The sequence below is a fragment of the Ambystoma mexicanum genome, chromosome 7q, assembly GCF_040938575.1.
Source record: "Ambystoma mexicanum isolate Mex_15411 chromosome 7q, UKY_AmexF1_1, whole genome shotgun sequence".
In the NCBI taxonomy this organism is placed as follows: domain Eukaryota; kingdom Metazoa; phylum Chordata; class Amphibia; order Caudata; family Ambystomatidae; genus Ambystoma; species Ambystoma mexicanum.
In genome coordinates this window covers 81803521-81875609 of record NC_090941.1, presented here as the reverse complement: position 1 = coordinate 81875609, position 72089 = coordinate 81803521, and positions in this window count along the sequence as shown.

The window sequence follows — 72089 nt, the reverse complement described above, 5'->3', positions numbered from 1 at the left end:
GATACTCAAGACCCCAGTCATCAGTAAAACCAACACGGCCTAATGTAAACATTAAAAAGAAGATGTGAAAGAGGTGATACCTGAGGAACTCTACAGGGAACGGTACAGAAAGCAAAGGAAACATTACTCAATGTAACATGCTGGTCAATGTTGGATAAAAACTAACAGAACCAGGTCATAGTATTTTTGGAGGCACCTACAACTTGAGAGCTTAGACTACAATGGTCCACAGTGTCGAAACCTGAAGACAAGTTCAACATAACCAATAGGGTTGTGTCCCTCATCTGCATTGGCAAGAAATGTCATCCCATACAGATGAAAGACCAGATTCAGTGCCATAGAGTGGATGTAAATTGGACTGCAGTGAAGCGAGAAGCCTACATTATTTGAAGTTGAGAAAACATTGCTAAGATCTTGGAAAGCCATGGTAGACTCGCAATAGGATGATGACTCTTAAGAATAGTGAGGTCAACACTTGGTTTCTTCAAAAGTGAAGTGATAGAGGTAAGTTTAAGGCTCAAGGGGAAAAAGAATTGTCAAGAGATAAATGAATACACATGCTCATTCTGTTTTCAGTTCCTTCACCCGCTCTTGTAGATTCCAATGCACATTTGTCAAGGCTTGGGACTAAGATTGTGCACCTTCCTTGTTGACCAGTCAAAAACACATCCCAATGTCTCTGGAGGACATTTGAGCCACGGAACGCTAGAGCTCCTTGTAAGTAAACAATTTATCAAACTAAAATGCACCTACCTTTGGGAATTGCTGGGTGACAGCACCTTGTGAAAAATAATGACACTGGCCCAGAAACTTGCAATTCCTAGGAGAATAATTAATGTATATACAATAAGCTGGACTCTCTTTCAGAGGGACTTGCTTCGACTGACTTTTGCCCATTCTCACAATGTTAAGGCAATGGTTGGATTATGATATGATAGGTTATTTATAACGTGCTTAATACCCAGAGGTTGCTAAGCGTGACCCTGTGTTGCCGTGTCATCTTGCTTCCAAGGCAAGCGCGTTGTCCCTGAGCTATGCTCCCGAGATTATATGGATATTTGTGCAAATCTTCACAATGCCCTGTGCAACTGTGCCAAGACACCGATAGAACTGACAATGGCTCGTAACTGCCACTCAGTTACCACGCTCTATGTTATAGCAAAGAGACATAGGCCCTAATTATGAGTTAGCTGGTCCGGAAATAAATAGCTGGTAACAACGTATACCAGCACCTTTCCAGACCGGTGAGCTCTAAGTCAGCCAGTAGGGGCTCTGACCTACCAGCAGGCATGACCTATCAGTGGATCAGGCCATTACCGTCAGATAATTGCCTGAATCACCAGCACCGGTAGTAACAGTGCTGGTGATTCGGCCAGTCCCATCCCATGTAGTCCTGTAGGAATCAGCCATCCATCATTTCTCAGTATTAGCGGCATATCGGGCAGCGGAGACGGTACAGTAGTTTCCCGGTATCCCACCGGAATTACCGGTGGGATGCCGGGGAACTCATAATGAACCTGATAGTCTATGTTCAAAATGGCGGTTGCAAAGATGGGATAAGGAAGGAGATGGAGTTACACAAGCGTGAGTATGAAGAGCAAGCAAACCTTGTCACATCCTATTGCTAGTATAGAAAGCAGTGAAAGCAAGGAAGTAAACAAGAATAAAAGGGACTAAATTGGTGTCTCTGTTACTATTGCTAACTTACTGAAGTTAGTGGAACTGTGCGAGCTCAAATGAGCATCCTCTGCACAGGTGTCTTCCAACGGAAAACATGATAACTGAGGCGACTCGAGAAAGAAAGAATAAAGTATTTGAGAAAGAAAGAATAAAGTAGTCACCATATTTGCATATGCTGTTGCGTCAGAGCTATGGCTGCACAAATGAGTTGGAGATGGACTGACAACATAAACACTTTCACAAAGGTCACTTTTTGTGAATAGCCCTGTATTCTCTGCCAGCAACCTTGTACAACAAACTGTCACTGATTATTATGTAGTCCCAGTAGGACTTGCAGGATACACAGGAAAGTTGTTAGATGGGTTTTAATTGTGCGTGGATTAGGTATATTAAAAAAAAAAACCCAAGGAAAACACATTCAGACAAGAAACATTCATACAAGAATACTGACTCTCTCACTAAGAAACACCACTTAGCTCAGTGTACGGATGCAATTTCTTGGTGTAACTGCCTGTTGTGCCCTGGCGAGATGGGATGTTGAGAGAGCTCTTCCTGAAAGACATGGAATAAAATCTCCCAGACCCACGGACGCCATCTTCAGTGTGTTCCCATTATCACTAAATTGTGTGACCTGCTAATATGGGCTTTGGGAATGTTGCTGAAGAGGTTGGTTGCAATCCTTCTGGGGTGTCTATATTGACAAAGGCAACTGAGACCTTCACTGCACCAAATGGTTGCGTAACACAGTAACAGAGGCAGCTTTTGGTACTTGGGGGGGCGGATAATAGGGCACCAGCGGGAGGCTGGTGCACGCAATGTGAGTGCACTGGGCACCTGAGTGGCGCCAGGTGGGGTGGCCGCTTCCCTTGCCCCCACCCTGGCTCTGCCACTGGCGTAAACCACAAATGGGGAGATCAGTTTGGGCTGAGGATACTTTGTGAAATCTTTAATTCAGAGCAATCGAAAACGCAAAGGTGCCTTTACTATTTAGGATGGTGTGCCACCTCCTAAAACTTCTCCTCTTTATACCCTTTGTGCTCCAATGGTTTGAATACAGAAAGTAGAAAATGAGCATACTGTCATCGGAAAGATATGCACTTCTACAATTAGCACAATACCCGAACCTGTAAAGTCAGGCCGGCCGCCCCTGCGACCAACATGGTTTCCATTCCCTAACTCATTTGGGTTCCGACCTCTAGAATGAATAACACTTTTCATACTACCATTACATTACCTTACAATTACATTCTCATCTACAGTTCCATTTTAGTTTTTCGTCCACAATAGTTAAGTGTCATATTTTATTGGAAAGCATGTCGTTATTGCTCCTTTTGAATACATGGTTAAACTACTGCAAAAGCAATTTGCCTATAATAGCCACAAAGGCAGCTCACAGCACAAACAAACACCTGGATCATATAAAGTGGAACAGTGATAAATACTTTAGCGTGGTTGACTGGCAGTTTTGCACATCTAGTCAGCAATTTTGCACTGACATTTGCACCGACTTACGATCACAAACATGGCATTAATGCGAGTGTCCAGTACAGAAACTCCATCTGTGTTGGCTGACAAGAGTAAGAACCACATTTCTCACTTTTTTATCAGTGCAATTAATGGTGATACATTTCATCTACATAGTGCAAGGTACACATCATCAATGCAATTTATGTGATCCAACCCCAGGTAGTTCAATCATTTCTATAAAAGCAGTTGGACATCATTTTATAATTTTAATTCGTATAAACAATTTTAAACTATCAAAGCTGCAATGTGCATCACTAAGGAGAACATATCCTTCTCAGATGGGGACTGAAAAAGTGTAACTCAAAGCTCAATCATGGTATTTAACTAGGTAAACTAATATGAACATTACAAAGGCAAAAAGACTACTAAAAGGGGGTCCAGTAGACTTCAATGTCCTCGTATATGAAGAGGTCAACTATTTTACATCTTGTGACTAACATTGTGCAACAAATTCAACTTGACGAAAATGACAACTTAGAGCATTAACACTTTTACATCAAGAAAATATGTGGGTTTTTTGACATGTGAGCCATGAAGTGTTGTGTACTGACTTCACCTTGTAAAGCATTGTCGAATGGAACAAGGGTATATGCCATTTCAAACATTATATTTAGAGCTTATCATTGCAGATTTAACGTTTTAAAATATTCCAAAGGTAGACCTCTCTCTTTCTGATTTCATAATCAGGGCATTTCTTTTGATAGTCAGCTTAATATGAATAACTTGATTTTAGTTTACTTAAGATTGAACATCTTGATGCAATGTGTATAGTTATATCTCTGCTATTGTCTTTTTGATATTATTTTTTATTACATTATTTTATAAGTGTGATATAGTTCGTGAGAGGACTGCTGAATTATTATGTTTTGTGTTTTATGGGCTTAATGTGTAAAATAAACAAGTTTGATGATAATTATTAGTCTTTCAGGATGATTTATCTAGATTGAGACATAAGGGTTGATTAAAATCACCATATCATTTTTCAACCAAAGCCATAAAGGTCTTCTGACAAAGCTTATATTGAACATAAACTATCTTGATTTGAGCAACAAAATATGTTACTACGTATTATCCCCCAATTGCTTATATTCCATTCTCCCCAAGAACCACTTTTAACAAATATAGTCCTCTTGACTATAAGACTAGATTGGGCCTGATTAATAGTGCAACTACTTTTTCTACTTTTTTCTCAGACTCATATCATGTGGACACTATTGTTAAAGGTAGGAGAGGGTTTCAATCCTTCACCCTGATTACAGGCAGAGAACACTTGGGCCCGTCAACGCGCCCCCCCCGGCAGAGGAACAGAAGAATCAGCCATGAGACAAAGTTACTGTCTTTTATTAGCAATCAAAATAGAAAGGGATCACACCAGAAAAGAAATATTCTCTAGAGCTCTCGACTTCCGAGCCTGTGTCATTTGGTTTTGTACAGTTGTGATGTGACAAACTCAGGTATCATCCCACAAACCTATTAGCCGATAACATTGGTCAGTTTGGGCCGGTTGCATATAGAGAATCTCTAGGTTAGTCCTACGATTGGAGAACCATGTCTAGGAGCCCCTCCTGAGACCAACCATACTACTACCAGTCTACAATGTTGTGGGTCCCAGTAACACCATTGGTCTTTGCAACAAATTGTCCCCACTGTGAAAGTTGAATCCGGATTGGTCAGAGAGCGTTCTCCCATTCCTGGGACCCTGGACAGTTACCAGGCTGAGTGTACCTTTTCAAGGCAATGGGAATGAACATGGAGGTGTGAAGTGTTCCATAATGTTGCCATTCTCTGATCACCTAAACCTGTGAGAATGCATTCATTGAACACCCAGATGCAACATGTGTAGCTTTTTCTCCCTTGGTTCGATGGCTTATTGTCTTGGTAACAGGAACAGGAACTTTTCCGTCTCAATTTGTCTTTGACTGAGTGCCTTGTTTCTGCTCGCCTCGGGCCGTGGCAATCGTTTCAGCCTTCCCATGTGCTTGAAGCCTGTCTCTCCTTTGCCATCAAATTCAGAGACCTATAGCTTTTATTTCCTTCCCTATGGCTTCTCCATGATAATAGCAGTCAAGCAAATGCAAGCTAAATATATGAAATCTTTGCATCTTGTGGTTTTAGCTTTTGTGAAAGATATGTATATGTATCTGTCCTCTTACCTATATGGGTCATAAGCATATGCTTCGTATCCCTAAGCAAAAAACAAGTGCATGTTCATGTAACTTCATGAATGTATGCATATGTCCTTCATGTATCATTGGGCTACGTCGTGATGTCAGTGGTGATGTCATCGATTGGGTATGGTTTGAACGGTTGTCTGAGTAAATAGCATTTCTCACACCTGCAATGCATTGAAGTTCATGGTGATGGGCCTGGAAGTGAGGCACATATGTTGTTTCTCTGCCTTCGTGCTGAGGATCATGTGGGGTGCATGAAGGTTGGATATGGTCCCCCATCTGCACTATGGGTCCTACCCATCTGTGTTTACACTTAAAAAGCTCCTTCTTTTCTCTGTCTTGTTAGCTGTCCAGGCATTTTTTTTTTGAGGGGGCTAATAATCTTTACTTTTGGAGGAAATTGATGATTGGCTGTGAATTGGATATCCTGAAACATCTAAATAAGTCCTCACCCACTCCCATTTTTGCTCTGTGGATCCACTGATTTGAGACATAAGCACATACCAAAAATTGCCATATTCAATCTACCACTTTGTTTTCCCTACCTTCAAAATGCTCTGCTTTGGCATAAAAGAACCAAGTTCACCAATATTTTCAATTTCGTATACTCCACCACTTTTCACCACATAAGATCCCTGGGAGCACATTGACTAGCCACTTCAGTTACTGCAATGTCTTTCTCTAACAAAAGTGATTGTTTGAACATGACAACAATAAATATATACATTCTACACCTATTTTACTGTCTGTGAGTACTCTGATCAAACATATTTTGCCAAACCTACAATTTTTCAACTGCTCCTGTTGCCTTTCCAATTTCTAATTTATCGCACCTAAGCCGGTTGCGTTCTTTCAACTTCAAGATATCTATTCTCTACATTGAATATGTGTCTCCAATTTGTACTGCAGCTTCACACTTTTGATTATTTTCATGTTTACTCTCTGAATAGCAGGCATCTGACCCTGTCAAGAGGCGATGGGCCCCTCTCAACTTGGGGTGGGCGGCCTACCAGTTTTTTTTTTTACCAGAGCCAGTCCCACAGAGGCGGGGCATTGGAGATGGGAGGGACACAGGCTCTGCTGATTCTGCCTGCACCTGGATGAGAGTACTGAATTTCTCATTTTCTTTCCACATTGCTGCTATTCACAATACTGACAAGCCTGTTTGTCCCATTATACTACATCAGCCAGATCGCCTGGTTTTGTAGGAGAGTGCGAGCAACCCAACTGGGAATCAGGAAGTGAGGAACAACATGACTGCAGGTCAAATCAGACTTCAAACCAGTGATCCCCACGATATATGTGACATGGTCTATAACACTGATCCAACCTTCAGCCGGATCAGGGAGCGGCCTGCCTATCAAATTGGCACTTCAGATGCTCTGTTTTGTCCTGAAACGAACTTTGACATTGACTGCATTCTAAGCTGAATGCTATTAACTACTGCCAGCAGATCTGTCTATTAAAAGGGGTGGGGCTTAAAGACTGGTAGATTTGTTTGTTTACCTGTAACCCAGATTTTGGGGCAAGAAAGACATTGGATGGCCCGGGGGGAGGGGGGGGGGCAGATTAATGAAAGGAACAATGGAAAGAGAAGAGGGAGGATGAAAGGGGACCTGGGAATCAAGGATGTGTGTGATGTTCGGATGAGGTCAAGAGAGGAGATGGAGAACCAAATGACCAAACAAAGGAAGGACAGGTGCACAAAGAGGGATTAGTGGAGCCGTTTGCAAGATGAGGTATTGGTTAGTTGGAGAAAGTGGTGCTTGTGTGTGAGGAGAGTACATGAGACTACCAGAGGGACAGCAGGGTGAATGACTTTGAATGAGGATGTAACTGGGGAGTGCAAGGGTGGAGACTGTAGGAGAAGGTGTGGGTGTAGTGGAGAGTAGTCGGGTGAAAGTGGGAGATTAGAAATGTGGAGAGGTGAGAGTATTAATGCAGAGAGGGTGTGAATAGTAGAACGGAGGGGGTAGAATAGTGGCATACAGCAAAAGAGAGTAGATGTAAGAAGGAGAACATCTGAGCAAAAGTGAAAGGGAAGAGTCAGGGAAAGAGAAGGAGAGATGAGGAAGAGATTGGAAAGTAAAGGAAACAGGGAAAGGAAATATATAACTACAGGGTGCAGCGAATTAGAGCATGAAAGGAAGGGAGAGAGTGAGACCTGTGTCAGTGAAAGGCACCATTCCTTGATAATATTCAAACTGTCAGACCTAGCTCAGGGCTCACATATATTGTTCTGAGAGAGAGAGAGAGAAAGAGAGAGAGAGAGAGAGAGATAGAGAGAGAAAGGTTGTTTGCCCTTGGGCCATCATAAACAGCCAGTCATTTATTAGACATTAGGGGTTATCGATCTCTAGTGTACATTCGGAGGCAGAGGAACTGAAGGAATATGAGAGAGGGATGTCCCTTAATGAGCCCCTTCTCAAGTGTTTCAATAGAAACCCTTAACGAGAGTTGGTGTATTCTTGATGACTTCTGTGACACTACTGTCAGTGAAAGAATTCAACTTTATGTCTATGTTTTCACATGGCTTTGGCTTTACATATTGGTCTGCATTTCCTGCATGATCTTAAATACAGGGTTTCTATCAGATCTTCAGAAATGTTTTCTCCCTTCCAGAAACTGGCTTTCCTCATCTGGACTTAGGACCATCATTTTACAACCAGAATGGAGGGCATTCGCTATCATATTTGCTTGCTTCTGGCATTCCCTTCATCTACTTAGGGTGGTGATTCTCCATATAGTCTCCATGTTGGCCTCTCATTACAATGTTGCTGAATAACTGAGACTCCCTTAGGACTATGCAAAATGTAGTTTGAGATAGAGGTAGAATCATTTCCACTTTCAGCTTCATAATAACCAACACCTCAACCCACAGCATCTCACAGAGAGGTTAACCAGACATCACCACATCTTTCAGCCGAATCTGCCATTCCAAAGATACCACTCCCATAATTCAACAGAAGGGAGTGTGTTTCTCGTAGCCACTTCGTTCACACAGTGCCACGTAACATAGAAACCTGCACATGTTACTCCACAATGGTAGAAACCATACCTTGCTGAAATAAAAAGCATGTAATGTGAATACAGAAAGAGCTGATGATGGCACCCTTCCAATTTGATCTTAAGTCTGCCCTATTATGTGGGTCATGTGATTTCTAGAGGTAAGGTCCTAGATAATACTCCTCAATCATTCCCAGTGGAGTAATAGAGTTCAAATGGTGGACCCAGAAAAGTTCTCTCTGTGCTAGTTTCTTTTGTAGATCTCCTCCTTTGAAGCATTTTAATATAACAGCATGAAATTCAATCATTGCGTCACTAGCTCGATTAATTATTCATACAATTTGGGCTATCCCACATTGACCTGCACAATGTGGATAGACATTGGGCATCATGGCAGAATGAGCGGGATGACGTCATCATGTCACGCGCCTGCGCTGTTGATAGCAACAGTGGTCCATAGCAACGCAGCTAGCAGCATCACTACCACTTCATGTAGAACGGTCTATACGAGATTGTAGAGTAAGTGACTTTGGATTCCTACCAAATTTAGATCTTAGATCGCATAGGGTAGCTCTTACTATCACAGACCTATGTCTACATATCTTGCAGGTTGGGTATTCCCAGAACTACATGCCAACATCAACGCAGAATGCGCAATGCGCTTATCATCCAGGTTAACTCACTGCATTTGAGCTACAAGGTGAGGATTTGCTTACACTCTCCTAACTTGAAACATTACTACAGAGCGGGAATCCCCCATATACTTTATTTCAATTCATAGCACAGATATCCCATGAATTCCTTTCTTATTTTGTAGTTACTTGGGCACTTTGTGATGAATTTACCTGGACCATGTCCGCACAGTACACACAAGACCGGATCACGTTTGGAACTTTCTTACCTATAAGGTGACTTATCAAGCTTGAGATGCCTTTGAATCTTGACAGTTTAAAGATGTAATCTATACATAATGAACAGCAATCGTTGTATTTATACAATTTTTTCATGAAATTACAGTTAAACTTCACATATATGAACCAATGATGAAGAGCGTACCCACTCGAAACGCGTTGGGTTTCCCATTAAAGGAGAATTTGTGAAGAACAAAAGAACCTGTTGGAAATCTTTCTTTAACCAACACTAATTGATTTGTTTAATCTAACTCGCTTTGTGGAGTCAAGACTGTCTATTACTTTGATAGATGAACCTGTATTAGAATAATGTGGCTTAATCTCGGGCATTGAGAGTGTGCAGGCAATGGGATTTTTTTTTTCTGCATCACATACTTCTGCGGCCCATGTTCCAGGCCCATCATTTCTCCCCTGCACATTAAATCTGCATAATATTGATCAAAACCAATATATCTGATTGACATCAACTTAATAACTTCTAATAGGTGTGCTGGGTGAATCATCCTTTTCGATTATTGTATTCACCCCCTTCATCCCCTTGGGGTTGGCACAAAACTCACACCAGCACCCATAAACCTGAGCATGTCATTTTCGAAGATTAGCTCTTTAACTAATAAAGCAGCCACACATTCGCCTTTAGTGAAGATGAGGTCACCTGTATATTAGCACTCATATCAGACGTAGAAAGGGAGACTACCTCCACAGAACACCCAGAAAGACTTGAGAGATATCAAAACCTCCACGCTACCACACTAGCCCAATATTATAAGGCAAAAAGACTCCCAAAGGACTCAAGGTATATCTTAAACCAACACTTTTCAAGGAAAGTCAGGAGTTCATCAAAAGGTGGGACCAGAGCCTTAACAAATGTTCTATTGACCTCATTCTCCTCACTATTGAGGAACTATCAAAATCAAAACTACTATACACCAGGAGTGTAGAGGAGCAACTGTATACATCTGCAGGAGATCCCACCCACCTAGCTCCCTTGTATTGGAGACATGAGACCATGCTGTGTTTGACACTCGCAAAGTGTTTGGAAGAAGATACCCACTGAGAGAAATTTATCAAATGTACCCCTGAAGTGATGATAACCTGCGGGAGGAACTCCCTGAAGGAATATGAGCAAAAACAAGGAGCTAGTGACATTCTAAAAAGTATGCACGGCATCCCGAGATACTGGCTGAAGATAATGTATAGATCCTAAAGAAACTAATGACGAAGCAAAGAATCAAGTGAACTTTCAAATATAAAAGAGGAAGATTACACTTGCACTAAGTGCTGCAGAAAAACAACTGTTCAATAAGTGTACAGACGCTGAAAAGCAAGGTAGATTAAGTCATCATAGAAGCTGGCTATGAGTAGTGAATAGAATGCGGGTGAAGCAGCCATTGTACAGAAATGTGGACATTGGCATAATGAATTTAGTAACCTGCAACCCATGAAGCGGGAATGGAAAACTGTGTCGCAGCAAGAATAATCGGCTCATGGACCTGCATGACAAGGCTGTCTGGCCTAGAGTCATGACTGGAGCAAGCATGCGTAAAATGAATTCTCCCTTGTTAAGGTGCAAAGAAAGAACACCAGGATGCCAAGATTAATTCATCTAGAACATTTAAAACCTACAAAATGGACCAAATCCTGGTCTTCTGTCATGTGAGCCAACAATGGAAATAAAGTTTGAACTTGAAGTCCCAGACACAATAGCGAATGCCCTCACTCCCATGCATTCTGAAAGATGAGGATACTCTGCAAGACCAAGTACTAAGACAAATTCATGGCAGAAGACATGGGTAATGAGAGATTCTGGGCTAATTGGGTGGTGGGGTAGTTTTATGCCCTATCTCCTTGCACCTGGGTCTCGGCTTACGTGTTGCTAAATGAACCGAATGTTCCAGACATGGCACTAGCATGCCAACCAATTGAATTAGCCCATAACGAAGGACCTTATGGTTTGAAGACCAATGAGAAACTGTGTATCTAAATGTTTCTGAAATTACATGTTTTTAGAGGAAGGCATAAGTTGTCCACCTGATAGTGGACAGCAGTAACAATTCTAGCTCCTAAAGAATTGTATATCTAGATGTTTTCTTTAACCAATCCTGACCCTTCATAGGTCTTTCACTATTGCCACATAGTGTGACGTCAGTCTGAAGCATTATTACTATAAGAGGTATGTTTTTTGTAGAGATCATTGAGAGACTGAGCGTCCGTCTGTTGATGTTTGTTATAACCTCCCTGTTTTAAATAATTATTAATAAAACTATACTTTGCCATCTTGCTGAGTTTATTCCGTTATTTGGACTCCGAATTATTCTGGTGTAATCCCATCCATTTCATATGCACGTTCCTAAGCCCCATAAACTCACGTGGTGGCAGTGCGGATGCTTTCAAGATCCAAACCAGTTCTGATCCTGTATTTTGGACGATCAGGCATCCTCAGCCATTAGCTAGAAGATTGCAGGGTTTCCTGTGGAGAGCGGCCAATAGAAATAAACTTGCAAGAAGAATCGAGACGGTGGGCAGATTGCTCTTTGAAGAAATCCCTGCTCATTTTCCATGGGCGCTCTGCGGACGGAAGGCAAAGTGGTCAGATTGGAGGAGGAGTCGATACCGAAGGCCTCGAGTTGATTAACAAATGTAAGTAGACTGAGGGAAATGGGAATATAAAGGGGTGGGATTGTGATATTTTGAGTAACGGAAAATGTCGTGCAGACAAAGATAGCAGCTAGAAATCCTAGTACAAGGGAATTGTAGGAAGACATTTCAAACTCCAGTGGGAGTAGTGATAAAAGAATAAATGCATGGTCAGGACAGTAAAAGGTGATGTATTAAACCCTGCATAGAGTAAAATAAGTAGAGGTGGGAGAAGTATACCGCTTATTATAAATGATTGATAATGAAGGGAAGGTGATCACGGGGGTTGTTAATGTGTAGTGTGTGGTTATTTTAAATATTATTTATTGTGTAAAAAGATCGAGAAGTAATAGAATTATGAGAATTTGGAAGTTAAGGTGCAGTAGACAATTGGCGGCAATCAAAAGATAGATAGGTTACTGAAAGAAAAGAGGATTGAGCGGCGATTGGTGGTGTTGGCTTATATTTTTTGTTTTAAAACATTAAAAGTGGCAATTTGAGTTGAAATAAAGAGTTTATTAAATTATCTGGTAATTATTGACAGTCGATTGAGACTTGTCATTATGGAGGATACTCCTCTCATGCACCTTTGCATGTCTCGGGAGGATAGCTCAGGGGCAACGTGCTCGCCTTGGAAGCAAGACAACACAGAGCACCACATGTACGATCCCCGGGTCCACGCTTCGAAACCTTGAGATATTAAGGGCGTTATAAATAACCTATCATATCATATCTTTGTAAGACACTGCCAAAACATGCACCCAAGCTCAAACAGTAAAGTGCAGAATGGGTAAAGGGTACAGCAGATAAAATGTTCATGCCATGGTCACAAGGGGGTTCATTGTCAAAAGCGATATTGCAAAACATGACCACTTAAGGGCACGATGCGTACACAGGAACGAAATTAGAGTAAAGACTGGCAATTGTAGAACTTTGTAAAATTTACCAAGAGGAAAAGGAAGACCTGTCACCAGAGGAGTGGGTGCTTAATCAGCATAGGGGGGAGGGTGTTGAGCCCTCAGCTCCTCTTACCTCGTTTGAAATTAACAAAGTAAATACAGAAGAGATAATAGTCTAACCTTTAAAGGAGTTGAAAACAGCAGCGGGGTATAGTAACCCGACATATGAACTCCCTGCTTAGAGTAGTGACAACAGTCCAGAAGAGAGTAAAATAAAGGAAGATGCTTGTAAGTTTACACAAGATAAGGAAGAAAGAGGTGACAGGTCGAATTTATTGACAGACATAGATCAAGAAATTAAGCGATGAAAAGGAGAACAGGACAGGGCTGATGAGGGTATGCTCGTACAGAATGAATGGATGGGAGGACAGATACCACTCAAGTTAGATGGGAAAAGCAGTGAGGAAGTTAGGCAAAGAGAAGATAAAGATGAGCAAAAAAGAAGGACATGGAAAGAGAAAAGGAGATTGAGGGTGGAAGAAAGGAAACAAAGGGATCGACAGGAACAGATATACAGGGAAGAACAAAAGAAGGACAAAAAACAGGCAGAAGAACAAAGAATGTATGACAGTAGAGAAAGAGCGATAGAAGAAAGAGAGGAAGGAAAGAAAGTTAGAGGAGGAAGAAGTGCAAAGAATAAAGGACAGAAGGTTGCAGAGAAGGAAAGAAGAAGAAGAACGAAGACAGGAAGCAAGAAGGGAAGAACGAAGGCAGGTAGAAACAAATGTTAAAAGCGATGCGAGAAAGAGAAGGGAAGTAGATGACGAAATAGAACAGAATAGGAGGCAGCAAGCTTTAGATGGCAGTCTTAGCCTCAAGGAACAAATGAGGCAGAGCCCAGAAATAGGATGGGAGAGAGAGAGAAAGTCTCCTTACAAAGGAGAAAACACTAGAAACACCTAGAGTAACACTAGAAGAAGAAAGGTATGATGCAAAAGGCATTGGAGAAAGGATCAATAATGTTTATTAGCAATTAAGATGAGATAGTGAGTATGGAACTCGAGGGGACAATAATCGATCCCCGGTACCTCAACCACGAATTGAGGAGGAAAACATGTTTAGTTATGAATGCTGAGCACTGTCTTTAAGCAGATTACACCTAGATAAAGGCTTTGGGGATTACAGTCATACGAGTTGCAGTCTTGAAATGTCAGACGAGGAGAGAGAGTCAGGTTGTGAGACAGAAGGAGAGGGTGCGTGCACCCCCTTGGGGAGCCAGTAAATGGATAAAGAAGTGAGATGGTCAGATCTGGAACATCCTAAAGACAGACGCCAGATCCCATAGCATATCCTGAGCATCCCCAAAGATGATTGTATAGTGAGAGGGGAGAGTCTCCACCATATGTAAGCAGGTTAAGGTCATTACCAGTAAGGAGACGGATAGGGACGATTACCCCTGCTATAGATAGACTAATAGTAGGTTCTGATTATGGGATGCGGTTCACACAGTTCCCTTTGCTAGAGAATGGGGGAGCAAGACCACAATATATTCCATGGCCACAGATGAACAAGGATAATTTAAAATGCAAGCTCCCTAGTTTAACTTCAGGGGCTGGGAAATGGATATACAAATCAGAGGAAATGACAGTAGGAAATATGCTGAGCATAGGAGACATAAAAGGTCTCCTGCAGCCTTTCTTGGGGATAGGGCTGTTGACATATGGAGGAGAGCAGGGTATTAAAGTATGACTGCGCAAAACACAGCGCAGGATGGAGTGCCATTTAATCATTTTAGGACACCTGTTTGGAGGGCTCATGGGGTACAGTATCCTGACAGATCAGATATGGGTACTATTATGACACGATAAATGTAGGAAGATGAGGATCCTATTGCTTATATTCAGGATATTCAGGAGATATGGCAGCTTGAAACTTGTGAGCCGTGGGAAAAAACAAAACAGTGACATTATTTTATCATATTTTATGTCAAAGTTTACCAGAGCCAGTACAAAGACAGATGAAAAAAAAACAGGTGGGAATGGAATTGAAGCCACGGGCTGAGATACAATGACTATAGTACATCACTGTTGGTTTCTACAAGAGAAGAAAAAAAAAGTATGAAAACAGAAAAATTGAGGAGGCCAAATTAGTTCAGAAAAAATTGTCAAAATTTGCCATAGAAGGGGCAGTTTTGACAAGCAAAGAAGAAATGGATATGCAGAAAGCAATAGGTACATCACAGGTGAATAATTTGTGCCTGATGGATCTAGGTGGGTATGGGTTTGTGCCACGAGGCAGAGGTTTGGTTTTTAGGGGAAGAGGAGGTGAATTTCAGAACAGCCAAGGTGGATTTAAAAACAATCAGAATGAGAACCAGAATGCTCAGGGAGGATATATCCAAGGAGGAATAGCCAGATTGCCACCCTCAGTGTGTTGGAATTGTGGAATAACAGGGCATATTGTGCGCGTGTGAAGGAGCTGAGGGAGTGTCCCAAATGGCCAGTTTTCAAGAGGGGGGACATCTTATCCTCCGCCATACAGCACACAAACAAGACAGTGTTTTGCAAAAATTCACCCATCCTATCAGCCACAGACACCACAAGTACAGCAGGTACAGCAGCAGGGACAAGTACAAATGCATCCACCGCAAGGTCAGTCGCAACAAGCACCTATGCAGACACAACAATATGCGAATACAGGACAAGTACTGACTCATAGAATAGGAGGTGTCACTGTGGTAGGAGGAAATAATTTCACGGGGATGAGCTTGTACACTCAATAGGACAGCTCACAGAGTTACTTGATGTGCTCTGTACTATCTGTGACACCAGACCCCCAAGATGAAACAAGGGTCAGTGTGACGGTAAAGGGCAAATACATTTCTTTTCTTGTAGACACTGGGGCAACTGCTTCTTGTATACGGGAGGTAAAATAGCCAATGTCAGGTATTTCCATGAATGCTCAAGGGTTCTCTGGAGCTACAAATTTAGTTCCTTTTACTGACAAATTACCGGTCCCCATAGGGGAATGTGACATGTCCATCCCTCTGTTATATTCACGACAGACACCATTTAACATTTTAGAAAGAGATTTAATGACAAAACTTAACATGATGATTTCATTTACTGATTTCGGAATAGTGTGCTCCACTCCAGGAATACACAATTTAAACATGGGAGAGTTCATACTGGCGTTCACAGGGCAAGTGGCTCTGCGAGGCATCCTGGTAGATCCAGAAGTCTTTCTATATGGGGTAAGCATTTTGTTAACATGGCTACCTGGTCTGGTGAGGGAAGAGTGTGAGAATGCCCAATTAATTTTTATTTAGACCACAAATACCTGTGGATGAGGAAGATGGACATACTATTCCTATAGAGTTGGAAGCAGCTATAGTACGAGGCGAGATACCCATGCTCGAAGGGGTAGATGATGAAGGTAGATCATGGAGAACAGTGATAGCTCTTGAGGAGGGGCACAGATTGACTGACATAACAGATGACGATATGTTCAGAGAAATATGTATTGATGACGAAGTGGTGTTCTTCATGAGCATTACGTACTGGATAAGTATCGAGAAGAGAGAAGTCCCACAGCAAATGGTGATAATGTGGCAACGACCAGCATTTTTCCCGGAAGACCTCAAAAAGGTGCCAAGTGCCCTATGGACCACATGCCCCTATGACATAGGCTTATAGAAGGGAATAGTGGATTTCAGAGTCATTGTGTAATACCACGCTGTATCTGATTAAAAAATCTAAAGGGTGGCTGTGGAGATTTATCCAGGATTTGCGACCTCTTAAACAGATTGTAGAGGCAGAGTTTCCTTTGGTTCCTAATCCCGCGACAATATTGTGCAGTATCCCAGTAGAATCTCAGTACTTTACGGTTATCGAATTGAAAATGCTTTTTTATCGATCACGCTGCATTAGGACTCACAAGACTTGACTTCCTTTACGTTTAGACTAAAATTACTAAAACACACTTGTTTGCCTCAAGGATATTGTGAGTCTCCATCGATCTTTAACAGGGTCTTACAGATGGATCTAGGCTTTATTGATTTTAAGAGTGCAGGTATACAGTATGTCAATGACATACTGATTTGCAGTACATCAGTGGATGAGTGTAGGCAAGACTCTGCCCAACTAATGACAATTTTAAAGACAAGGGATATAATGTGGACAAGGAGAAATTACAGTATTGCTAAGAAGAGGTGTTGTATAAAGGTCATTTGATCTTGCATGGAAAGTAACATCCGAAAGGGCGGAGGCAATTATGAAAACACCAAAACCGAACACAGTGAGATAAATGCAACAGTTCTTGGGCTTGTGCAATTACTGGGGATCCTGGGTGTTTGATTACAACACATATACCAAGCCACTTCTGCAAGCATTAAAAAAGGCACAAGTTGGTAAGGAAAATATAGAATGGACTGAAGAAATGGAGGAAGGATTTGAGGAATTGAAGAGAGCAATTTGTATGACTCCAGTTTTAGGGTTTCCCAACTATGGCGAGGAATTTTATTTATTTTCACACACAAATGGGACAGTTACGACAGCAGTGTTGACACAAAGGACAACATTGGGGTACAAACCTTTGGCATATTACAGCGGGATCTTAGATCCAGTTATGAGAGGACACTTCCCTTGCAAACAATTTTTGGCTGCTGCCACATTTGCAATTGAGAAATCTACTAGTATTGTTATGGGCTGTTCTATGACGCTTTCCGTGGGGCATGCCTTTTTTGCCATTCTAGAAAAAACCCAAGGGCACATTAATGTCCCAAAGAGCTTCAGTTTAGGAAGTAATGATTTCTAATCCAATGCTTAAAATTGTGAGATGTAAAATAGTGAACCCAGCCACGTTTGTAGATGAACCCGTATAAGAACCCGTATAAGAAGGTGATCGTGTGCATGACTGTGCAAATTATGTTGAATTTTATGATGGCTTTGGCAGGAGGGGAGATTCTTTTTATTGACGGCTCTTCGAAAATTGGCCAGACTAGTGGAAAGAGGCATTTATGCTCTGCAGTGGTGAGACATAGACTAAATGGTGAATTTGAGGTAGTGACAAGTGCAAGACTACTGTCTCACTTTTCAGCACAAGCAGCAGGAGGAAGAGCTGTGGAAATGAAGGGGGTGTTCCTTATCCATCACAGAAGTTTTATGGAGACAGGAAAGCACTGGAAAGCCAGTAATGCCAGCAGCATTATTGAAGGTCGCACTTGAGCAGCTGCATTACCCCATGCATATAACCAGAGAAAGTCTTGCTGTCACAATTGCAGAAGACTGGTTCTTTCCCAATTTATTGGAACACGATGCACAGTTCTTAGTGAATTGCATCATGTCTAAAGTTTACTGCTGGGCATACAGTAAGAACAATTAGAGGAGTAATACCTCGACTGAATGGCATGTAATGGCATGTAACGGCTACAGGTATCTATTAGTGGTGGTGTGTCCCTTCTCTAGGTAGATCGAAGCTGGCACGTGTGCACACCCTGATGCCACTTGTGCAGCAAAGTGTCTAGTGCGCGAAGTATTCCCCAGGTGGGGTGTGTGCAAAGTACTAAGAGGTGATAACGGGCCACATTTTGTCAATGAACTATTTGAACAAATTGGGCTTCTATTAAGTATAAAGCACAAGTTTTCTTCTTCCTATCACCCACAAGCGAACATGATATGCAAGAGATTCAACGCCCTCTTCAATGAGAGGATCGCCAAGATTAAATTGACTTTAAAAAAGGGATGGCTATATTGCCTACCCATAGCCTCAAATGCCCTTCAGAATCAGCCAGGTTCGGACCACCACCTCACCCCGCATGAGTTAGTGACATGGCATCATATGAGAATGCCCCTTACACCTCTGTCTAGGATCAGGAGTGATGCCCAGAGTTTAGCGAAGACTCTATGTGATGAAATGCACGATTATTTGATATGTAAGACTACCAGTATTTCTTTCATTTCCGATCAAGTCAAGCATCGGGGGAGACATCTAGGAACACAGAAGAGGACAATCCAGCGACCAATATAAGTGAGCTACTGCCACCACCAAAATTATATGTTGGGGACATGAACTTAAAGAATTTCACCAGAAGCTGGCATGAACCTCGGTTCAATGGCCCCTTTATCGTTGAGGAAGTCTCCCCTTCTGCAGTTAAGGTATCGGGAAGATGAGTTTGGCTGCATCTAGGCGACATGAAGATTTATAAAGGCGAGACCCTCCCTCCAATGGTTGCTGACCTAGAAGGAAGACAAGAAAAAGAATGTCCGCCTCTATAGTCTCAATCGATGACCAAGAAGAAGGACAATAAAGCAGCAAGCGATTAAAACATATTTCTTTTGGACTGGAAATGTAATGGACACTGTTTATATATTTTAGCAGGAAGTGCCAGGACTTGCGGAAGAATTCCAGAGGCTGAAATAAACTTTTACAAATATATTGGAGAAATTAATAATGCATCAGTACTATTCCTAAATGTCAGTTCTTGATCAGAAATTGGAAGAGAGCTCAATATCCTGATTTATTTTGCAGAGAATATCTATTTTGATTGATAAAATACATGATTCCTGTAAACAGTGACACACATCGACTTGTGGTTGCTATCTTTGTGTTTATACTTCAATCTTACCCTGCTCTTGACAGAAGAGATGTCAATAATCTTACTTTTTTACAGGATATCAAAAACAGTCAACTGATAAGAAGACTCCTCATTGCTATAATTGTACAGATTGTGCAGTTACAAATGTAAAAGAACTATATATTTGTACTCAAAACAATTAATGAGGGAGATAACATGATTATAGAGAGAGCACGAGTTCAGCAAGCGTTAGGATGGCACAACAAACGGTTCCCTAGACTTCAATGCGTAATATACATTTGCATGATTATTCTCTTTATCAATTTGTATCTTAAATTTCACAGTCTTTATTTCCCTAATAGTCCCATTGAAGAAAGAGCTCCTATGGTTTTCCCTCCTATGAGTACGAATGATGACAATTTCTTTGATCTCTATGGGTATGCTAGAGGACATAAAAAAGATGCAGAGGAAGATAATTAGGGGATAAATAAATATCTAGATAATACAGCTCACGTGGGGAATAATATGTGGTATCAACACATGAAAAAGGTGGGGGAAAGAGCATCTGATGAGAATTGCTATGTCTGCTCTCATTCCCTATGCCATGAATACAGTAAATACTAAGTGTCAGCATCCGATGCGAAATGCTTCAGCCATCATGCAGCATGTACTAGTCGGGGACTATTCCATGGGACTTGGGCAACCCATCGATGGAGAACAAGACAGTTGTTCCCATACCAAGCTGACTATATTAAGACTACTCAAATGGAGAAGGAGCCTGATGGACAGACGAGATACTGGTGTATCTTGCTGCATGGCAAGATAACGTGATAGTTGAGGAAATGAAGAGGATGAATTGTTCTGATATTACGGAAAAAGCTTTGATGCCTGGATGCTGGGAACAATCACAGCTGCTAATCTATGGATGAGTGAACATGAGCAAAGGATGGGAAGATTGAATGATGTCTTGCACAGCTCATTTGTTAAGGAATAAAGCAATACAAGGAATACAGAAGGTGAATGATGAGTGTTTGAAGTCTTGTGCCAAGTACTCCAAATTAGTGACATGGGTGCAAGACAAAGGCAGGCCCAGTGGCTGTAGTGCCATTGGTTAATGCGACAATATGTTCCAAAGTCATGGGAGGATAGCTCAGGGGCAATGTGCTCGCCTTGGAAGCAAGACAACATGGAGCACCACATGTTCCATCCCCAGGTCTGCACTGACAATGTAATTACATGACCTGGAGTGTGGATGAACACATTAAAACAGCGGGCAACATGAGGGGGAGGGGTGTTGAAAATATGGACACACAAGAAAAATATTTTCAAAATGAAGATACAAAGATGCAGAAATACATGACGAGGTGGTCGAGGACTCGACTAGAGGGGGGAATGTAGAGTGGGGAATTTAGAGGAGCAACTGTATACATCTGCGGGAGATCAACCCTCTACCTCCCGTTGTATTGGAGACATGAGACTGTGCCATGTTTGACACCAGCCGGTTTGCCAATACCGCAACAAGTGTTTGGAAGAAGATTACCATTGAGAGAACCTTATCGAATGTATCCCCGAAGTGATGATAACCTGCGGGAGGAACTCCCTGAAGGAATATGAGAAAGAGCAAAGAAATTGAGCTAGCGACGTCATAAAGAGTATGCACAATTTCCCGAGATACTGGCTGAAGATGATGTATAGATCCTAAAGAAACTAATGACAAAGTAAAGAATCAAGGGAACTTTGAACTATAAAAGGGGAAGATAACACGTTCATGAAGTGCTGCAGAAAAACAACAGTTCAATAAATGTACAGACGCAGAAACGCAAGGTAGATTAAGTAATCATAAAAGCTGGCGATGAGTAGTGAATAGAATGCAGGCAAAGTCACCACTGTACAGAAACTGGGCATTGGTATCATGAATTTAGTAGTCTGGAACCCATGAAGTGGGAATGGAAAACTGTGTTGCAGCAAGAATATTCGGCTCATGGAGCTGCATGACAAGGCTGTCTGGCCTAGAGTCAAGACTAAAGAAACCAAGGTCAGCTATCTATTCTGGAAAGGAGCGAGCGTAAACAACTCATACATTTAGGAGAAACACATTGGACTATACTACAGACATTGTTTATACATGGCAGAAGTTCTGCAATTCATCCAGACAAGTTCCAACTAAACTACGACAACTGCAGACACCAAATAGTGATGTAACTAAAAGCAGTGAAGTTATAAGTGGCGAGGGGGAGAACCAACCAACTGTCCCAACTATCCCTCCTGGGAAGAATAGAGAAATCGGCTTAACACAACCCAGCACCAGTATAACACAGACAGGCCCACCTTTGGCTGCTTTTTTAGAAGAGGCAAGACCAGACGAGGGAAGAAGACAACAAAGAGCACGGAACAAGTAGGTGAATCTATAGTGGTCAACATCTCATCCAGGATACTAACCAAATCCCAATTAGATACACTCAATTTAGGCTTCTCATATATTCCAATAGAAAATAGCTCTAGCTTTGAAGAGGAAATCAACCTCTTCAAACTACTGAGAAGGATGGAACTCAAGGTCTTCTTTGACTCTTTACAAATAGCCCAAGAACAATCAGACACAACTGAATATCTTGAAATGAAGTCGATGAGCTCCTTTCCCCACAAATGAATAACCCAATCATCGATATTTTTAAATTGAAAACCACTAAAGATCTGAGGAGGATTAAATACAATCCACATACACATACCAACCTATGTAGACACCAAACACGGCTGCGCAAGGAACTCACTGAGGATTTATCCATTATCATGAAACCCCCAGACAAAGGATGAGCATTAGTGATAATGGATACCACATTTGACAACCAACGTGTCTGGAACTCTTACATGACACAAGGACATATCTAGAATTAGACCAAAAGCCCACAGTAGCCATAATGACCTTAATTGCAAAGACTATCACAAAGGCAGAGGAACTCGAGTGGATAACACCCCACACAGGAGAATATTTGCTCAATAAACATCCCATAACCTCTGTCTTCTATGCTCTCTCAATAATCCACAAGACCCCACCAATCCACCATTTAGTCTGATTATAGCTGGGACAGATAGCGTGTTTAACCCACTGGCAGTATATCTGGATACCACATTACAACCATTGGTACAGCTGACTTCTACTTGTTTGAAAGACACTTCAAATTTCCTACAGCTCTTGGGCGAGTTAGAACTATCCGAATCAGAAATTACTTTGTTTTCACTAATTGTCACCAGCATATATACCTCGATCCCTCATGGGGGGGTAATAGAAGCCCTGGAATGGTTCCTTTTAAACCATATAAATGTGAACATTAATAAAGTACTTGCGATTGAATTCATCAATTGTACTCTCTATAATAATTTCTTCAGATACAAAGGCACATTTTTCCTTCAGATCGCAGAGACCTCAATGGGATCACCATTAGCTCGAATATACGCGAATATTTATATGTACCATTTTGAGACAACCCACATCCTCAACAATGAGATCTGGTGTCCTAAAGTTTTTTTTCTGGAAATGTTACATTGACGATGTCTTTGCCATTTGGAAAGGCAGCAAAATAGAACTACAACAGTTCTTTGAATATCTTAACCAATGCCATGAACACATTAAGTTCACATTGGAAGTGGGAGAACCACATTTACATTTTCTACATGCATTGGTGACCCTAACAAATAACGAACTTTGTACCACCACCTATCGAAAACCAACAGACATGGACAACACTCTGCACGTTGGGACTTTTCACCCTAAACATCTCAAAGAAAGCCTCCAATATAGTTAATTCCTCAGGCTTAAGAGAATAGTGTCTAACACCAATACAATGCACAGAATTTATGGAATATGACCTGATGTCCTACAGATTTAAGACGAGGGGCTACTCATCTGACATCCTAGACAAGGCCATCACACGAGCGGATAGCGACCATAGAGAGGAGCTCCTGAAGAATAAACCCAAAAAAGAGAGTAATAGACTGATTCATACGTTAAAATTCCCAGCACAGAGCCATAAAGTGGCGAGAACTATTTAAAGAAATTGGAATTTCATAAAGTTAGACCCATTCCTCAATAAATTGTTCCTAGAACCAAATATGTTGGCGTATAACAGAGGAATAAACCTTAGGGACTCACTCATTAAGGCAGAACGAGTGTAGAAACCTGCCCAAATGGTGCTACACAAACAAAAATTAGGGACATTCCTGTGCCTCAATTGCCAGCATTGCTCCAATATCATCAAAGGAGACCACATTTGTCACCCTAATACAGGTAAAAAGATCAAGTTACGTCAATTCACGACTTGCAAAACAAAACATTTGATCTATGCCCTCAAATGTCCTTGTGGCATATACTATGTAGGGCAGACCATTAGGCAGGCCAAAGACTGTTGGACCGAACATAAGTCCAGCATCAGGACAGAGAACATTAGATATCCAATTATAGACATTTCAGAGAAGCCAGCCACATAGTAGCACAAATGAGATGTGTGATTCTTGAATTGATTCACCCCTTCCCCAGTGGAGGAGATTCACAAAAGAAACTAGCAAATAGAGAACTTTCTGTATCCACCATTTGGACTCTATTGGTCCACTGGGAATGAATCAGGATTATTATCTAGGACATTACCTCTAAAAATCACATGACCCACATAATAGGACTGAGTTAAGAGGTCAAACTGGAAGGGTCCCATCATCAGTCCCGCTAGAAATCCACAATTACACATTAGGCTGTGACACATCAGATTTCCTATGACTCCACACGGCAAACTGTTATCAAGACAACCCTGAAAAACCAATATGCTGTTAACATGACATATGTCCTCTACATCCAGAATAAATGTCTACAAAAACTCTTTTTTGTAAATATCATCACAAGCTTGATCAGTCAACTTGAGGCTGAAATAAAATGCTTAATTTGTTTTTTCTGTAGGTGTATATATTTAAAATAATTTTTTGAAGCTTACCATTAATATGACAACATGAAATGCAATCATTGCATCACTATCTCGATTAATTATTCATACGATTTGGGCCATCCCACATTGATCCGCACAACGCAAATAGACATTGGGCATCACGGCAGAATGAGCGCGAGGACGTCATCACGTCATGCACCCGCTCTGTTGATAGCAACAGCCATTCATAGCAACGTGGCTAGCAACATCACTACCACTTTGTGCAGAACGGTCTATGCGAGATTGTAGAGTAAGTGACTTTGGACTCCTACCACATTTAGATCTTAGATCACAGAGGGTAATTCTTACTTCCACATACCTATGTCTACATATCTTACAGGTCTGGTATTCCTGGAACTACAGGCTGATATCAGCGCAGAACACGCAATGCGCTTATCATCCAGGTAACTCTTCACATATGAGCGACAAGGTGAGGATTTGCTTAGACTCTCCTAACTTGAAACATTCCTACAGAGCCGGAATCTGCCATATACTTTATTTCAATTTATAGCAAAGATATCCCAGGAATTCATTTTTTTACTTTGTAGTCACTTAGGCACTTTGTGATGAACTTACCTGGACCATGTCCTCACAGTACACACAAGAGCGGATCACGTTTGGAACTTTCTTACCTATAAGGTGAATTATCAAGCTTGAGATGCCTTTGAATCGTGACAGTTTAAAGATTTAATCTATATATAATGAACATAAATCATTGTATTGATACAAAAATGTCATTAAATTATACTTAAACTTCACATATATGAACCCCTGATGAAGAGCATACCAGCTCAAAACGCTTTGGGTTTCCCATTAAAGGAGCATTTGTGAAGAACAAAGGAATCTGTTGGAAATCTTTCTTTAACCAACACTAATTGATTTGTTTAATCTAACTCTCTTTGTGCATGAATTCCTAAATACTCATCAATCATTTCAAGACTGTCTATTACTTTGAAAGATTAACGTGTATTAGAATAATTTGGCTGAATCTCGGCCATTGAGAGTGTGCAGGGGACGGGGGTCTTCCCACATCTTGGGAACTTTTTATTCTGCATCGCATATTTCTACGGCCCATGTTCCAGGACCGTCTTTTCTCCCCTGCACCTTAAATCTGCATAATATTGATTAAAACCAATATATCAGATTGACATCAAATTAATAACCTCTAATAGTTGTGCTGCGTGGATCATTCTTTAAATTTTTAAGGATCAAACCAGGTTTGAATGTGGCTGGCATCGGGTTGGTTTCGAGTGGTTTCCCTATGCATTTTGAAGGTGGAGTTCAAGCAATGTAGCTCAGAGGGTTCAACAGGGGTGGTTCAAAGGTTATGCTCATCCGAGACAATGGAACATGCTGGGTCAAGAAAATTAGTGACGCAATGTTTCCAGCAGATCGAGTTGAGGTCTGAGTGGTTAGATGATGTGAACTTGATGGTCCATTGCAATATACCAAGAGGCAGTGGTTCAAAGTCATCCACAGCAGCGATCTGGTTGACCAAACCTAAAAGGTGACTTCGAGCCAGTCTGATGAATGCAGCAACAGCAGCTCCAAGAAGGTCCCAAGAAGTGCTAAAAGCAGCAACACAGGCCCTGGTGATGTGAAGGTGTATGAACGCATTTGACCCCTTCATGAGGATGGTTCAAAGCTGTAGGATGCAGGAATCCAGTTGCATTGGTTCTTCTGTTGCTGTAAGTCCCAATACAGGGGCTCAGGGATAAGATTGGTCCTTTTCCTCTTCAATCCCACCCCATCGTGGCAAGCTGGTACCTGCAGAAGTCCTTCACCTTAAGTGAGGAGCCTGAAAACCGGTGAAGATAAAAGTGAGTGCTGGCCTCTGACTTGGAAAGCCTGTATTTGCCTCCAGCGAGTGAGAAACCCCTTCCTTATAAAGGTAAATATCGACATGGGATCAGATGAGAGCATGCCTGCTTTACGGCATCTAATCCCTGTCAGTGTAACAAGTGACATGTTCATTCTATCATCACGTTCAAAGTCCTTTGCTCTGCAGAAAGTATAGGAGATAGGAAGGAAAGAGAAGCCACAGAAAACTAAGGAGGAACCTTTTTTCCATTCACTTCCTCCTGACTAGTTACTGCTGCCGCCATCCTAAGCTTGCATACTTGAAGGCCCTTTGGTATGCAACACGCTGATGTGAAACTGGCTCTTTTATTGTGGGTGTGCATCTTTGAAGCTCAGTTCCATGAGTTTCATGCAGGTAGTTTCCTGGGATAGAGAGGTGTTACTCAACCGCCCAGGGATTAAAGGAGACACAGACTTCCTGCCCATTGCCCTGCTAGCTAATCAGAGACAAGCAGTCTGACTAAATTCCACATAGTCTTTCCATGGCAGGCCTGGGCTCACAGTGCGTGCATATGTGTAAATCACATCTGTTGTGGCTTTAATAATTATGTAAACTATTGGCCACTATACCAAAACCCAGGTGTGGCCACTAGGCAATCATTTAGCAAAATAATTATGGTTTTGATCAGAGGTTCAGATTTTAATGCAACCTCCAACAACCTCTATCTTCAGTGACTTTGCTGTCACAGCAGCTGTCAAACAGGACACATGCGACCTCTGAACTGCTCTTTGCCACTGGCGATCAGGAACTCCAGATAATTAGACTGATGCAGCAGGACACATGTGTTCACTATGATTTAGGCATGGATTTTACTGAAAGGCGGTCTGTCCAGCAGACCACCCATTCTGAGATACAATTGACATAATTGTATTATTTATTTTTTATTTTTTTTATTTTATTGTAAAACTTCAGTTCAATATATAATATCAAACTTTTGTTACATTTATTCAACATCCTCAGTCTATGTAAAGTTCCAAAACAGTTTAATCGTCTCAAAAAATCTCAAAGAAAAGAATGGCAAAAGACGTTTCCAAAAAAAGAAAAAATGTCTTCATATGGAGGGCCATAGCCAAAAATTCGCCAGGATCGTAAATATACTAAAAGTCAACTCAGATTGGGACAGCCTTCATGATCATGTCCAAAAAGTTGATTAAGCTGCATGAAAGATTGATATTTCTGCCGGCATCTACAAGATCCCACCAGTCATCCGCATCATAGATAGACGGCTTGAATTTGCACAGGTGGAGTTCTCATTGAGAAATCAGCATAGGACACTCGGTTACAAGATGCTTTAGGGATTCAACCTCCTGTGTGTCACAAAACTGACATGTGTTGTCACTGATTTCCCTATTATGCTGTATCCATTGCATTTCTTTGGTATGTAGAGCGTTTAAACGGAATCTTAAGAACTGGCTCCTATGGTGGCGTGAGGGGTAGTTCATAAGATAGTTTGGCTGATGATGCAGTTTCACTATGCTTCGAGAAGGGGGCAAAGTTGATTTGAGAGATGACCGACCATTATAAGTGGCAATCCAGTCCCATATCTCTAGCTTTTTTTTGGCATATTGCGGACGAGTCAGGAGATCAGACTCACTGATGTTTGCATCGACGATTATCGCTTTTAATTTGTTCACCTAAGATGTTAAAAGTGATGGATGTGGGCATTAGTTTTCGATGGTGAAGATTTTGTATGCAGGAATTTCGGATCCAAGAGACATTTTTCGCAGGGTGGATAGTGATTTCCAAACAATCGTCATATATAATTAATTTAATGCTAGTTCATATCGCAGGGCGATAATAGAGATGTAATTAGGGGGTCCCAATACACGTCGCCAGAACTTTCCTTCGAGTCTATGCCAAAGAGTGTGATCCAAATTCCAACCTGCTTCTCCGCTGAAAGTGAGTGTAGGTATTACCTTCTGCAGATAGAACATTATTACAGGAGAAATTGAATATTTTCCATAATCATTATTGATTTTAGCTCCTTGTAAACCTAGAATATTAGTTCTATCTATCAGGTAACTGGACCAACCGGCTTCACAGATGGAATTGTTTATCAAAACGCCCAGGTAACGAATTGTCTTTAAAGTATTTAGAGACTTGTTTTCAATGACCCATCTAAATTGTTTGTCCTTTCTTGAGATGGTATGGCCAATACACATGATCTTAGTTTTTTCAGTGTTTAAGGACAGGTCATTTAGAATCAGATATTCATTTAGTCTCTGCACAAGACGTTGTAGCCCAATCTGTGTTTGGTCAATTAACACAATGTCGTCAGCGTATACCAGACATTTTAATTGTGTTCCGTTGATCTTTGGCAGAAAGCTTTGGACTGCGTCCAACCACTCTGGCAGATCAGCAAGGAATAATTTGAATCGGTCCGCAGCATGTGGGCAGCCCTGTTTTACCCCTTTATGAGTCTTTATTGGTGGAGTAAGGTCGCCTTGAGAATTCAATCTTATTTGAATTGTCGTATTGGTGTAAGAGCTGTTCTGGGCAGTTCCATGATCATAATTTGGCCCATAATTTCTGATGATTGATTGCATCAAATGCTTGTGGCAGATCGACGAAAGGGAAGAAAACCTTTTTTTGGACTCCAAGGCTGTTAATTTCAAGATAGTTAATAGAATAAGGTTTACATCCACACCTACTTGGGTCGTGAAACCAGTTTGACGACAGTCAGATTTGCCGGCCTTGAATGCCCAATGAACCAGTCTTTGGCGCAAGAGGGAACCAAATATTTTTCCTATTGTATCAAGAAGGGCAATAGGCAGGTAGTTTGCAGGGTCAGCTCTACTGCCCTTCTTGTAAATTGGAACCACTATTGCTTTAGACCATGAGGTTGGTATTTTCCTGCTAATCGAGATATTCAGGAATAAGTCTTGAATAAATTTGGCCCATTGGACTTTGTGTTTTTTTAACATTAGGTTCGAAATTTGGTACGGACTGGCAGCTCTCGAATTCTTGAGCTTTCCAATAGAGAATTCAAGCTCTTGGGACGAAGGTGTAATATCTCAAGCAATTACTGAAGGCACTGGGGGCACGTTTAGAGTAATCTTAGGCTTTCTGTAGATCGATGTGAAATATTCACACCATGTATCACAACAGATTTCATTTGAGATAGGACATATTGATTTTGTGTTGCCATTATTCAAAATTGCCCAAATTGCACGTGTGTTTTTAGTTATTAATAATTTTAGCATAGTTTCTGCACGATTTTGATCAATTAGAATCAGATGGGATCTCAACAAGTTCCGGTAAAGCTGTCGCCATTCTTTAATTTTGATTAATTTGACATCTTCGTCGGTCTGTCATTTCTTAATCATGCGTAGATCTTTCCTTAGTTTCTTCTTTGCCATAGCTAATTCATGACAATATAAATGTTTTGGAATGTGCCCTGCTGGTCGCGAGTTTGTAACTTTCAGGGTGAAATCTGCCAGAAATGGTGTGTACTCCACATTGTGTGATTCAAAGAATCTATCCGTTAGGGTTGCAATTAAAGGGCCAGTTGTTGAAAGCCTGTTACCTGAAGCATTTGTTGATAGATTAGGAGCATATTTTTCGGGCAAGTCGCATCCTTCCTGTGTCCAAACAAGCCGTAACATGTCATGGTCACTGTAATTCATCTGAACCACATTGAGGGAAACCAATTTTGGAAAAAGGTTGTCGGAAGCCCAGATATAATCAAGAGCATTATGTCTTTGCATAGCATGCCACGTCGGTCTGGAGGGTTGATCACCTTTTATGGATCCGTTGACCATCTGACAACTTCGTTGAAAAAGGGCCCGAGACCAGGCTTGGCCTCTTGTGACCACTAGGTTGTCTAACAACCGTATATTTGTCTTCATATGTAGATCATATTTGAACCAGCTACAGTTGAGGTCGCCACATACCAAAATAGATAGATTGTTGTGAGTGAAAAAAGTGTCATCTATTAAAGTTGTTCCGGAGTCTATGAACAACGTTGCAGAAATCATTGCAGGATTCCAATATCCGTTGATTATAAGTAAATTAGACTTATTCTTCGCCGATTTTATTTGTATCAAAGTACTTTGGACAAACAGATTTGAATTAGTGGAGATCAAATGTGTTCACCAATTTTGGATTTTCAATAACGTTATTAGGCCTGCAAAAGAACGTCCCTTGGTATTTTTTCTGGCAGGATTTATGAGAGTAAGAAACCCATCACGGGTCGGTGGATCACGTAGCCATGTTTCCTGAAGACAGATTACGAATACATCCTCAAGAGGTTCAGTAAAGTCATTGAACAAATGAGTGAATCCTCAAATGTTCGGAAACCATTTGCTAGTTTGCTCACATGTCCACTTCGTCCATTGCCTGCCTGATGTTTTAGGGTCTGGTTGTTTGCCTGCGGAAGAGATAAGGATTTTCGCAAGGCGGATCGCCGGTCGACTCTCCGAGAATCATCGCTATTTGAGATTTTTGATGAATTTGTTGCATGAGACTCGGTGTCAGGTTCCACAGTGAGATCAAATCCATACAACAGGAGATCTTCTGTTGCTTGAAGTAAAAGCTTTTTCACAGCAGCAGATGGTATGTGAAGTAAAACTTGATCAGAGGTCAGTTCAGTGGTGTACTCGACAATCTTGATATCGTCAGATGATATTGATTGGAGTTTTGGAATGAAGGCAAATAGCTTTAAGACATTACCTCGGTTTAATTTGACCTCATTTTCATCTGAATGGATGTTTTGAAGCCGAAGTTTCCAATGACAACTATTTTTTTGAGGATTTAGTTGCCCTTGTACTCTGGTTGAATAATGGACACCGGGTTTCCTCTGATTCAGTGTTTGTTTTGGGTTTAGCCTGGAGGTGAGAGTCGAGAATTTGTCCTTCATGGAATTTACGCCTTTCGACTTTACCACACTCCCGGATCGGCTTATTCTTGCGTCGACATTGGCAGGCGAAAATCTCACTTCGGAAGAGTGAGATGATTCGAATACCTTTAGCCGCAAGTGACCCATCTAAGGAGTCATCAGTCTTGATTGAATATGTTGACAGATTACATAAATCTTCGGAAGTAAAACTGGATATATTGTTACAGCCAGAGTCAATGCGTCGTCGTTTGACAGATTTCTTGGGTGGCTGCGTTACAATTCCTGCGTCTCTCATTGGAATTGGAGCAGCAGGAGTAGCAGATTGTGAGGGGTTGGACTTCCGTTCAAAAAGGCTTGTTTTTTTAGGCGTTGTTATGTTTCTTATAAATTTTTTCACCTTCTGTCGAACATTTTTTTGTGACTTGTTTTTTAGATTTTGATCTTTTGTATTTTTTTCATCCACACGTGACGCTTTCTTGCAATCGCTCGTTATAATGGTTTTAGCAGAACCATTAAAAATATTGAAAGAATTTGTCGAGGAGCTGACTTGGTCGTATGCTTTCTCGGGGACTGAAGGAGGCTGCGGTAATAGAGGGGTCTCATGTAACAACAGAGCATCAATGCTCAATCGACTGCGGACACCTTCGGAGCTTTCTACTACATTCGTGGTAGTGAGTTGAGCCGGAACATTTACTTGGGCTGGTCCTACAAGAGGGGCCAAAGTATTTGAAAAGAGATCACCATTTATTTGTGTGACTTTGATGGATTCATGTCTTTGAGCATCAGAGGTGTTCTTTCGCATCCATTTTACCGCTTCCAAAAGACCTTCAATTAAAGAATCGTTTTGGCAGTGGTGCCGAGCAGCCAGGTCACTTAGCCTCCCTTGCCACCTCATTGATTTTTCAGCATCCTTTTTCCTTCTTTTCCAGGTTTGACAACCCTGCTCCTTTATCGGATATTGTCCCATTTAATGATTCAAGCAATTTTGTGAAGGGCGCAAGAGCAACCGCAGAAGCAGCTAAAACGTTGTGAATCTGAGAAAGAGCTTCAACAGAAATGCTCAGAGGAGGCAAACCTTGCTCGTGGTCCATCGACGAGGAATGTGAGCTATCCAAATTGAAATGAGAATTTGTATAGGAAATGTTCCTTGGATTGGGTGAGACAATAGCTTCATCCCGTGGGTGGATAGGCTTTGCATGGGGTGTACTTGCATTCAGGATTGTGTTATCATTCATCGTAGTTGTCGGCAATCTTGCTTTGGATTTAAGCTCGACTATGCGTTGAAGGCAACGGGCCCGTGCAATGGAACTTAAGTCCAAATTATTGTGGGTGGAGTGTGGACTGAGAAGGCTAACGGAGGCACCCATGAGCATAAGGTCATTCATGAGTGCTCCCCGAATGTCTTTAGAACTGGGCTCAAGCTGGTCAGGAGCTTGACAAGCGAGAGAGTTGTCATCCCCAGATACAGCAGTCTCAGGGGCACGTTCCGACAAGCTTCCACCACAGAAGGGCTTTGGTAAAGCTTCACTTGCAGTCAATTGTGAACAGATTGCAGTGGGAATAGAGGAGACGCATTCATGTTCCCACATTAAATTTTGCCTTTCAGGCGTGAAAGTAGATTTCAGAGGAACTTTAGACAGTGATGGTAAAGTTCTCGAGGGCACTTGAGAACATTGCTGGTGGTCTAAAGTTAGTTCTTCGCATACCATAGGCGTGGCTGTCTGGCGTAGCAAACCATTTACTGAGGATAAACATTTTGAAGCGTTATTTGGAATCGGGCTCATCTTTTTTACAGCGGGATCAATAGATGCAGAATGATGAAGAGTCAAATGGGTCCCGTCAGCATTTGAAATCTTCAGTAGCTCCTCGTCGCTGACAATAAATGATAATGGCCTTTTTTCAATGAGCGCCTCGATGGTTTGTGTGGGTGTATTTGCCTTTGTAGTACATAATAGTGAAGGGAGTTCTGAAACCTTTTCAGAGGAACAGTTTATTTGAATGGAGGCCGGGATAGAAACAGGTGATTTTGTCGACCGGTCTGCCTTGAACAGAACCCGTGTTTGGCTTGAGGAGAGCACAGGATACATTAGGCAAGTGCAAACCAAAATCATTTGGAGCCGGGAACCCTTCACAAACCGATGAAGATTCAGCTGAGGTTTCATGCGCGTTGTTGCACTTTTCATGGTGAGGATTATGAATATGGTTTATCAGCTGATTCACAGCTAAGTCAATTTGTTCCTCAGATTGCGATTCAATCAAGAGGATTGGAGTGGTAGCGATGCGGACAGGGGGTGCAGATGAGGCCAACATCGATAATGACAAAGCAGTTGGTAAAGCTGCGGGTAGCATTAAGGGGGCGTGGGGTGCTCACTCAGTAGATTTGCTTACCTTCTCGCCTGTTACTGCTTTCAGAGCCGTCCACGGGTTCAGCATGCGTCGATGCTGGAGGGTTTTCCTTCGCGTTTGCGGACCCTCGGCGGATAGAGTCATTTACCCGACACAAGGAACGCAGGCTTGTCGGCGTGCTCGAAGTGGAGTTCAGGTGCAGAGCCGCGCTCCAGGCGTAAACAAAGTATTTGTGTAATTTTCCAATGGAAACAGAAACAGGACTGAGCACGTCGTGCAGCTCCTCTCTGTAGAAACATAGAACAGGGACTGGGGCAGTCTGGGACTCTGAACCTGTATATACTTTCCAGAACCTAGGATTATCCAAAGGCAGTGTTTAGAAGTGAAGTGCTTCAAGTTTACACACGGGAAGAGAATCCCTGAGATCCCCTTCTCAGTAACAACGCAATTTCGAAATGCTTATTAGGAAGAGTTATCTAACACAGGCATTCACAGGTTACCTTCAATTATCGGTCTTCATATTGCTAGCAGGTTGTGAATGTAGAGAATACCTTCTGCAGCTTCTGAAGAAAACCATCGTGGCACGGCAGGAGGAGCAATGACCTGACTTAGTTGCTGCCTGCGCCAACCAGAGCCAAACAGCGGCTCAACAGCGCAGTAGAACACACAAAGCACAGCCCTTGACTCTGCACTGGGCTTCACGCCGCAAGGGTGCTGTGTGTTGCGTTTTATTTCTGGGTCCGGGTCCAAGGGGGCGTGGCTAAGTTCCGTGAATTTCGAGTGCCTTAAAGACAAAGGCCAGTTTTCCCCATAGGCAGCAAACCCATTGAAAGGCAGTTCAGAGGTTGTAATTCAGTCTCAGCACTTCGGTTGTTGACACCAGCAGGATGTGTATCAATCAAATACCAGAGCCACAGCGGCTCAACAGCGCAGTAGAACACACGAAGCAAAGCCCTTGACTCTGCACTGGGCTTTTGTATTATTTAATAAAAATCTAAAAAAACTAGGGCTTCTACCCCCTTACCAGATGGCAATTCCTTAAAGCTAGGTTTTCATCTTCTTCTCGAACCTCAAGAAAGAAGGAAGCGCCAAGTGGGTTGCCCAGCGGACAAGCTACTCCACATGTTGCCATATTGCCTCCTCCTCCACAACCCCAAGACCTGGAAGGGTATCATTAAGGAGGTGTGAGTAGTAGTTAATACAAACAACTGTAATTCCCTCTTTAATACTGGTGAATCACTGAGAATGGTCTCCCTGTGTTTAGAAGGACCCCAAAAGGCACATTATACAATTGTTGGTAATCAATGTTTCATTAATACACAATTGTGACTAAACATGCATTACTCATTCATTAAGGTATTGTTACTGACCCTTAATACTGAGGTCCACTTTTGATACCATCAATGGCTCTGAACAGTGTTGTTGCCTTAATAATCGTATGGGATACCTTCAGACCATGTTCTCCCAAACAAGCTCTAGAGCCCTGAATGTAAGCCTTGGATCAGAGCGATTTTATTTAATTTCATTACATTTGAAGTTAATGATGAAAGACTAAACACTATTTACAGCTCTGTACATTTTTAATGTATGATTTTCCAGGTTTTACATCTAGTTTACTAGAAATTAATAACTGAATAAGAAATATTGATTCGTGAAATAAGAAGTGTTATTAGTTAGTCAGTGGTTTTAGAACTATAATTACTTTCTGGTCTGAATCCGAAAATTCCGACTTCCATTACGGCACCACACAGTGATCACATAGATCCAAGTTTGCACGTCTGCGACTTTCTGAATCCTCTTTTCGATCCCACTGATGCCCCCAAAGTGCCATCGGCTAGACATCTGCCACCCACCTCCCCCTCCATGCTTTGCCTCCCTAAATCCTTGTCGGCTTCCTTCGCTGACCCGCTCGCATTTCTTCTTCCCTACGGCGTGTGCTGGTACTCCTGCGAGAGTCTTTTTTTAAATTATTTTATTGCTTTCCTTATGCACACATCCCCCCGTTCACCGATGGGTATTCACCAAGCATGGCGGTGAATACCCATACACCGCCGCAACCCTTGTACGTGTCTTGCGTAGTTCTGTATCTGTGACATTTTCGTCACTGCATTTTTTTGCACCAAACGATCGTTCGCAGCAAAAGATTCGGAATTATTGTACGATACCTCCTCATCTGTAAAACAACCAAGCACGCACACACCAACACTGGTGCACACAACTTGTGTTTATGTGAACTATTTTAATTTACATCTTGCAACACAAGGGTGTGACAGAAAATGAACAGAACATATGAACAGATGTTTATGTCCTATCAAGTGGAATCCTAAATACATTGGAACTCCATTGGGAAATGGCTGTGAACCAGGAAGCGATCTGTCAGTGGTAGGGACTAAGGTCAGGGTATATATGTGATAACTGCTTTCAAAGTGACCTCAGTAACCTCTGACATTGGCTAGCCTATTTTCAAAGGATTGATTGCCCAGTTTTCTGCTTAAAATCCGGCCCGCCACTCCCTAATGGCACACATAGTCAAGTGCAGTGCAGGCGGGCATGACAAAATGAAGTGCCAATAATGGACGCTTTAGCCTTCACTTCTTTAGCAGTCTTCTGAAACTACCGCTGTCTCTAAATAGCCCTAGAATAGTAATGTGATAATCCATTAAAACAAAATATTTCCTGCGGGGATTAAAAACACAGGGCTCTGCGATATCAGTCATGTTTAAACTGCAAATACCTCGATCTTTTTTTTCTCTCTTTCTTTCTTTCTTTCTTTCTTTCTTTCTTTCTTTCTTTCGTTCTTTCTTTCTTTCTTTCTTTCTTTCTTTCTTTCTTTCTTTCTTTCCTTCTTTCTTTCTTTCTTTCTTTCTTTCTTTCTTTCTTTCTTTCGCACACCTTCTCCATTCCTTTGTTCCTTCCTACCGTTATTCTCCTTTTATAAAAGTCTTTATGCCGTCACATATGAGACCTCGGTATAGCCGACAGTCGCACGCTGAGCAGGGCCAAGATACTGTCCTGCATACACCGTTTTTGACTGTTCTAGTGTTAGTGTAGACACTCAGGGGCAGAAATGAAGGGGTCGGTGACCTGTCAGTTCTGTTGCTTCGTTGATCTAGTGTTAGACATACATCCTAGTGCCTCCCACCATAAACACAGCAAGGCCAGACGGTAGAAACCGAGGGGATGCTAAAGGGCTGCACTTCTTTATTTAGCTCCCCATGATTCCCCCCTTTCCCTTCTATTTCTTGTTTGTCCTATTTAAACTATCGTAATGCAGAAATCGTTCTATGCTAAGTTGTGCACAATATATGGTTATACATTTTTCGTTTATTTCTTAAATATAAGGTTACATTGTTCAAGAAATGTATATGCAAAATAAGTTTAAAGTGCATTCTACTATCTGTTCTCTACAATCTCGTTTGTCTAATTATCGTTTATCAATAGTTTATCCAATGGATTACTGCCTTATGTTTTGGATACAATGACTTTATTATTGAATACTATATACTTCAATAAAAACTATCAAAATTAAAAAAAAAAGAAACCGAGGGGATGTTGATATTAAGAGCTTTTCTATATGTGCATCACGTACGGAGCTCATGGCAACCCTGTACTTAAGCAACATTAGTGCAAGACGTTTAAGACGGTGGTCAGCATAACAATACGGCGATATTTTGTACCGTGCGTTAGTTAGAGGGGCCATATTATCAACAGGTGGTCATTTTGAAAAATAGACGATTGCGCAGTCTTCATCACAGCACTTTTGCACTGCATCAAAATGGATGATACATATTTCATAAAATGACACAGTGCATGGTTGCACCGTTTTTGCTGTGCTCTGCCCCGTAAGAATTGGGGCCAAAGTGGTAAATTGTAACACAAGCAGTAATCTCTGGTCAACCAGCTACAACCCCACTCTAAAACAGTGCAGAGGCACCCAATAACGCCACGCCCGGGGCTTAAGAAGAGACAAGAGCATTGGGTGTTGTTGCACAACACATCCGTTTACGGGTAAGAGATCTGTGATGCAGCAGCAACATAAATGAAGGGGAGAAGATTTGAGATGCCATCCGCGCTGAAGTGAAGGCGACAGGGCACGTGATCAGTACAGCTTAGAACATGAGAACGAGTTGTTTTTGACACACATTGTATTAATATATTATCATTAGAATGTCTTTTATCAGTAGGTATGCATAATGGATTTCTTTCAGAAGAACTGTGGGATTGCATATCTTTTGATTTGATGTTCTGTTTCATATTTGAATCTATTTATTTTCAGTCAAATTTGTACACACTGTTGCATCCGCCCTGCGTCCCGCTACGCGGTGACGCAGGGTGCCCTAATAAAAGCCCCGCCCCCGAGCACGGGAGGCAGTTCCGGGCCAACCTACGCAATGTGTTCTGCGTGGTTTCTTCGCTCCTGCTGGAGCTGCGACATAGCGGCCGCGCGGCCTACCATCCTCACTGATCCAGTCTCCCCGCTCGCTGAGCCGCAGAGGCTGGATCTAACAATGGCGACGAGGTGATTTACTCGAGACACATGCGCTCGGCGCTCAACAGGCTCCGGATGGCTCACGGCTATTGTGAATCAATTTTTGGACACCCAATGGGGGGGACATGCACGTGAACCCGCACCCACAAAAATAAAATGTTTTTTTTCCTCCTTCACCAGGGGAGAACATCCCCCACCTGCAATAACCATACCCAACCTACAAGGGGCGGCCTACCAAGATGTGGAGGCGCCAGGACTCTCCATCTGCCTCCCAGCAGTCAGAAGCTCCAGAAATCGTCGGAGGAGGCCCAAAGCTGATCCACATTGACTTGGTCAGCGCGAGTGCATGTGGTGAGTGCCGGATATCGCAACTGCTGCCCAATTGAACAATCGAAGGGATCACCCAGGGACCTGCACTGAGGTGAGGCAAGCATACCACAGCATGGCGACCGGAACATCCACCCCTAGACCCGGCACACCGTCAAGATTGGCGGCAAACCTGTCGATGTCATCACCACAGGCTCGCCCGCAAGGGAGTTCCTCGGGATTGATCCAGCCTTTTGACCCCTTCACAGACCCGTCATCAGTTGGCCCCAGGTGGCAACTATGGATCCAGAAATTTGAAATGGCGATGGAATGCAAGGACATAACGACTGGCAGGAAGATGAGGTTGCACCTGCTGCTACACATGGGGGATGAGGTACTACTCATATTTAACTCTCTAATCGTTGACGATGGCCAGGACGCATACCAAAGTGCAAAAGATGCCCTGACGGCGCACTTCCTCCCCCAATTAAACCCGGATTATGAGACCTTCATATTCTGCACCACCATTCAGGCAGAAGAAGAAATGCTGGACGCCTACCATCCACGGCTGAGGAAGTTAGCCATGTCCTGTGAATTCACGAACGTCGAAAAGGAAATCCAGAGGCAACTCATCAATGGCATCCAATCGGAGAAACTGAGACGGATGGTACTTGGTGAGAAAGGCATCTCCCTCACACGGATTCTCGAATTGGGTCGACAAAGAGAACTGGCACATACCAGGGCTGCCAACATGGGGGCAACGCTACAAAAACTGCAGCCCGCCCTCACCACAGCCATGGTGTCCCATGTCACCAACAGACAACTCACGAGGGACGAGGCTGGTGGCAGCTACGCTCAAAACAGGTGGCAACTACGTGTCCCGGGTCCCACAGAGTGTGGATGGTGTGGTGGACCGCGACATGGTCGGCAAAACTCCCCCGCGCGGGGCATGTGGTAGGAAGGACCACTATGCGAAGGTATGCCGGTCAGTGGGCACCACGGCACAGCCCCCGCAGAACCCTCAAGAAAAGAGCGGGACCAAGAAGAAGAAGCAGCAGGCCAGGGCAAGGCGAGTCAAAACGGCCAACTCTTCGACCGAGGAAGAGGGGGATGATGTCTCAGGCACGCAACATTAAGCAAGTAAGGAACAATGGAGAAAAGGGAGGAAGGTCTACCTAGTGTCTGCGTTGGATCAGGGGCAGACAACACAGAGAAAGAACCTCCGAAGGCGAAAATGCTTGGTCACCATTCAAAATCAGCAAGTATGGATGACCATCGACATGGGAGCCTCTGTTAACGTCATGCCCACAAGCATGTTCCAGACGTTACAACCACAACCGGATCTGAAGGATACGGACACACTGCTGTTTGCGTACGACAGCAGGAAGCCTCTACCGGTCGTCGGCCGGTTCCGCACCACTCTAGTCCACGGTGAAAACAGACTATGGTTAAAAATCTACGTCGTGAAGGCGGGGATCGAATGCCTTTTGAGTGGGGACACGGCTGAAGATCTGGGGTTGGTCAAGTTCATCTGCCAAGTCGATGAAGTGCAAGAAGTCGAGAACATTTTGAAGCACTACCCCAAACTGCAAAAGGGGATAGGGTGTCTGAAAGGGAATACCATCAGACTCCACATTGATGAATCAGTACAGCCGAAGGCAGTGAGAACCAGGAGGACACCGTTCCACATGCGAGAACAGGTGGAGAAAGAACTCAAAGCGCTGGAAGAAGCCGGAATAATAGAGGAGGTGACTGGGCCTACACCATGGGTCTCTCCGATGGTAGTAAGAAGAAAGCCCAAACAGCCCGGCAAAGTCCGGATTTGCATAGACATGCGTCTCCCGAACACCGCCATCAAGCGGGAGCGCCACATCACACCCACACTCGACGAAATCGTGGCTGATCTAACGGGGTCGCGAGTGTTCTCCAAAGTTGACCTGAAGGCAGGATACCACCAGCTAAAGCTTCACAGAGACTCTCGCTACATTACCACATTCTCAACACATCTGGGGCTGTGGAGGTACAAATGCCTGAGTTTTGGGATATCTTCAGCGGCTGAAGTCTTCCAACAAACCATTCAAGAGGTCATCCGGGACATACCTGGTGTCCTCAATGTGAGCGACGACATCCTGATTCACGCACATGACAGGGAAGAACATCTCAAGAGGCTCCAGACGCTACTGGGCAGGCTAGAAGACGCTGGATTGACCATACATAAGGAAAAGTGTGAATTTCTCAAATCTGAAATCATATTTTTTGGGTACAAATTCAGCAGCACAGGCATTTCCCCCGACCCCCAGAAGGTTGCAGACATTCAAGCGGCAAGCCCACCGATGACACCCACTGAAGTGCGCAGTTTCCTGGGCATGGCCACCTACTGCGGTAGGTTCATCCGAAATCTGGCCACTCTCTCGGAGCCCCTACGTGAACTGACCAAACTGAACACCAAATGGGAATGGGGGCAGGAGTGCCAGGAGGCTTTCGAAAACATTAAGGAGTCCCTGCCCGCCGACACGAAAATGGCGTACTATGACACCAAGCTCGCGACGGAACTGTTCGTGGATGCGAGCCCGGTAGGGCTAGGGCCATCCTCATGCAGGTCACCAAAGAGGGGGAGAAGAGGCCCATCGCATACGCATCAAGAGCTCTCACGATGACAGAACAGCGGTACTCTCATATCGAGAAGGAGGCCATTGCCGTGCTATGGGGGTGTCGTCATTTTCACCTATACCTCTATGGACGGAGATTCACGGCGATCACAGATCACAAACCCGTATTACCCATCTTCATGGGTGCGTCGTCACACCCACCGGCAAGGATCACTAAATGGTTGCTGCACCTCCAGCAGTACAATTTTGAACTGGCCTACCAGCCGGGAAGTGGAAACCCGGCGGACTTCCTCTCAAGGCACCCTCGAGCGGCAACCTCAAAAGAAGTCCAAGTGGCCGAAGAGATTAGGAGCACATATGCCAGGTAGTGCGAGCCATGAGGCCAAAGGCTGTCAGCATCGAGGACATTGAGTCTGAGACCCACAAAGACCCATGCTGCGACCTAGTGAAGGACGCCATCATCTCAGGCGAATGGAAGACCTTCATGACAAACACCCACAACAGGACAGTGGAAGCGAAGGTTTTTCTCTCCGGGATGTTCACCGTAAAACAAGACCTGTCGATCACAGAGAGCGGACTGCTGCTCAGGGGAAATTGGATTGTCATACCACCGTAAATACAAGATAGAACAGTGGCACTGGCCCACGAAGGACATCAAGGGATGGCAAGGACAAAAGCTCGGATCAGGCACCAGGTGTGATTCCCACAGATTGACGAGAAAGTTGAAAATCTGATAAGTACATGCCTACCCTGCTAGATAACCGGGGCCCCGCCTGAACCCGAACCCATTTAGTCAGCAGAACGTGGTCGTGGCTGGTGGGATGCCATCAGCATTGACTTCTGCACACTACGGGAAGGCCGCCTCTACCTCCTGGTGGCCATTGACGACCATTCCCGATATCCTGAGGTCGAAATAGTGGAATCCACAGCAGTGGAGGTGGTCATCTCTGCCATGGATAAAATGTTTGCAACACATGGTTTGCCCACCACCATCAAGAGCGACAATGGTCCCCCTTTCACAGGGGAGGAATTCAAACAGTATTTGCACGAATGAACATCAAGTACCATCACATTATGCCGAGGTGGCCCCAGGCGAACGGCGATGTAGAACGTTTCATGAGGACCCTGAACAAAGTACTAAGAGTGTCAAAGGCGAACGCCAGCCCGTGGAGATTGCCCTATACCTGTTTTGTGGAACTACCGGGTCATCCCTCACTGCACAACGGACGTCCCGCCAGCTGACCTCATGTTCGGCACAGTAATAAAATCCTCGATTCCACATCACCCCCGCAGGACCCCGGACGAAGTCAATGAGGAGCGCACGGAGAGAAGGAGAATGAGTGCCAACGCACACATGAGTGTCAAGAGGAGGGCAAGACCGTCCGACCACCAGGTGGGCGACCAAGTGGTCATGCTGCGAAATCCGACAAAGTCAAAACTGGACACCAGATACGACAAGCTCCCATGGACTGTCAGTGGCAGGCAAGGGACCATGGTGACGGTAACAAGAGGACGCCGCCAGTGACAAGAAATGCATTGTGGTTCAAGGCGGTGCCACGCAATCTGTGGACCGATGGAGAAGGCCACCAGGAAGATGAAGCTTCTCAGTCCAACAAAGAAGATCCCGCGCCCCTCCAGGACGAGGCAGCAGCGGGTGACAGGACGTGGGAGCAGTGGAGCGAGCCGGACATGGGTGAGCCGGACAGAGAAGGTGAGCCACCCAATAGGACAGTGGGGGTCAGCCCCAGAGGAGGGCGCTATAGTTTGAGAACTGCCACAAGACCGCCCGCCAGGCTCAAAGACTATGTATGGTAGTCGGCCCCCTGTGGACTGTGAGCAAAGAGGGTCCTTGTATGTGAACAGTTTAAGATTAGTTTGATTTGAAGTCTATAGCATATTTGTGTTTAGCGTTAACCTTGTTTGAAATAAAGGAGGAATGTTTCATCCGCCCTGAGTCCCGCTACACAGTGACGCAGGGCGCCCTAATAAAAGCCCCGCCCCCGAGCACGGGAGGCAGTTCCGGGCCAACCTACGCACTGTGTGCTGCGTGGTTTCTTCGCTCCTGCTGGAGCTGCGACATAGCGGCCGCGCAGCCTACCATCCTCACTGATACAGTCTCCCCGCACGCAGAGCCACAGAGGCTGGATCTAACACACACATTAACCATATTAATACATCTTTTAAACCAGAATTTATGTCCTTACATTGCACACATGTGAACCTGATTGGATCTCTTACATCACTCCTTTAATTACGCAGGCCACTCCTCTTTTAAAACTGTATTAGCTACTTTTGATTTGAGGCTGCACCTGATGCTTTTTAGGCCCGCCTCCAAATATTGCCTCACAACACATTAGCCCCTCCCTAGATTTCTAATCCCACTTTAAGCATTTAGAACAACTGAAATGATCTCATCAATGAAACAGTCAGCAAGGGCACATCCTCAACCAGGGCACTGGCGTTGCAAATCACTTCACATGTGGGCATGACATCAGAAAAGCAGCGGGCTGTTGAAACACGTGCATCGCAATATGTGCACAGTACATGCACATGTTTCGACAATGTTCAGCTAATATGCGTATTCATGCTCATTGATGTGGTAAAATGCAGTGGCAACACACGGTCAGTATGAACGTCAACACGATGACCACATCCCAACACATCTGTATTTGCCTTTGCACGTATCAACTGTAACACAGACATTTTGCACGTGTCTCACACCGGACAGAGTTCAGGTTATGTTACGCCATTTTATTATATAGGCCAGCGTCTGCCATTTGCAATTCCTCCTGGTGCTTTTGGTCTTGTTTGAGAGGTATAGTTGCTGGTTAGAGGGAGGAAAGAAGGGATGCTGTTGCAAAAATGTTGTTGTGAGACAGACTGGAGAAACCATGCCCTGCTGTTTCTACATTTTAAGGCCATATTTCACAGAAGCGTTTTATAATGGCGCAATCCCATTAGAAAACGCTCTGTGCATCAGGCCCTAACTGTTTGTGGTGCAGTGTTTGCAGTTTCATGCCAGTATTATTATGTTCATTTGGTAATGAGTTATTGCAAAGCCTCCCTATCTTTCGTTCATGAAATATAGCTTACAAGACACAGGCTTCTTAGTTTGGACATTAATGTGTTTCCATTGGTACAATGGAATATGGTGTTTGGTCTTCCTATCGTCCCTAGGCACTTTTTTCTTTAATGAACATATCAAACCATGCAATGCCAATGCTGGCAGTTTGGTCTTATATGTAGGCATGGGAAAGGCACTTACCAGGCACAGCCATAGTGGTATTAACTGGCCATTGATGGTAGCAGGTGCAAAATGGTGAAAATGGTATCAGTACCTGGGCATCTAATTGCAGTGCTTCGCAAATGCCTAATATACATGCCAAAACTGTTGGCATTGCCAATGCTTGTTTTTAACAGGACTTCAGTGAAGGAAACACAGAGTGCTTATAAATCGGGTGGATGAATGCAACCTGGATACCACATTTATGTTACACTAGTAGCCTGCAGACAAGCTAGATGTAAGACTCACCCCTCACCCAGAAATAACATCCTGTGAACTTCTCTCAGCCAAAATACCTATCTCCAACAACAGCACACTAACTGTCCTTCTGGTGTACAGACCACCAGGCCCACTATGCAACTTCGAGGAAGACTTATCCAGCCTCCTCACCAATAACGTCAAAGACTCTACCCAGCTCCTATTATTAGGTGACTTTAACCTGGGTTTTAATGACAATGAGGACAAACAAGCCTATGCCATCCAATCAATTCTAGCTGATCATGACCTTACCCAGAAAATTCTTGCCCATACGCACATAAAAGGACGGACATTAGATTGGATAGCCCATAGAAACTGTAGCACTACCATCTCCAATATCCTGCCACAAACATGGACTGATCACCACCTCATCTGCCTCTCATTAACTATAAAGCCGCCTAAACCAATTAACCAGGAAACAGTACCATCTATGCCAAGCAGAAGTAAAAAAGACATCACTCGGAAAAACTGCTCCCTCTCCTCCTACCAGCCCTCGCTGTTAGCGATACTAACCTTGACCCCAACATGCTAGTTGAGACATTTAATAACGCTATGACTAATGCCTTGGACATAATTGTCCCCATCAAACTTCGTAAAAGTAAACGAGAATCTCATCTTAATTCCTGGTTCATCCCACACCACAAAGAACTACGAATCCAAAAACGCAAACTCCAAGCCATCTGGAGGCACACACCTTCGGCGGAGAACAAAACCATCCTTGACAATTTCGCCAAAAAATATAAAAAGGAAATAATCCAAACTAAAAAAGACACTTTCAATGAAAGAATCAGCAAAGCTAATTCCAACTCGAAAGAACTCTTCTCCATCCTCCGGGAAATGGAAAACCCTACTGAAGTGGGAGAATGGAACAAAAGACTCCCACCAATCCCCTCACGCCCCTGGCCTAGAGGATCGCGGCCCAGACACCCGCCACGAGAGGAGTTCGCCTATCTACCAGACAACCAAATACCCTGGTACAGGAACATACGGATGTGCCCACCAGCCTGCCCATCAGCCTGCCCTGCCCAAGCCGACTCCTGCGGCATGGATGAACTCGACTGAACCATTCAACAGTAAGTGAACACATCGTTAGAGATGCCATGACGACCTAGCCAACAGTCAGCACACCCGTGCAAACATGCACACTGGTCACTCCCACACCAATCCACACGAAGAACATATTCAGTGCTATGACGTAGATGACGGACACACCCACTGACGCGCATCGTTATTATTTTTCACATAGGTTTTCCAAAATGCAGAAACGCAAGACGCACAACGAACTCATCTAAAATGCTTGCTGACGCTTCTCCTAACCCATGCATTGCAATGAGAAATATAACGAAGACATGATACTGGGGATAAAGCAATATGATACCGTAACTCAAAGTGCCGTGCATCACACATCCCCACCTATGCACCAGGCCCAAGTAGGCCGCAAGCAAGAGTCTCCATGAACATTGAACGAGCAAGAGTACAATTGCTGACCCTGCAGAATGAGCCCGGCGAGAACCGACAGCCAAGGGAGCAATGTTGCAAACTCGCATACCACAAGCCAAAGCCAAGGTCACACCTGCAAACTAAGCCAGACACACAGTGGAAAATACAACATTAAATGTGCAGAATTCTGCCTCAACCACGGTCTCTCCTCACGTGACCAAGCCGAACCTGACAGGGTGCCAGGCCCAGGAGGGAGGAGGCGCCTAGGTCCCACGTCTTGAGACACAGGCAGCAACAATGAAGCGACTCAATGGACATCTGCGGCGGTGGGAGTAGTCTGCTCTCAAGCTTATGAACAAATCCACGCATTATCTGCACAAACACATAGTTATACATTGTTGCAACTGGCAGGTGCATCGCGAGCTGGGAACAACGATGGTCCCAAGCTGGGGGGGGCTCGCGAGTGGACCAATCAGAACATGGGGCACTTATCACTGACGCCATTAACATTAGCCAATCATCAGGGGTCTTCATGTAACAATTTTCATGTATCTAATAGAAGGGACAACCCAAGTATACCACCTGACTGACCCTTAACCACTAACAGCGTTCTCTATACGTATGCTATACTAACCCTACCACTCGAGGAACCAATCCAGAGTGATGATAGGTTTTTTGCTAACTTTCCCAGGTGACGCAAGTAGCGCGTCATACTGAGGTAAAAAGGGCCTGTGAGCCCCACGAATGGCGAGAGAGAGTCAGGACGGACGCGTACGATCCTTGACCCATCCCTGCCGTTGTTTAATAAACAGCAGAACCACCTTGCTTCTTGCGTGTGCCTCATACTCATTTTTTGGATACGCGGGAGGAGTTGGGGCCTCCCTGCCCGGGGGTCCGCAGACGGCCCAGCCGACCCCGGCCGAAATTCCCCCCCGACAATTTGGAGGCACTGCTGAGATCTGTTTAAGATCTGTTTTTATTTTATTTTTCCGAGTGCTCTCGTTGCGAGGAGGCCCGGCGGCGCGGCCCCCTCTGCCGCTGCCTCCTTTTGAGGACTACAGGACCATCGCGGAACTGCGAGAAGACCGGACAGCGCAATCCGGATATTGGCCTTCGGGAGCCGGTTGAGAAGTATCCCGCCCGCGGTTGGCAAGTGTCCAGACGTGGTCCAGACGAGGGGAGGTGGCGAGCCGCTTGGAGGGGTGCACGCAGTCGAGCGGCCCCGCATCAAGAGAACTTGGTGAGTATGCCACGCCCAACAAACAATGTGAAATTGTGAGGGAGGGGGGAGGAATAGAATACGGGAGGCGGGAGGTGTTACACAGGTGCGTGGCGAAGGTTTGATACATTAGTGATGGGGTGAAGTGAATGGTAGCTGGACAAGTGCAAGAGCAGTCCGCTACGTTACGGAAGAGGAGGGGGCGGAGCACGAAAACATCACGTGCGGCCTCTCGTAAACACTGATTGGCCTAGGTGGCGACCACCTGTAAGGGTGTGTGTGTGTGCGGTTTCCTACGATTTGGTGATTATTGATCAATGAGTAGATGAGGATCCCTATTGATCGAGCAGAAACTCGGTAGATAGATGACGTTTCCCTGTAGGCGGTAGCTAACTGGTTGCCTAATATGGAAGATAATTGGCTAGTTAAGCCCTCCTGTCGAGGGGCGCATCACACGCGAGGCGACGCAGCGTGCGCAGTCTGATTATATTGTTGATTACCTTGTTCCAGGCGTGACAAGAAGACAGCTGTGGGGTTAACGGGGGTAGATTGCAAGCGTATTTTGAACTTTTAAAAACATGAAAAGAACTTACCAGTAGTTGTGGAAGAGATTGGTGACGTCACCAGTAGGGCTTTTCATAGGATATATTGAAGACGAGGCATTTTTCGGAGAGTGGTGGGGAAGAGAATAATGGTAAAGGAATGGAGAAGGAGATAAACGGTAACGAGTAGATCGGGGCAAGGTGAAAAGGGGGGCGTGGCAGCGCACGGAGAACGCCGGCCACGACAAGTGAAGAAAGAGGAGGAAGGGTAAAACAAAGTGGGACGGCTGTATAAGAACGTCATACAGGGCACGCAGCCGCAGGGGGCTACGTGCGCCTCGGCCGTAGGGGGCCGTAAAGGTGTTTGGTAAAGGAAGAAAAGAAAGAAAAGAATATACAAATGCAAATGCTATATTTTACTATTTTGTTTTAGCGACAATCGCAAGTCCCCAAAATTACGGGGCCAGGTAAAGATCTGCAATTGTATAGCATACACTATTAGCAAGATAACCACTACTATATAGAGGGAGGATAACAATTGAGGTGCTACTATGTCACACGGGACAGGATTGGGAGGGTGGGGAAACACCCTCACTACCCCGCTGCAGCATATATGTAAAACACTGTCACCCCATAGGGAGAAACTGATCAAATACAGCATAGAATGGACACAGGGGACGGACAACAAAATGACGACACCATGGCTGCCTAATGGCAGTTTCGATCCATATACCCAACATTCACTATTAACCCATCTACATAACACATACAAGGGGAAGAAGTTGACACACCACGTGGAGGTGTTTAACTTATGGAGGATGTTCCAAGGGTCCCGACCAAGACCAAACGGAATGTTCACTATGGGGGAAACAACGGAAGCGAAGATTAAGGAGGAAGGAGAGAATGGGGAAAAAGAGAGTGAAGGCACACAGAACACGGGGAACGGACAAGAGGGAGGAGAAAAGAGCAACAACTCAAACGAAAAGGAAATAAAAAAGGAACAGAGCAACGATATGCCCCTAGCGAAGGTAGTGAAAACGGAGGGAGGGGGGTTGTATCCTTTAAGAGAACTAGGAGAAATAGTAAGAGAAGAATTAAGGGCGGCTGAGGGGTACTCGAACCCGGCATACAGCCCGCCACCATATACAGCTACAGGTGGCCACACGGGAAGGGAGCGGACTAGTACGATGGGATCAGCTCATAGGAAGATGCCCGCAGGGGAGGGGAGGACTGGCGAAGAGCAGATTGCGAAAATAGGACATGATGAGTGGGTAGCTGCGCAGGTACTATTAAAATTACGAGGGTCGTTAACAGGAGAAGAGAAGGAGGTAGTAAGGAAGATGGACGAGGATAATACCAGGAAGAGTGAAATGAAAGGGGAAGAGGCGAAAAGAAAGGAGGAGAAGCTGTTACGACAAAAGGAAGAGATTTTGGAGGAACGATTAGCAGAATTAAGGGATGAGCAGAATGCACTGATCAAGCAGCTCGAGAGAGAGGAAGGAGAGAGAGCACGGGAAAGGAAGAAAAGTAAGAATGAGTTGGAAAAAATGAGGGAAGGAACTGAGGAGTAAAAGAGAGAAGCCGAAAAAGTAAAGGCAATAGCAGAAAGGGTATCAAGAGCAGCACTGCATGACAGGAAAAGAGAGGAAGAAGAGAAAGAAAAAGAAATGGCAATATGGAAGAGGAGACTACTATCAGAAACGACAAGGAAATACGAAGAAGGGAGGATGATAGAGGGTATATTAGAGAGGGAAAGGGCGAGATGGGAAAGGAAGAAAGAAGATGAAAGGATATTGGAAAAGATGAGTAGTGAAGTAATGGAGGAATTGAAAAAGAAAAGAGAGGAAATTGGTAGAGAAATAGCGGAGAAAAATGAAGGGGAAAGAGAAGATAGGAGAGGGGAGAGTGAGGTAAGGAGGTATGTACACAGAGACACAGAAGTAGCAACAACATCAGCACAAAGGGAAGCAATTGGTAAAAAAGAAACGGGAGGAATGGATCTAAAAACAGTAACGATTAGGGGGAAAAAGACAGATTGGAGGTTGCCATTCCTGAATGACTTTTGTAGTGAGGAAGAAGAAGGAATGGAGAAGGAAGGAAGAAATAGTGAAAGGGAAAGCCTAGATAAATTATACATCACCCGGACAAATAGAGAATCACCATGGGTGTGCAGGAGAAAGGAAGAACTGGAGGGAAGTGAGGGGGAAGAGCAAGGAATGGCAGGAAGGCAGACACGTGCAGCTACACCCTCATCATCCCGTCCAACATGCTCCACCACCCCACATCATTACGTGCAACATGCCCACCTAAACTCGCACCCTTCCCCCACGAACTGACACCCTATGCAAGCAGGCTTAGAGACCTCCCTGGACGCAGGCAGGGAGAACGAATACACACGCCCACATTAAATAAAGGAAATGATGAAAGAAGGGGAAGAGATGGAGGAGAAACAGTTACGAGCAGGGGAAATATGGACGCAATTGACGATGTAGAAGACACGGAAGAAGAGGAGGGGTGCACGGACTCGATTTTGTGGAACCCAGGGGGTCAAACAGGACACACCTTCATGCCACTTCTGGAGAGGGGAGGGGTTAGACCACAATACGTCCCTTGGAAGCATGCAGACAAAGAAAATATAAAGTGCAGGCGCCCATCATTAAGTGGAGGTGCGGGAAAATGGATATATGAAATGGAAAAACACACCGCAGGGCAGAAACTGGCAGTGGGGGATGTAAAGGGCCTTCTAATATCAATATTGGGGGACGCAGCAGATGACATCTGGAAGACAGCAGGCTTCCCCGGGGTAACAATAACAAACACATAACACGATGGGGCACCATTCGCAAACTGTAGACATGCATTATGGCAAGCGCTGAGGGTACAGTACCCAGACACATCAGACATAGGAGCAATTACCTCACGCAAGATGCGTGAGAACGAAGATCCTGTTGATTATATCCAGGAAATTCTTAACTGCAAAGCTTACCGCTAGGCACCCTGCTCCAAGACGGCAAATGGGCAACTCAGCAGAGCAGCATATCCACAGCCAGCAACAGGCTCCTGCTGCTTCTGCCCCCCCCTCCCTCCACCCAGAGAAGAGAAGTGGCGTATGGAAACTAGAGAACAATGGGACAAAACACCAGCAATATTCTATCATATCCTAATACAAGGGCTCCCAGAAGCAGTTCAGAAACAACTGAAGAAGGTAGTGGGGATGGAAGCAAAAGCATGGCCAGAAATACAACTGACGATAGTACATCATCGTAGGACATGGCAAGAAAAGATGAAACAAAAGGAAGAGGATAGAAAAGCGGAAGAGGCTAAATTGGTACAGAAAAAACTTACTAAATACACGATGGAAGGTGCACTAATAACTACACCTGCAACAATGACTCAAAACCCCACACAAGTAGTGGCTGCACAAGATCCCTCCCAAATACAATCCTCACAGATTGTAGCACAACAGCTGCCACCACCCCAACCATACACGACTAACATGGGAGGAGGATACTCAACGCCAGGAGCTGGATATTATAATTACAACAGGGGAAGGGGAGGAATGATGAGGGGGAGGGGATACGGCTATAACACACAACAGCAAGGGGGAGGATTGAGAAATTTCTACCCCTCCGGGCAACCAGTATACCAGGACAATTCAGGGAGCTTTCCATGGCAGAACAGGGAACCACCGTTATGTTGGATTTGTGGATTACTAGGGCACATGTCACGCACATGTAGAATGAGACCAGGCACACCATCATGGGGAGAACAGGGACAACAAGGACCTACAAGGGAACAGGAGGACACACAACAACAGCAGGCACTGCAACCGGGAAATGTGCAGCAACAACTAGTAACACAACAACAGCCACAGGCATATTCACTACCACAACAACAGGTAGCAATAGCACAACAACGTCAAGTGCAGCAAGTACAGCAACCTGCCCAAATTCAAGACCATAACGTAACTACTACCAATACCCAACTACAGCAAACACAACTGGGAATGGTGACGGTCCTGGGACACAACCCTTACACAGGAAGTGGTCAATCATTATACCCTCAATAGGACAGCCCACAGACGGCCTTGGTGTGTCCCATCCTGTCGGTAACACCTAATAGTGCGGAGGAACCACGCATAGAGGTAACGATAGGTGACAAAAAATTATCATTCCTTGTTGACACCGGGGCGACCCGGTCTTGCATAAGGGAAGGTACATTTAAGATGTCAGGTGAGGCCATGAACACCCAAGGATTATCTGGGGCTAGGGGGTTGGTTCCCTTTACTGATAGCATTCCCTTATCAATAGGGGATTATGACATGTCCGTCCCGCTTCTATATTCTAGGGACTCACCAGTAAACATACTCGGGAGAGACATAATGAGAAGGTTGAATATGACGATCTCCTTTACGGAGGACGGCATAATTTGCTGCACTCCTGGAATAAACATGCTCACTGCACGACAAATCATGCAAGCATATTGTGGACAGACTGTGATTAGGGCTGAGCCAGTAGATGGCGAACTATTCCAGTACGGAACAGACATGGCATTTGCATGGATCCAGGAATAGAAGGAAAGATCTGGAGGAGGCCAACAGCCTATTTGTTCAGACCAGAAACACCAGCCAATGAACCAGAAGGAAAGGTGATTTCAGTGAGCATGGAGAGCATTATAGCAACTGCTGATTATATCGCAGTACATGCCCAAGACAGAGAAGGAAGAGCATGGAGGGCAGTGATAGCCCTAGCTGAGGGATGCAGGCTCACCCAGGTGTCAGACGAGGAGCTCTTTTCAGAAGAAAAGGAAGAAGGTGAAATGGTATTTATGATGAGTGTAGAAATATGGTTAAGAGTGACATACAAACAAGTGGCACAGAAAATCGCAATGGCACTTGAAACACCCCCATCCACCCCAGTTCCCTTCTTTGAGGAGGATATGGCAAAAGTCCCAACATCATTATGGACTACTAGTCCCTATGACGTGGGTGCATAAAGAGTATAGGGGGAGTAAGAATACGGTTGAAAAAAGGTGCAATACTCCCTAGAGTGAAGCAGTACCCACTATCAAAAGAGGCAGATGAGGGCATATATGAAACAATAACGGCCCTTATAAATAATGGCATATTGGTACCATCAGAATCACCATGTAACACAGCTGTATATCCAGTGCGCAAAGCTAAAGGAGGGTCTTGGCGTTTCATCCAGGACCTCAGGCCCTTGAACAACATAGTAGAAGCAGAATACCCCATAGCGGCAAACCCGGCCACAATATTGTGTGGCATTCCAGCAGAGGCATCACGATTTACAGTGATTGACCTCAAAAATGCTTTTTTCTCAATACCCCTGCATCCAGACTCACAAGATCTAACAAGCTTCACGTACAGAAACACAAAATGGAAACACACCAGATTGCCACAAGGGTACTGCGAGTCACCCTCAATTTTCAACAGAGTAATACAGATGGACTTGGGAAACATTGAAGTGGAAAGCACAGTGTTGCAGTATGTTGACGATATAATAGTTTGCAGCACAAGCGAAAAACAATGCAGAGAGGACTCATTGAAGATGCTGACAATGTTGGCTGAAAAGGGTTACAAGGTAGACAAAGAGAAGTTACAGTACTTTTAGGAACAGGTACTATACATTGGCCAGCTCATATCCCAATACGGAAGAAAGATTGCACCACAAAGAGCACAGGCCATATCAAAAACGCCGTTGCCACAAACTGTGAGGGAACTGCAGCAGTTCCTGGGACTGTGCAACTACTGTAGAGCATGGGTATTTGATTACAGCTCGTACATAGGACCCCTACTTGAGGCATTAAGAGAAGCTAACAAAGGGGAGAAAAAATTGGGGTGGACAATGGAAATGAAAGAGGCCTTTGATGAACTGAAAGATGCAATATCAACTGCTCCAGTACTGGCCACCCCAGACTATGAACGACAATTCTTTATATTTTCACATTGCGACTCAGCAGTAATGAAAGCAGTAGTGGCTCAAAAAACAAGCATGGGTTACAAACCAGTAGCATTTTACAGCGGTCACTTGGATCCTGTAATGTTAGGACATTTCCCTTGCGAACAAGGTCTCGCCGCAGCTGCCTTTACGGTAGAGAAAGCATCATCAATTACAATGGGGTGCCCAACCACACTATTTGTGGAACATGCACTATTTGTAATATTGAACAAACCTAAGTCCACACTAACCACACAGAGGGCGTCAGGTTATGATATCATCTTATCTAGACCAGAATTATCAATTGTTAGATGCAGCACAGTTAATCCTGCAAGGTTTATAGCAGAGGTGATTGAGGAAGGCGACTATGCACATGATTGTACGCAGACTACCGAAATGTACTCATGTACTAGAAAAGTTGAAGAGGACGCGCTAAATGGAGGAGAGCTCTTGTTCATTGATGGGTCATCAACAATAGACCAAACTGATGGGATAAGGAGAACTTGGGCAGCAGTGGTAAAAATGACAAAGGAATTGGTGTATGTGGCGGTGAAATGCGTACAATTACCACAACATTACTCTGCTCAAGCAGCAGAATTGGTTGCACTGATCTTGGCGTTGAAGGAAAGCTTTGACAAAAGAGTAACTATATATTCTGACAGCGCATATGTCACGTCTACTGTCCACTCAGGATTGTCCAAATGGAGGAGAAGAGGGTTTAGGAGAGCTGATGGCACCCCAGTGCAACATGCTCTCTTATTAGCTGAATTAATTGAAGTAATAAATGACCCCCAAGAATTAGCTTTGGTCAAATGTACTGCACACACTAATGGAGAAGATCATATCTCAAAAGGAAATGCAGCAGCAGACGCACATGCGAAGTGTGCCGCATATTATAGTGACATATGGAACCCCCCAGAGTCAGAGAGAGGGAGAGGGACGGGGATAGCTAAAGAGATGTTGATAAGAGAATGGTACACCCATCTCCCAGCCACACAGATAATGGAGTTACAAGCGGCACCAATGGCAGAAAAAGAAATATGGGTAAATATGGGTAAAAAGAGGATGTACAATGTCACCAACTGATGCACTATGGCGCCAGGGTAACACTGGAAAGATGGTAAATGCCATTGGCACTATTGAACACTGCCCTGAGCCAACTCCACCACCCAGCCCACACAGGCAAGGAAGTTATTGCAGCACGAATTAGGGAAGATTGGTTCTGTCCCGAGTTAAATTCCCATGTGACAAATTTTATCAGCAATTGTCTCACATGTCAACAGTTTACGGCCGGTCACACGCTGAAAGTGATAAAAGGTACTATACCCCGGCCAGAGGGACCCTTCCTGCACATCCATATTGACTATGTTGATATGATCAACGTATGTCAAGGAAATAGGTATATGATTGTAGTAGTATGCCCATTCTCCAGGTGGATTGAGGCAGGACCCTGCTCACATCCAGATGCATTTAGAGCAGCTAAATTTCTAGTGAGGGAGGTTTTCCCCAGGTGGGGAGTGTGCGAGGTACTGCGGTCGGATAACGGCCCACATTTTGCTAATGAAATGTTCCAGCACATCACATCCTTACTGAGCATCAAGCATAAATTTGCATGTGCATATCACCCGCAGGCCAGCGGTATATGCGAACGCCTGAATGGCCTACTGAAGGAGGCAATTGCAAAGATACAGCAAACAACAAAGAAGAGTTGGTTGTATTGCCTTCCGCTAGCTCTATTTGAGCTGAGGAATAGACCAGGCTCCGACCACCACCTCACTCCTCATGAAGTGGTGACCGGACGACAAATGCGCCTTCCTCTAACGCCAACATCAAGGGCATTCACAGACTATGAAAACACTGCAACTGTTCTTGGTGATGAAATGTAACAATATGTGTCTTCTTTGGTTACTAGTGTAGTGTTTGTGTCTCAACAGCTCGAGCACACGTGGGGCGGGTCTAAGAGTTACCAACAAGAAGACGAGGACCAAGGACCGGAAAAGAAAAAACTGTGCAAAATTGCTAAAGGCGACCACGTGCTACTCCGCAATTTCAATAGAAAGTGGAACAGCCCACGCTTCACTGGTCCTCACCTTGTAGAGGAGGTATCTACGAGAGCAGTAAAGCTGCAGGATAAGCGTGCTTGGAATCACCTACACAACGTAAAGATTTGCAAACTCCAGACCCGCCCTAGCGTCACCGACAGGGCCATTGGAAGAACAGCAACAGCGTCACCCACGGAGGAAGAGACTTCTACCACAGCTGACGACCTAAGTGTCTCCATACCCTGCCACCCCCCAGATTCCCCAGAGACAACTACTGAAATAGAAACTGGTAATTCCTATACCGCCCACCCCATGGTCACACGATCAAAGAGTAAAGAGACTTCCGCCAGTTGAGCCCAAACCCTCTGCCCATAGACCCCCTACCCACTACAGTAACCACCCAATTGAAGGACATTGTCTTGCACATATACACATGTAAACACTTGAATGTTCTCTTCTTTCTTTCTCGCACATGCAGGTACCGCGTATTATTGTATTGCTAAGAAAAGAGATAACTAACAAAGTTCATTGCCCAGGAGTAGATGCTACCCTCAGACGATAACTACCCTGAAGCCCTATCACACCAATTTGTCCATCACATACAAAGGCCAAAGTACCTAAAAAGAAGGCGGGTACGTGTCTACTACACAGCATTTATCTTGGCCATAGAACAATCAATGACCCATCTTCACCAACACTTGCCTGCCCTAAGAGACAGATCGCTTAGATTGACGTGGGAACAGCTCTTCGCCTGGGCACTGAACGACTACTTGATAGGGAGAGCTTGAAAACAACAACTAACATTAATAGCAAGCCTATTGAGAATTTTCAGGCGGGCAACTTTAACGTCGCAAGAATAAGCTGCAAGGTAAGAGCAAAATGCCGGTGAGACTAGCTTCTGTAATAAAAATGATAGGGATTTTGATGATCACTGGGTTTTTGGCTGCCTCTGTATGGCAGAAAAGTTATGCTATCAATATTTTGGCTGTACCCAAACCTAATGTACCCCCCACCCACGGCTGCAACAGGTGTTACGTCAGGTGGTACTAGCAAGCCTCCACATAAGGGAAACAGAGTAAAACGTAGCACATACTCAGATAATAAAGGTATTGATAATTACATAACAGATTCAGCACACGTCTCGAACAACATGTGGTACCAACACATGACCCAAATAGGTAAGCAGACAACAGAAGACAGCTGCTACGTCTGCTCATTGATCCCATACGCCATGAGCGCTTCTCGAACATTTTTTGCCACAGAAATAGATGAAAAGACAGCATGATGTATAATATACCTGCCACTGTTCCAAACGAAAGGGAGATTTCAAGGGGCGGTGGTGAAACTGGTGTGGAAAACACGAGACACATATCCATATGAAAACAACTTCCTCAAGACTTATTTGAGTTACCACAAGAGCAGTTTGCATGCTGAAGCATTCAGATACATGACAAGTGGTTCTGAAAAGGGAGAAACAAAGAAAGTAACACTACAATACCTACCATGTGACTGGTACGCCACTGAAGTTCCTGGTAAACAAGGATGTTTGGAAAGACCACTGGTAACAATAACAGGGAAGGTGTACATGGACAACAAATGGGACATAGAAGTGATTGGCAGCAACATGGTAACGAGAGAAAATATTACAACTATTGATGAACACAACAACAGATGTTGGACGATTTGGGGCAAGTACGTACCCATGCTGACGTGGATGGAGAAGGATGAAGACCCAATAAGCATACTGCCGCTGTCTGCACCTAAGATATGCTACCAACACAGAGGAGAAGTGGACATGGGATACAACACCAACTGTGCAAGCGTGATAGAGTTACCTGAGGGGGGAGCAGGAACAGCAGTATTAATGGACCATTACTGGGCCTGCGGAAACAAGGCATACCACACACTGCCCCCTCTGTGGAATGGTATATGCACAATGGTGCACGTCAATGTACCATCACTAGTGGTGTCCCAGAAACATGTGAACGTGGCGAACTTCCCTAAAATGGATGAAGGAAACAAGAGGAAGAAGAGATCTGTAAAACCTCAGAAGGGGTCAGGGAATGAAAGGAACAACAACAACAATGTCCTGAATAGAAAGAAGAGACAAGGAGAACCTCTGACAGGAAATTACCTATGGGGAAGGTCGGAAACAGCACTCACTTCAATCCCATCAGAACACAGACTATTCAGCAGAGCAGCAATGTTCTTCTCGTCAATAATACATCCGGGACTACAAGCTTACGCAAACGCAAAATGGCTCCAGATAACTCGATGGGAGCTAATGATGACAATTAATTCTACAGTAAATGGATTCAACGCAATAAAAGAGGAACTGCGAGCAGTGAGGATGGTAGCACTACAGAACAGATATGTATTAGATCTCCTTACAGCAATGGAAGGAGGAGTTTGCACAAAGATAGGACAATCATGCTGCACATTCATTCCTGCTAACGATGCTGACAATGGTACACTGACAGAAGCAGTATCACAACTGGCCCAGATGCACTCCAAAATGATGGAAGAAAGTAAAGGAGTGAAGAACGATGACAGCTGGTTTTCAATGTTATGGTCATGGATGCTATCTTGGCTGTCAGACGGACTAAAGATCATAGTTGGATGCATAATACGGCTAGAGCTGCACTGATCATAATAAGATTTTGGAAGGCCCGGAAGGCACGCACTACAGACGAAATGATCAAAATGCTTGGTATGCACACCTTGATGCCGACAGATGATGGCCAGCACACAGGCACAATAATAAAAGAAAGAGAAAAACTGCGCAAACAGATCATCACCAACCACCTGGACCCACCATCTGTGAAGCTCGAAAACCCAAGAAACCCAAGGAGCTACATAGGGAAATGGGTATACTGCACACCTGGAGGGACCTGTGTATATATGTATTGGTCATTTGAAGACCATGTCAACCATTATGGACACTTGGGAGGAGTAACTAAAATATGGAGAGTAAGAGGAGATAAGGAGAAAGATATGTTTGTGGTCGACAAGTCGACCAGAGGGGGGACTGAAGTGGGAGAATGGAACAAAAGCCTCCCACCAATCCCCTCACGCCCCTGGCCTAGAGGATCGCGGCCCAGACACCCGCCACGAGAGGAGTTCGCCTATCTACCAGACCACCAAATACCCTGGTACAGGAACATACGGATGTGCCCACCAGCCTGCCCATCAGCCTGCCCTGCCCAAGCCGACTCCTGCGGCATGGATGAACTCGACTGAAATATTCAACAGTAAGTGAACACATTGTTAGAGACGCCATGACGACCTAGCCAACAGTCAGCACACCCGTGCAAACATGCACACTGGTCACTCCCACACCAATCCACACGAAGAACATATTCAGTGCTATGACGTAGATGACGGACACACCCACTGACGCGCATCGTTATTATTTTTCACATAGGTTTTCCAAAATGCAGAAACGCAAGACGCACAACGAACTCATCTAAATTGCTTGCTGACGCTTCTCCTAACCCATGCATTGCAATGAGAAATATAACGAAGACATGATACTGGGGATAAAGCATTATGATACCGTAACTCAAAGTGCTGTGTATCAAACATCCCCACCTATGCACCAGGCCCAAGTAGCCGCAAGCAAGAGTCTCCATGAACATTGAACGAGCAAGAGTACAATTGCTGACCCTGCAGAATGAGCCCGGTGAGAACCGACAGCCAAGGGAGCAATGTTGCAAACTCGCATACCACAAGCCAAAGCCAAGGTCACACCTGCAAACTAAGCCAGACACACAGTGGAAAATACAACATTAAATGTGCAGAATTCTGCCTCAACCACAGTCTCTCCTCACGTGACCAAGCCGAACCTGACAGGGTGCCAGGCCCAGGAGGGAGGAGGCGCCTAGGTCCCACGTCTTGAGACACAGGCAGCAACAATGAAGCGACTCAATGGACATCTGCGGCGGTGGGAGTAGTCTGCTCTCAAGCTTATGAACAAATCCACGCATTATCTGCACAAACACATAGTTATACATTGTTGCAACTGGCAGGTGCATCGCGAGCTGGGAACAACGATGGTCCCAAGCTGGGGGGGCTCGCGAGTGGACCAATCAGAACATGGGGCACTTATCACTGACGCCATTAACATTAGCCAATCATCAGGGGTCTTCATGTAACAATTTTCATGTATCTAATAGAAGGGACAACCCAAGTATACCACCTGACTGACCCTTAACCACTAACAGCGTTCTCTATACGTATGCTATACTAACCCTACCACTCGAGGAACCAATCCAGAGTGACGATATGTTTTTTGCTAACTTTCCCAGGTGACGCAAGTAGCGCGTCATACTGAGGTAAAAAGGGCCTGCGAGCCCCACGAATGGCGAGAGAGAGTCAGGACGGACGCGTACGATCCTTGACCCATCCCTGTCGTTGTTTAATAAACAGCAGAACCACCTTGCTTCTTGCGTGTGCCTCATACTCATTTTTTGGATACGCGGGAGGAGTTGGGGCCTCCCTGCCCGGGGGTCCGCAGACGGCCCAGCCGACCCCGGCAGAAATTTCCCCCCGACATTATTGTTCCCAGTGACAACGTCCCAAAGGACAAACAATGGTGCACTAGCATCCAAAAGGCCCTAGCTAACAAAATTGCAACCTTACAAACCAAAATCGCAAAGAAGAGAGCATCCTTGAGCCCTACTAGAGCCCACACCACTCATTTGACCAACTCACCCAGAACAGCCAGCCATAGCAACTGCAAACCTTTCAGCTTTACTAATATATCCATTCTGGATACTGAAAAGGTGATCCTATCACTGAAGCCATCCAATTGCCAAGGTGACAACTGCCCTGCACAAGTCATTAAAGACGCAGCACGAGATTTAGCACCCTTCATCCCGAAACTAATCAACGCTTCATTCAGATCTAGCACGGTACCAACCAACCTTAAAGAATCCTGGGTACTGCCCCTACTTAAAAAACAGACTCTTGACCCAGCAATCCCTACCAATTATAGGCCAAACACTACAGTCCCATTCCTTCTCAAAATCATCGACAGAGTAGCCTACCTCCAGATCCAAAACTATCTGGAGACGAACAAACTATTAGGATCTCGCCAATCGGGATTCAGACCATTACATGGTACTGAAACGGCCCTTATCGATCTTAAGACACAAATCCACGAGTTGAAGGATAAAGGCAAAACAGCTATGCTCCTCCTCCTTAACTTATCGGCGGCCTTTGACCTGGTGGACCATGCAGTGTTATGCAACCACCTAGCGTATGCCGCCTACTTCTCAAGTGAAGCCATAGCCTGGGTACAATCCTTCCTAGCCAACCGTACGATGAGAGTGTTCTCCCCCTTAGCCTCAGCGGACCCAATACAAATCACCTGTGGCGTCCCACAAGGTTCATGTGTCTCACCTACCATGTACAATATCTTCACTAAGCCACTCTTCGACAAATTGGATGGACTAGGGGTAACTTATACCAATTACGTGGACGAAATGCATATCCTCATACCTCTATCTGGCAACTTTGTCGAAGACACAGCTCTAGTGAATACGATCTACCTCCTCATTCAGGCATGGATGGCCTCCCACGGCCTCTGCCTGAATGACGACAAAACTGAGATACTGATCCTGGGCTCCGACTCTAACCTCAGAAAACGTAGCCCGAACTACTGTGCCTTTAACATAGATGGCAACATAATCAAAGTGGCAACTGAGGTAAAAAAATTAGGTTTTTACCTCGACTCTATCTCTCAAAAAATAAGTTAATTCCCTAGCATCCTCCACAGCTTACACCTGCAAATTAATCAGGGCCTGCAGACCTTACCTTTCCAAAACGAACTGTATCACGTTAGCCAATGCCTTAGTAATGTCGAAACTGGACTATTGCAATGCCCTCTATGCAGGCGCTAGCAAATCCGTCATAAATAAAATGCAAATACTGCAGAACAATGCTCTTAGAGCAGCTCTGGACATACTCCGCAGAGCCCACGTATCCAGCATCAGAAAAGACCAACACTGGCTAAAGATCAGCGATAGAATTCTCCTTAAGACACTATCCCTCACCTACAAAGGATTGAATAACACTGCGCCTCCTTATATCTCGGCCAGTCTGATTAGAAAATCCCCTACTCACCACACTAGAGCCTCTACCCACCTTCTACTTGAAATACCCAGATTTAGACTTTCCAAAGCGGGGGGGGGCAAGTTTCCCTGTTAGAGCAGCCCGTGCCTGGAATGCACTCCCCACCGCACTGCGAGCCAACCTACCATATTCCAGATTTAGATCTAATGTGAAAAGTTGGCTCTGGACGAACGACAACCCACAACTGCGCTAGGCCCGGATTGAGTATCACCTCTAACTACCTGATACCTTCGATACCTGACATTAGACTTTCTCATGCTAGGAACCTGTATCGTATCTTGTATTCAAAGCAATCTGTACACCTGCTCTGTAATTTCTTTTCTTCTACATGTACTGCATTGCCTGTATGTATTCCATGTATGTAATTTAAGCTTAAGTATCCTTATGACTGCTGCGCCCAGCTACCCCTGGGTTTTGTGCGCATTATCAAATAATAAACTAAACTAAACTAAACATCTCCAATTAAGTCATTCATTCTCAGACAACTGCTTTGAAAAAACATGGGCAGTCACTTCGAGCACAAAGTTTGATGGTAAGGCTTGAATACAGCAAACTCTAAGAGTTCCCATTAGGAGGAGTTTTGGGTGGCCATAGCCGGGATTAGCATGGCCATGGGCAGTCAATGGGTGGGCAAATAACCAAACAACAACTCCAAGCTGTGTTTCTTTCCTCATATGTCATTTCTCACTATCTGTACTCTAATGTAATAGTTTAGGCATATAGGTGTTGCAGGCAACACCTAATAGCCCAAACTGATAACCACTGACATGCTGCAAGTAACTTGCAATTGAATATAATCTATTCAGGACTCAGGTTACTTGTGTTGTGCCCCTCTCCCGGCCATCAACAGGCAGCACCCAAAGTCTTCATCTAAATATGGGGGATTAGCAAATACACAACAAACAAAAAGGGGGTTACATTCTTTCTAAACAAGATGTTGAAATCACCTGGGATTGTGAAGCCCTTATAATCCACCACAATGTTCATCAGCTTCTGTGAATCACTTCACGGAAGCCGGTTTAGATAAGTAAAAGTGGGCAATAGTGCAGTAAGCCTCCGGGGTATTCACATTCAGGAATGATTGTTAATGAGGGTTTTTTGGTGGAAATGTGTGCTTTCTGGATGAGAGTGATAACTCCACCTCTCTTCCGTTTATGTTTGGCGTAGCTTTTTGTACTATCGCTGCATTGTTATTTGAGCTCCAATACTTGTTATTGAACAGTATGTCAATATCAAACTGTAGAAGCAGGTTACAGGTATGCATTTTGTGTTTTGAGAATGAGTGTGCATTGATGTGGCAAATTGACCTTTGCATGGTAGGAATATAAGGATCTGTGGAGGCTAAGTGCCTACTCATCCCTCATACGTTTACAAACCAGGAGCCAACACAATCATAATTGTAAAACAGGCACAGTTAAGAAAGGTACTGCCTTAGCCTTTTGTGGTATCATGTGCCGAGGGAAGGCTATACTTTCAAGACAGGTGTGAATGTGCTTCAGTAGCAAACAGTGAAGTATAACAGTCCAAAATAAAAGAACGTTCTTGAGTTGCAAAAGGGATAAATGTGACCTACCCAGACTCTAGGGCCCAAAATGGACAAGGAGGAGATATAAGTCACTAATACCTTTGCCATTTCTTGGTGGTTTGGCAACTGTGAACCGGCTTCTGGGTGCTGTTTGGCGGGTCGGTGCAGTTCAGAAAGTGGCATTCGTGGGGTTCCAACAATAAGTTGATGTCAAAGGTGGATCAAACTGAAGAAGGTTGCAGTTTGAAATGTTACTCAAGCGATTCAGGTCATGGTGGTCATCAGATTCAGTTTAGTAGTCGAGGTTCGATGGCTGACAGGCTGATGATGGTATGCACAAGTGTGTCAATTCGATACAGGGGCTCAAAGTATGCAGTTCGTGAAGAACACCAGGATCGATCAGCGACTCGTTCAGGGAAGAAGAAACTGCAGGTCTGAAAAGTGGTTTGAGCAGTGCAGATATAGAAGTACTTTGAGCTGAAGCAACAACACACTTTCAAATGGCACAGTGCAGCTGCAAATGGGTTTGAACGCATGGGACAGAGTTCAAAGTTCAGCAAGTGCCAAAGTCAACTCTGAAAGGCACTGGTGGTACAATCTTGGTTGAACATATTCAAATCACAGCTCACAGCGGTTCAATGGCAAAATGACAGGAATCTTGGCTGTCTTTGTTCACAGGAGCTTTGAGTCCCAGAGACAATGTGAATATCCTTCTTGGGCTCCCAAAAACAGGGGAGGCTGGCACACACCTTCCAGGGGTTCTTCATGGTGGGCAGCAGTGTGACTGGCAGAGATGCAGATCTTGTTCCAGCAGTTGTTCACCACCTATGGTCAATGGGGATGGTTAGGGGACAGAGCTTGCCTCTGTCTAGGAACTCCTGACTTCACCTCACAACTGGAGGACTTTGGAAAGGACTCTTTTCCTAACAAGGTCCAATAAAATCTTATTGAAGGTTGGAAGTCCAGAGATGATTCAAAGAAGTGGTGGGAGACCTCTTCTTTTAAATGCTAATGCCCTCAGATGATTGGAAAGGACTAAAGCGTGCTTGCATTAGGATTCCAATGCCTGTTCTTGGAACAAGTGTATTTTGTCTTCAGATTTCACACCCAAGGTGCTTTGTGCTACAGGAATCAGAGGGAACAGGGAGAAAAGATAGTGGCAGGGAGAAACACGATGGTGTACCTTCGTTCAGCTTTAAAGTGCCCATTTGTCTACACTAAACCCACCCCTTCCCTTCCCAATAGAATCAAAGTCCTTTGGATATGCAGCAATCTGGTGTCAGGCTACTCCTTTTGAGGATGGGTGTGCTCTTTGATTCCTGTTCCCAGGAGAGCATCCTATAGAGTGACTGGCTCTCTGATGAGTGTGTTACCTGCTGTAAAAAAAAAATATCCAAGGCTGCAGTCCTGCCAGCAGTAGCAAGGCCAGCCTGCCTGGGGATAATACACATAATCCTCTCCTAGCTGAGCCAAGCTCACAGGACTGACACCTGTGTGATAGCAATTTGCTATGACTGTAATAATTGTTTGTTTTGATTGTTTGTTTATTTATTTAGATAGTGCTCCAGACCCAGGAGTAAACGGGCACTTAAGGACAGGTTACACATATACAATATATATAGAATTTGCAGTTATACATTTTAGAGTTAATATACTATATATACAGTCAGAAGTAGTTAGAGCATACAATTTGAGCATTAGAATGGTATGTACAGTATATATAGTAGTCATAGTCTTAGTCCCACTTGGGATTGGTTGTATCCAATAGCCAGCCAATTACTAGTTTCCTGAACTGTTGGAAAGATTTAGTTGATTTGATATTCAACGGTAGGGTATTCCAGAGTTGAGGGGCGAGGACCAGGAACCTTGAGCCGCCGGCTCTTTTAAAGAAGAATCTGGGCACCGTGAGGCAAAGAGTGTTGGAGGAATTTGTAATTCTAGTATTTGGCTTAAAAGTAAGTTTATTAGTGAGATAGTGGGGGGCTAGGTGGTTTAGGGCTTTGAAAGTGAGGCACATAATTTTTAAGTCAATTTTTTGTTGAATGGAGAGCCACTTGCAAGAGATTCTGATGGGGGAGATGTGCTCTCTCCCAGGAATGTTTAGTTCTGCTTGCAGCGCGTTATTTTGGAGAACCTGAAGTTTATTGATTATACCTTGGTTGGCACCTAGGTAAAGGCTATTACAATAGTCAAGTTTAGATTGTGTGAGAGCCCTAGCCAGTGTGAGGCAGCTGTTGGTAGATAAAAAAGGTCTGCAGGCTCTAATTAGTTTCCCAGTGTAGGCGGTCGCTGAGGCGGTCATGTTGACTTGTTTAGCAAGGTTGGTATTGACGTCAAGATAGAATCCTTCGGTTTTCACATGTTTAACGATGGGGATGGTGTTACCATCGATGATGATGTTGGTGTAGTCAGGGCTGAGTTTCTGTAGGTTGTTGGCATGATCCGGTTTTTGCCCTTTTCTGGGCTCCGGTAAAAAATCATTACCGGCGGCAACTGTGCACTTAATAAGGGCATGGCTACCACCAGGGTCGTACTGAGGCCCGGTGACTGATTTGGTTTGGGTGATTGTTCCCAGTCAGTGATCCCAGCCATTGGTGTGTGCCACAGATGGTCTTAGCTGATGGATCTCTAGGCTGGGTGCCCTGAAGTGAGTAGTGTCAGCAGTTTAGCTGTGCAGTGATTAGGGAGCAGCCGGAGCGGCCCACCGGCTCAGGGCTTATTGCCTTAATAACCACAAGGGCTGTTTCCCAATACAAATAAGTCCTGATTGCTCTCTAAATGTAACCACAAAACAAACGTTTGCCTTTGGCTATCATCCACACTTGACAGGTGTTTGAGTATTTTGTCTGTTTGATGTGACTCAAAGTATTAGATTTGCAAATGAGAATGCACCAGGAAATTACACCTGTGTCGGGCAACTCTACAAAGAGAGCACACCACTGTTCTTAGCACCATCTTGTCTAGATCTTAGTATGTAACTTTGCATGCCATTGAGCAATGTGCTTATCAACGGCACAATACCTTCAAAGCTATTCAATAATCTTTTATATTTGTAGGCAGCAGTACACATCATGTGTCTAGCAGGGCAAAGAAAGACGTTCAAGTCACAAAAAGCAGGTCCACCTCCATGATGCAGCACCCTGTCAAAACCCCAGTCTGTGAAATAATGGTTGCCTCCAATGTTCATTCAATACTACAGATTAGGTCGGGTACACAGTACCAGCCAAGATAGCATTTCTCTTTGCACCAAGCATGAAAAGTATACTACTCTTTAAATTAGTTGTATGGGCTAAACCTGCAATCACATACTAGCATGTCTCTCCATCCATATTCTAAACTCAATGACATACAAAGAGAACAATTTTAACTTGGGCGTGAATAGGCTATGAAGCGTGAATTTTGATATTGATATTTGACACTGTGGAGCCCAGTTTTAATACTAGTATGATTTTTGTTATAATGTCTTCTTTCCTCAATCTAAGCATTTGCTACTATAAAAAAGGTCTTATAATTTTATTGTAGATTTTACGTTTGCATCATCGGTTGTCCTACTACTACACATATCAAGTGTCAGGGTTCAGGAGATAAAGGTTAGAAAATGGTGGATGGTCTGGCCCTGGTGGACGTTAGGCAGTAGAATGTCCAGGAGACCAAAGGGGAAGAGTCTGTGCTAGGTTTTGTTGAACAACCATTCTAAGATGGCTACTGAATTAGATCGTGGGCGGAAAAAATATGCAAAGGACTAGCCTATTACGAGGTTAGATATGACTATAACATGTTGGGGCTAGTATGAAGACGATGCATGGCACCATTCTTGAGTCGTTTGCTTTTGGTTTTGCTCCAGCCCTTTTCATATGCTTTTGGATTTTTTACCCATTTTAATTCCTGGTAGACTTGGCTGGCTCTCTGCTCCGCTCTCACTAGGTCTGACCTCCTTCCTCGTTTGCTGCTATATGCCTTTTTTGTCCTCTCCCTATTCCTTCTCCCACCTTCCCTCGTCTCAGTGCTCCCTCTCGGGGTACACCCCCACTGCATTTGATGTGCCCTTCTGACCGGGCAGTCTCTCTCTTGGTGCTGCCATCTCTGCAGCTCCAGTGTTTGTCTTTCACTGGTGATGGTTCAGAGTTGGCATCAATGCCAGGCAACACTGCACGCCGCCCCCCTTGCATGGCTGCTTCTGCATAACTACAGCTACGTACTTGCTTTTGCTAAAACCTCAGTCTATTTTCTGTTACACGCACCAGGAAGCTAGACACCGCACTCCATGTTTTTCCCCAAGTACATTTCACCAATCCAACAATGGCTACTGTAATGTGGGGTTCAAGCACATGGCATGTATGCACATAGTAATGAAATCGGCTTCCATAGATGATGGGATTGTTAGAATGTATGCTGTCATCATTTCAGCACTAGCTGATGCTGTATCAACGATTTTTCTACATACACATTGTCAAATAAGTATAACATGGATCATGTTCATGAAATGATAAGGGTGCCATCACTGGAGGTGTACTTTGTTATCGAATAACTGAGATTTTTTGTGTATAATGGGGTGGCTAACATCTGGTCAATTGATGTATTTCCGTATACCTATGCATGTGCCTGTGTAATGTTGAAATTTGAAAACTATGTATTTTTCTCTTTCCCTATTAATTTCCTTTCCGCAGAAGTATATGGTGGATGCCAGTCTGCTGTTGGTGTCCTCAAACGCCATGCAGCCAATGCATGTATGCCTGGCACAGTTATTTTATTGAACAACCAATCTTTTTTTGAAGTCAGGATGGGTGGCTAATATCTGTTCAGGCTATGTCTTGCCCTATTCACATGTATATGACTTTGCAAGATGGAGCAGTGAGAACTGTGCAATATTCACCTGCTCTTAGATCCCTCACACCCTATGCAGGAATACCTGCCACGATGGCAGTGGTCAAAGTGTAGTGGAACTATGTGCACTGCTGGTCTGCCTACAGTTCCCACACACCCCATGGCCATGTCCCCTTCCACGTGCAATCCAACCCCCCAAACAAGCACACAGGCTGTTTAGAGGAATGGTCAGTGCACTGCAGTGCAAGTTTCAACTTCTTCCTACACTTTTATTTTAGAACGAAACCGTTCTTTTTAAAATATAACTATAGGAACAGTCAAACGCTTTTTTAAAAAAGTAGAGGAGAACCGCTCCCAATTGCACTTGCCCACTTCGATCAATGCACAATTGTACTGACAAATGACTGACGTTTTAAATCAGTGCAGGTAGCTACAGTCTGCCCAGATTATGTTTGACCCTTTTCCCGTGCATGTGCCTGTGCAATAACAAGATGTGAGAACTGTGTGTGTTGCTCCTGATCTATTGTCCACAGGAGGAGATGGTGGATGCCAGTGCGCTGTTGGCGCCCTAAAAAGCCTTGATTTTGACTGGAGCGATTGTGCTGTCAAATGACTGATTCTGTTTTTAAAGTCAGGGAAGGTGTCTGAAATGTTTTTAGTTTATGTCTTCACCTATTCCCATGTGTCTGAGCCTGTGCAATATTGAGATGGGAGAACAGTCTGTTTTGCTCTGATCCATTAATGCCATTTCTGCAGGGGGAAATGGGGAAGCCAGTGTGCTGTTGTTGACATCAGACACCACACAGACACAGCAAGATAAGCTGGCATGCTTGTGCTGTCTAATGAATAAGATGTTCTCTTTTGAATAGTTGGGGCAGGTAGCTAATATCTACACAGTTCATGTTTTCCCTATTCATGTGTGTGTGCTTGTGCAATATGGAGATATAACACTGTGCATGTTGCTTCTGACCCATTCATTTATTTTGCACAGGAGGAGAAAGGGAAGCCTGTTTGCTGTTGGCGCCCTAAGACACCTCGCAACAAATGTGAGTATTCCTGGCATGCTTGTCTTGTCAAATGACCACGTTTTAAAAAATAATTTAAATTAAAGGCAGGTGGCGAATACATGGGGCCTCATTACACGGACGGCGGTGGACCAAGGTGCTATTAGCACCTTGGTCCATGCCGGTAAAATGCCGGCACCGCCTTTGAGGAAAGGGGAATTACCGCCCTATTCCAAGGTTGGTGGGGCGGTAATTCCCCCTTCCCCCATTGCCCTTCACCATTCCCATTTTTGCCCCATAGGGCATAATGGGAATGGGGAAGGTGCTAATTACGGCACCGCAAATTGCGGTACCGTAATTAGCTCCCTGGTCCCTTTGCGGGTTGGTTTTTAACGCCTGCAAAAGCAGGCGTTAAAGTCTCCAACCCGCAAAGGGACCTCGTAGTAAGGCGGTAAGGGTTAACGGTCACCGGTACCATTAACGGTGACCGTTAACCCTTACCGCCGTCCGTGTAATGAGGCCCATGGTCAGTTTATGTCTTGACCTTTTCTCGTGTGTGTGCCTTTGCAATATCGATTTGTGAAAACTGTTCCTTTTGCTCATGGCCAGTTTCTTTCATATCTGCAGGAAGAAATCAGGGATGCCAGTTTTCTGTTGGTACGCTCAGATCCCTTAGGGAATGCAGGTATGCCTGTCAAGCATGTCCTGTCGACTGGCCTTTTAACAAATAATTTCAATGAAAATAAATCTCATGGTTTACATTTTATTATTCTAGCATGTTGGACAGACCGCTCCTCTGATAAAATCAAGGATGAGTACCAAGGGCCTAAACGTATCCTATTATCACTTGTCAAGTAAATTATCTTTACACTGCATATTTTCATCATCAAATCCAAATCCCTCTGCATCATCCGTAAGGCTGTCCGGGGCGTGGGACCACGCTATCTACAACTTGCTCTCACCAAATACTCTCCTTCCAGATCTCTCCAATCTTCCGGCTTCAACTCTCTGGTTGTCAAGTGCTTCTCTAGGCAGTGAGCAGGTGGCTGATCTTTTTCCTCAGCTGTCTCCCTCCTAAAATGCTGCAAGTTACTCAAGACTTTCCTCTTCTCCTCCTTCTTCCCCCTTTCCCTTCCTGTGCTAACCGCCAGTCACTGAGATTGGTGGCCTGGGCTCTTATGTGCCCTTCTGGGCCCTGGCCTTCTGTCCAATCGTCTGCAGCCTCTGCCCTCCCCCTGCACTTGCCTTTGGGCACCCACTGGGCTGTGCTGTCTCACAGGTCTGCACTTATTGTGCTTGCAGATGAGCAGTCTCCTACCAAGTGGTCACTGCCTGGTACCTACCCTGCAGCTGGCTCTCTGGCGCTTCTGTGGAATTCTAGCCCTTACCCACCTTCCCTGTCTCTTCTCTCTCTCTGCACTTGCACATTCCGAATGTTCACAAGGCCTAGTAGGACCTCCTCTGCCTTCTGCTCATCATTTTTGTTTGATTCCATTGTCTAGCACAATAAATCAAATAAAACAAAACAAATCACATATTGTGCTTGGCATTATTTTTAAATATAAAATGTCCTAGATGTTTGAAGATTGTTTATTATTAAACATACCTTTAAAAACAGTAAAGCCATAGGACCAACATTCTAATTTCAAATCTTATAGTATTTCATAGAGGCCTAGGTAAAAGAAAGATTGCAAAACACAGATAACACCACAAACAAGGGATGCCCGCTATTACACAATATTTCCATATGCTTATTTGCGTTGGGAAGTCAACAACAATCATCAAAAACAGTCATGAAAGACGTTTCTGTACAGTGGCCAGAATTAGGCAATAAGCCTCGAACCGGCAGGCCATTAACGAGTAAGGTAATGCCCCCATGGCACATAGTTATGAAGGCCCCTGGGGGCATTACCGAACGGCGAGGGGACTATTGCCATTAGTACCCCAGCCAGTTAGACCTGGGAACTATGGTGGGATTTTTTGGGTTGCGAGACGCATTGCCTTTCGCACATGAAAAAAAAAAAAGAAAAAGAATGGCCGGCGCAAACTTGGAGTCCGTTTTCCCTTTCCGTGGCAGCCATATGAAACAAAGAAAATTGCCACCAGGAAAGGGGAGAAGGGACTCCAGATAGTCCCTTGTCACCTTCCATGGCCCCATTAAAGTAAATAAAAAAGTAAACAATAATGTCTGCCGTGGAACAGGGAGAAGGGACTACGCTTTTCACATACTTTTTACACTGAGGCACATTATTTGTACCCTTACAACTCATGAATGTATAATCTAATTATTAAAACAGTGTGTACAGTATCCTCACCTCAAAACCTTTTCTGGAGCACGGATGAGTATGCAATGTCTAGTTTAAAGATCCAATAAGCTTTAACGTTGAGTCAATGCTGTAAATGGTACTATACGTGGTCAGTGGAAGCAAGGCCCTCGCTCAAGGGTGAGTGATTGTCATTACACCAAACACATGATTCACAGCCTCTTTCAAATCTTCAACACTACACTTAACACATACAATACCTGACTCTCCAGGCAGTGCAAGTGTGGTGACAAAACAACAATTAAATTGTTGCTCTTGAAAATGAACTAGAAACTCAGCAAAGCATGTCCCTGCACTTGTAATTCAGATAGGTTTTTAATAAATTTTAAGCACTGTGATTATTCTTAGCTCAGCCGATTGTCAGTTTTCTGAAGGATGTAAGGCTAACTCGCTCGGGCCACCCATTTGACCATGACCATGAGATTAGATATAGGTTTTAGCATTGAGCATTTGCCTATCTGTGCTATCATATCACAACACTGGCATACTATTAAGTAGTACTAGTTCCAGTAAATGTTGACTTTCATAATTCATCAACAGACAATTTTGTATTTATGTTCCAGATTAGGAGGGGAGTGAGCTCTCCTAAAGCCTGTGTTGCCCCTGTTCTATATGTGTTAAGCTTCTACAGTGGACTGGGGACTCATTCCTTATCTGTTCTCTGTGTGGGCATCTTCTACCCTTGCTGTACCTTGCACTGATCTACTCCACCTGTT